At 37.1% G+C, this 57,227-nt stretch overlaps 6 protein-coding genes across 7 annotated transcripts; 3 read left to right on the forward strand and 3 right to left on the reverse strand.

The window, feature by feature from the left end:
* Positions 1–4,015: 4,015 nt before the first annotated feature.
* Positions 4,016–8,255, reverse strand: LOC137966441 (reticulon-like protein B12). The gene is made up of 4 exons (XM_068813051.1): positions 7,896–8,255; positions 6,655–6,835; positions 5,707–5,918; positions 4,016–4,645 (listed from the first exon to the last, which is right to left on the reverse strand). Exons 1-4 carry the CDS (start codon positions 7,963–7,965, stop codon positions 4,479–4,481), a joined length of 630 nt encoding a protein of 209 aa, XP_068669152.1. The 5' UTR covers positions 7,966–8,255; the 3' UTR covers positions 4,016–4,478.
* Positions 8,256–8,478: 223 nt separating this feature from the next.
* LOC137965325 (glucan endo-1,3-beta-glucosidase 12-like) lies at positions 8,479–9,630 on the forward strand. Its single transcript, XM_068811637.1, has one exon. It carries the CDS (start codon positions 8,479–8,481, stop codon positions 9,628–9,630), a length of 1,152 nt encoding a protein of 383 aa, XP_068667738.1.
* Positions 9,631–19,352: 9,722 nt separating this feature from the next.
* Positions 19,353–24,597, forward strand: LOC137966544 (uncharacterized). Of its 2 annotated transcripts, none has more exons than XR_011116212.1 (2): positions 19,353–19,600; positions 23,266–24,597. XR_011116212.1 is itself a non-coding variant. In XM_068813206.1 (2 exons), exons 1-2 carry the CDS (start codon positions 20,162–20,164, stop codon positions 24,175–24,177), a joined length of 957 nt encoding a protein of 318 aa, XP_068669307.1. In that variant the 5' UTR covers positions 19,353–20,161; the 3' UTR covers positions 24,178–24,597. The 2 variants fall into 2 exon arrangements, 1 of the variants encoding a protein (XP_068669307.1); XM_068813206.1 differs by having other exon boundaries at positions 19,353–20,206.
* Positions 24,598–26,095: 1,498 nt separating this feature from the next.
* Positions 26,096–32,373, reverse strand: LOC137966380 (zinc finger CCCH domain-containing protein 11-like). The gene is made up of 7 exons (XM_068812967.1): positions 31,859–32,373; positions 31,460–31,600; positions 31,260–31,354; positions 27,570–27,758; positions 27,331–27,461; positions 27,107–27,209; positions 26,096–26,403 (listed from the first exon to the last, which is right to left on the reverse strand). Exons 1-7 carry the CDS (start codon positions 32,109–32,111, stop codon positions 26,254–26,256), a joined length of 1,062 nt encoding a protein of 353 aa, XP_068669068.1. The 5' UTR covers positions 32,112–32,373; the 3' UTR covers positions 26,096–26,253.
* A 4,361-nt stretch (positions 32,374–36,734) lies between these two features.
* Positions 36,735–40,366, reverse strand: LOC137966590 (uncharacterized). The gene is made up of 2 exons (XM_068813264.1): positions 40,216–40,366; positions 36,735–37,191 (listed from the first exon to the last, which is right to left on the reverse strand). Exons 1-2 carry the CDS (start codon positions 40,337–40,339, stop codon positions 36,920–36,922), a joined length of 396 nt encoding a protein of 131 aa, XP_068669365.1. The 5' UTR covers positions 40,340–40,366; the 3' UTR covers positions 36,735–36,919.
* A 403-nt stretch (positions 40,367–40,769) lies between these two features.
* On the forward strand, positions 40,770–43,846 carry LOC137965809 (large ribosomal subunit protein uL4). Its single transcript, XM_068812161.1, has 2 exons — positions 40,770–41,935; positions 43,490–43,846. Exons 1-2 carry the CDS (start codon positions 40,829–40,831, stop codon positions 43,601–43,603), a joined length of 1,221 nt encoding a protein of 406 aa, XP_068668262.1. The 5' UTR covers positions 40,770–40,828; the 3' UTR covers positions 43,604–43,846.
* The last annotated feature ends 13,381 nt before the right edge of the window (positions 43,847–57,227 follow it).

The raw sequence follows: 57,227 nt of genomic DNA on the forward strand, positions 1-57,227 counted from the left end.
ACTTGTTAAGAATTAGACGCCCTAATTCTAAACTAACGAGAGCAATAATAATAAATGCGGAAGAAATGAAAAGCAAGCATGAGAACAAACAAGATTTATATAGGTTCACCTCAAGGTGAGACTACGTCCTGTCTTCCGTCGTTGTAGTAATCCACTATAAAGATGAAAAAAAATTACAAGATAAATTGCACACACTTATAGGTGTTTTCTCTAACCTCTCTCGGGTTACAACTCCAACTCCTTCTCGGTGATGATAAAACCCTAATAGCGGGGGCCCTCAATTATAAAGAGAAAATTAGGTCAACCACGATAGAAGAGTAAAATTTCCAAATTGCCCGTAATGAAACAATAGTTAATATATCGTGAATCGGGCGGGGGCTCCACCTCCACACCCCGGGAGGGGGGCTTCCTTCTCCCCTTCCAACCCCCATGACAACCTTCCCGCAAGGGTCGATTCGCGTAGGACGTTGATTAGGCTCCACAACTTAACACTTTTCAACATGTGCTTATATAGAGTCCAGTGATCCATTAACTTATCTAACTCTAAAGAGGATTTCTACTCTATCTCAACCTTCACACTTAAACTCAAAACTCTAGCTAGATGAGGCGTCATCAATAACTAAGTTTGATCTCAAATATGACACCCAACAAGTAGGGTGCACAGTCCAATTCTCATAAAGTTTTAAACAAAACCATTTATGAAAATAATCTTCATAAAAATAATTTCAAAATAGTTATTCGTAAAACTGTTTGTGGAAATCAAAATATCCATAATTTTGAATATAATCAATAATTTTCTTGGTTTATTGGTTTCTCTAAAAATTATATTTTATCCCCTAAGATGAGTTTCTCATGGAATAAAAAATCTCCCAACTATGTAGAAAATATGAATGCTCTAAAGTAGATAGATGTATCAAATAAAGTTTGATACGATTGTTTTCACTTCGAAAGAATCTAGTACTTCACATAAACGTCAGACTAATTCCTAAGAACAAGGTGAGCTCAAGAAGTGATCATGTTCATGGGCCTCAAGAACCAATTATCTAAACAAGTGGGCACTCGTCCTATGTGCTATATATGTACAATATTGTATTGTGATGTGACATCAAACTAATGCATAGTCATAAGCCCAACTCCTCATATAAAACCATCTAAACATACAAAGGTCAAAGTGAACTACCTCGATTTTTACCATTATTAACTTGAAATTTTTTTTGAGCATGAAGCTTCAAGATATAGTGTCGATACAACACCAACCTCCCAATGAACAACTCTTAAAGAGATGAAATCCATGAAATCAATTAATGCACGTACAAATTGATGAAAAAATATTCTAAGTAGAGCCACATCAAAAACACTAATAGATTCGACCTTAACCACATAATAGATGTCAAAAATCTTGTGTCACCTCATCAGGTCTCAAGTTGCCTCAACCACTGAGAAACAAACTATTTTGTTCATTGAGATCTAGTTAACTCAATCTTCACATCAAGCTGATTTGACCACCACCCAAGTGCGTGTAGAAGCATCTTGTGCATCCAAATTGAACCAACTCCATCACCATTTGAAAGCATAATCACTTTGTGCATTTAGCTCAAGTTGACTTGAGTCCACCTAAAGTTGACTCAACCTTAATTCAAATTTTCATCCAACAAAAATACTTGTGTATCAAACTTCCTCCTCCATCTCCTCCTTTGACATCTCAATGTTGGTCTAGAGTAAATGTAATGCCACTACTCCATTGGGAAGAATCTAATTGAAATTACAATGCAAAGCTATGATTTCACAGAACATGAAAATCTTTATGATTACCTAGAAATCTAAAACGAAGCCAAACATCTTTATGAATATCTTGCCATAGTTGGCAAAATCATTGATAATGAAGTCAAAGTAATATAACTGGCATATGGGCTCGATGATAATTATCAGGTATTTGTCTACACAATTACAAGTCAGAATGGTCTTCCCACTTTTGACAATCTTTTGCCACAATTACTACAAATCAAACAACAGATGCAACATATGTTAAGGACTCATGGAAACACATCTATTTTAGCTTCAAATGATCAAATTTTAAAAGTAGGGGAAGAGGTGATAGAGGCCAAGAGAATGATAGATAATTCCCGTTATAAAAAGGATTTACTTTGTTAGCTAAAAGAAAAATACTTTTTTTATGTTTTCAAGGACTTCCATGTTCTAGTTGAAAAACTCTAATTCAACACTATCTCAATTCTAAGTAGTGATGAGATGGGATAAACATTTCCCACAAGTATTAATCATATGTACTGACACAAGATATTAGTCATAAAAGATATTGTCCTTATACTCCGCAAAAGAATGGTGTAGCTAAAATAAAAATTGAAACATTACTAAGACAACATTACCCCTTATGTATGCTAGCAAAATATTGTTAGGAATTAGACGCCCTAATTCTAAACTAACGAGAGCAATAATAATAAACGCGAAAGAAGGGAAAAACAATCACGAAAAAGTACAACAAGATTTATACAAGTTCGCCTCAAGGTGAGACTACGTCTTGTCTTCCGTCGCTGCAATAATCCACTATGAAGATGAAATACTTTACAAGAGAAAGCGCACACTTACAGGTGTTTTTCTCTAACCTCTTGGGTGAGATGCTCCTTGGATTAAGATGATTAAACCCTAATAGTGGCGTCCTTCAATTATGAAGAGAAAATTAGGGCAACTGCGATACAAGAGTAAAATTTCCAAACCGTCCTTAATGAAACAACAGTCAATATATAGTTGATCAAATGGGGGTTCCGCCCCCGCACCCCTGAGATGGGGGCTTCCCGCCCCGCTTCAACCCCCACGATGACCTGACCATGCAAGTTGATTCGCGACCAACTCAAGGTAGAGCGTTAATTAAGCTCCACAACTTAACAAATACCTTCTCTATATCTTTCACCCTAATATTTCTTACAACTCTATGGTTCATGAATCAATTACCCATTATCAATTTGCTCAACATTTCACCTTTTGAATTATTATTTCACATTCCACACGAGTATACTCAATTTAGGAGCTTAGGTTGAAAATTTAGGGGTGAAAATTTAAGCTGAAATCTGCATGCAATCAGAAAAGAAATGGATATCCATTAAGATCATAAACAAAGGTAGGGACGTAGGGTAGGGTTCTCTCCCCAAAACTCAATTGACGAAGCTACTCATTTGAGGAGGAAACACAAGTAGATGAAGACCAAGAATATGACTAAGCTCTTGCCCAACAGAACACTTAGTAGGCATGATTTGGAGCCTAATGTTGTCAACAATAAGGTCTAGGTCAATCAATTTGTTGTCATGGTCATCATGCTTTTTCTACGCTTTGTCTACTTCTATGAGGAAATTACGATTTTTAGAGTTAGTAAAAAATAAACAAAAAAATAGAATTTGAAGAATTAAATGTGTTTAGTAACTATTTCATATATATATAATATATATCTGTGCTATTCCATTTGCCATTAGTGATATTAATCACAAGGGGAAAATGACTACAAGATAGTTGAAGTGGTCTGATGAATGATAGACATCCCCACGTATTGGTCTGCTGGTGTGTGATCACATGGATGCTACTGAATTTCCAACCCACACCTTTTCCTATTGTTTACTCCATATTAAGCATTGGGCATCTTGTTTGACTTCATCTCCTTCATCAGAAGTAAGAAATCAGGATGACGATCATCTCCTGATTCATGTTAACTAAACCCCTCTATATCTCTCACCAAGTCACATTCGAGGAATCATTTCCTTCTATTCATCCACAATCGTCTCATGACCACTTCAGATCTCATCCCTTTGCCCTAACATGAAAGATTGTTAAATAATCGACCTATAAGAACGTAGTTGGATGTAAGTAGGTTCTCAAAGTTGAATGATGGTTCAGTTGAAAAGTATTGCCTGATTGTTAGCCAAATAGTTTAATCAACAACATAGTCTCAATTAAATGCTGAAAATAGTACCAACCAACATTGTTTTTTCTTAGGGTTAAAAAATATCAATAACGTTCTAAAAGAGGGGGATATGCATTGCAAGCAGCGGCTAACTCCTGAATTTTCATAAACAACTAATCTGACTTCACAAAGCCTATGGTGTCTGTCTTCTTGTGTTCCCACTGCACATACTTCTCCCTTCGAAGACAAGATATAAACTTATATTCCTTTATAGCACAACAACAATTACAAATTCAAAGAAAACACTCCATCTATGGGGAGGAAGCTGAACACACTCTTCTCCATCAAACCCAAGCCGCACATCACTCTGAAACTGAAAGACAATTAATCTTGTCTTTTGTTTTTGTCTCTGCAGTAAACCTAATTCTATTGCCACATGCTTAATTGAAAACCTGCAAGCTGTGACAAAAAGGGAGAAAATGGGGGGAAATAACTCTCTATAAATTGGAAAAAAAAAAGCAAATAACCTCCAAATGCAGTGCATCCCAAGGAATTAGAACCAAATACACGATCACTCAAGTTTCCTCTTCTCCACAACCCAGTTGTGAATCTTGCTTAAGAACACATCTAATCTTGCATATAGTCTTCTCAGTTTCTCCAAAGTCATCACAGCATATTTATCAATAAGATCTTCATACTTCTCATATAAAGCAGGAACAGTCAAAATGAAGACAAGACCTGCCAAAAGGAAACATTTCAATAGGTACAATTTGGTGTAGTTGCTTGATAAACCACTGATAATTCATTACTTCAGCTCAAGTAGCCAAAAAAGAAAAAAAATATCTCTTTACCAAAAATTTCTCCTGATTTCAAATGCAACTGAATCCTATTGAATTGAGCATGGTTCCATCCCACAATCACTAACCATTTAAGAGGTCTATTACTCAACCTTATAACTCAACCACACTTCCTAACACTTGTCAATGTGAAACTTTTTCCTTCTCAACACTCCCCCACATCTAGGCATATACACATAACCGGCCTGAGACGTGGAAAATACACAAGGAGCACAAACTCACAATTGGCATGCAATAAACCAAGAAACCAAACTCTTAAATAGCACAGAAACTTTCAAGCTTCACAAATAAGATATTAAAGAGACAGAACAGTGGTTCTGAAATACAGCGCATGCATAAAATCACTGAGACAACACACGAAACCAGTAACTCAACTTTCAAACTCTCAGATTCAGCAACAAGAAAGACAATCGGCCCTCCCTAGTACTCACAAATTCAGAATGAGTCTATGACACATGAAAAAAAATAAAATTTCCAGGAAGCATCCACCATTCACAATCATCTCAGCATTTGACACAGGCATAACAAAGGATAACTAGTGGAAAAGACTCAACCGGACTTGTATTCCAGTCTCACACTGCTTTGGACTTAACAAAACCCTATGCTTATCAACTAGGTAAAGGTTTCCTAACCTCGGTTAGTCATTTTGGGAGAAACAGATCAACTTTAACAAGGCTGAAGTCACAAAAGTATAATAATTAGACTTGGTGACAAACACGTAAAGGTTAAAAGAGAACTATTCCAAATTAAATATGTAAAAAGAACACAATCACACCATACACATAAGATATGATACAACATAAACAAGCAAACTGAAATTGAAAAATGGTTCAATTTGTCACTGTTTAGCTTTTGAAGATGGTCTAAAAGAAGGATATGTTTCTCCCTTCCAGCAAATCTCAAACATGTCCTTAGGAATCCCATGAGAAAAAGAGAACTCACTTGTATAACCTAGTGTCAGAAAATCAGCCCAATCACCAACACTTGAGACCAGCCATAGCCATGCTGCTACTTTCACGAAAAGCACTGGATCCTTTCCAAGGGAAATATCATGAGAAACTGCAAGTAAAGTATTTACACGAGAACGGACAAAAGCTGCAGCTTCATTCACGAAATCTTCAGACAGTTGCAAATACGGCAAGGGAGGAGCTGGCCTGGCATCAAAGATCACTCAGGGTTCAGATTGCCTTGGAAGATCCACTTCCTTTGGGGAAAATAAGGTTTAACTGAAGTTATTAATTTCAAGTAGCAACTGTTAGAAGAAGAAATCACAGTCTAACAAACTTTAACAGGTGGTTCACACATTAAGCAACCTTTTATCTACAAAACAACCTAGTCACGGCACTGGTAAACAGTACATGCACAGACAACACCAGCATTTGTATGAATAAGCTAACCCTCTAAACAACATATTACATGCATTGATATTCATCCCATTTAAGTTTTACAATCTCCATTTCTGTCTATGCAACAGCGAGGGGTGACCTCTTATGTCCTCCACCGGGTACTAGGAGAGAACAGGGTATTGCTGTCTGATTTTCTCTTCCTATGTAATAAATGTTAGTCTGATTTTAAGAAAGCCTTAACAGTTTACAAAAAAAATTTGTTTTTGATTATTGAACAAAAAATTTGCAGACTAAGGCACGGCGGTACCACTTTCATTTGAAAACCCCTTTTATTTAATCCAGTAATCTTCACAGTTTATTGCTGTGTATTTGCCCCTTGATTTTAGAAGATAATTAAAAATCAAGAAACAAAGACATTTCACAACCTAGATATTGATTACATCTCACAAGAAGCACACTATCTAGAGATTTTTATGTTTGGAATGACAAAAAATGAAACAACTAACTAGTGCAAGGTCATAAAGTAAAATATATGATGAATTACCTGCCCAGGGTTGCTGCAGCTTTTGCCCAGAGAAAGAGAATGATAAACAAAAGGAGAAGAACATTTGATACAAGTGACAATAAAGTATAACCAGATTTCTCAAACACCACCCAAGCAGCAAGTGTTGCAACCAGAATCCCGACTGTCACGTTGCTTTTCCTCCACAGTATGACATCAGCCACTATCAAAACCAGACGAACAGAAACCAACTTGCTCAAGATCTCCATATCATAAATGAGACGATCAAAGAAGTAGACAGTGACATAGAATCCGAGGATATTTGAGGAATTCATCAGACCTAAACATTTACTAATGCTATCTAGAAAAGCTCTTGAAAGACCAAAACCAAAAATGACCACTGCAGATAGAACCTTAAAATTGCTTACTTGGATTAGAAGCAAAATGCAATTCCAACTAATTATTCCAAAAAATTGATATTCTAGAACTTGTGACTTGGGGGCGTGTGTGTGCATGTGTAATCAACATTCGGAAAAGATGGCTCCTGAACTTTTTTTCTTTTTCTTTTTTTCTTTTTGAGGCAATAGCTCCCGAACTTAGCTGATATGTTCCAAAGGAAAATGAAAATACCAGTAGATGAAATACAAGAAATGGAATTACTAAGAATGAAATTTGTAAGCAATCAGATCTAGTAAAAAAGTCTCCAAAGTAGAATTGCTAAAGTTACACTCTCAAAGTCACGGAATCCACTTAACAAAGTTTCTCCTCCGAGGATCCTATTTGATCTGAATTTGGGCATCCAATGTTCGCTTCTGATAACATGAGAGGAAAGTCTACCACTGAATCCTCTTCACAACTCTACCTACTAAGATTCTCTAAGTACGATAAATAACCCAATTTCTTATCACATATGTACGCTTCTCAAAGTTTAAAATGATAAACTTCAGATTAAACTGCTCAAGAAACAACTGAATCTCAGGGAGATTGTCCACAGAATATAAGTTCTCATTACTTCAAGTAGCCTCTAAAAGGAAGTCAGAGACATGACAAAACCGCTATGCCCATAAACCCTACAACCGCAAACAAATATTTAGATCGAAGGAAAAGAACTGCGATTCCTCCACGAATCATACTTTAAACAAATGTATCGAAAGAGCATCCCACTTTCAGACTCACCCACAGATAACAACCACAAACTAACAAAAAAAGGGATAAACACGACGCATGTCGCCTCGAGAAGATCAAGACAAGCAGAAAAAAATGCGATGATAATTTTTCCTCACCCGCTCCGCCTCCAAGAATCTGATGCACTGATCTCTCCCTGTTAAACAATCGAAGAGAAGAACCCCCCATGGATCTAGCCAAACTCGAACCCTGAATCCAAAGGGGAGATTCGGAAACCCGATGACCTTGACACGGAATGCCGAAGCGCCTTTTGCTTTTACTGCATTCTTAATGGCTTTTCTCTTACGTTGGGCGGTTTGGCGGATTCCAAATCCAGCCTAAAAGCAGAAAAACCACTCATTGCTCCCTCTTTCCTTTTTATTTTCTATTTACTGTTGAAGAGTACATTTCTGGTTTTGGTCGTGGGAGAGAGTCAGAGAGAGACTGCTCACTGCTCCACGCCATGGCGGCCCCTTGGCTTTTCCTGAGCTTTCTGCTACCTTATTTCACACCAACTTTTTCTTTTCCAAGGTTTTTCCACATCTTCAAGGGCATTTACGTCTTTCCGTATCCTTCTCCGGGTCCCACTTTCCGAATCTCACCGTCTTATTTTTTTATTTTTCCCGCTACTTAGGCTCTTCAAAATCTCAACTGAAACAACGACTCTCTGGTATTATATCGAGTGTCTCCAAGAGGAAAACAATGGCGCTCGGATTCAAGAACTTGCTTCTCCCGTTCCTTGTTCTCTTTGCTTTCACCTTCTTCGTGTCCGGCGACTCTCCGATCGGCATCAACTACGTCGACTTTGCCCGGCGAAGTCTTGCACCGGGTCCCGGTCGAGTCGTCGCCTTCCTTCTTCGAACATTTCCTGGGGTCACCAGGGTCCGCCTCCCGGACCCAAATCCTGAAACCGTCCGCGCTTTCTCCTACTCTGGGATCTCTCTTCTTCTCTCAATTCCAAATTCTTTAATCCACAGCTTTGCTTTGAACAAATCCAGCGCTCTCAGGTGGCTCTCCTATCATGTCGTGCCCTTCTATCCCCGGGCACGGATAGTCATAATTTCCGTGGGAGATAACGTGGTCTCCGCCTCTCCGGAACTCGGAGAATTCATACTGCCTGCCATCGCTAACCTGCATCATGCGCTTCACGAATTCGGGATTCGCAAGATCTCTGTCTCAACTACTTTCTCGTTCGATGTAATCAAGAATCCCTTTCCTCCGTCTACGGCCCAGTTCGAAGAATCAGCATCTAAGTCGCTCGTCTCGCCGCTTCTTGATTTCCTCTCCGCGACAAACTCTTCGTTCTTGATCAATCTTTACCCCTACCACTTCTTCCGGTCAGCGGCGGAGCTGCCGATCGGGTACCTCTTGTTTCAAGAGAATCAGCCCTTCACTTACCGGGAGGATCCAATGACAGGTCTCCGATACCGAAATCTCTTCGATATGATGATCGACGCCGTAATTACTGCCATGGATGCCCTGGGTCGTGATCGTAGTATACCCGTCGTGGTTACGGAAACGGGATGGCCAAGCGAAGGAGATGTTAATGAGCCCGAAGCTAATGAATTTTTCGCGGGTATTTATGTCAATGGTTTGGTAAGACATCTGCGATCAAATCAGGGGACTCCGTTGAGAAGAGAAGGGGCAGCGGCTACGTACATCTTCGAGCTGTTTGATAACAAGCAGAAGCAGGGGCCAAGAACAGAGCGCCAATGGGGGATTCTCTATCCAAATCTGTCGAGAAAGTATCCGATCGATTTTTCTGGTTCGGAACGAATCGGTAATGGAAACTGGAAGGAGCTGGCGGTAGGATTCTGCTTGACGATTGTAATGGCTCTGCAAAGGAAGGTGTAATGGAGACAATTGTAGGTTTTGAGAAGAAAAATGTGAAAAGAAAAAGGAAGAGAGAAAATTTCCCAAACCCTGACCTGCTCTTCCATCTCCAAATTTTGCCATGAACGGAGTTCTCTTATTAAAACGATAATCTTAGCAACAACTATACCAGTTCACCCTGTCATTTCAAGGTGGATCTTTTCAAAATATATAACCTTCCATTAAATTTTTCCTCCTATCATAAATGGAGCATCAGAATACAAATCTGGGAAATGACACATCAACGAATGCCTAGTAAACCCTCCACTCCACTTCAATTTACCCTTTTTTTATCTCATTTTCTTTTTATGATTGATTTAGGTTATTTTGTAATTAATTTTTTAAAAATATATTATTTTTTTTAAAAAAAAAATCTTACACTTTTCATTTCATTACCTTTACGTTAATATAATAAAAATATAAATTTTGATTATTAATTATTTAAAAAATAATTAATATAACTAATACTTTATTTTGCATAATACCTTAATGTAATTATTTTACTTTAAGATATTATTTAATTTAATACAATATTTAGTAAAAAAATTATTTTTAAAATTCTTATTCGTTGGTACAAATATTCTACTTCTTTTTTATAATAAAAAAACATAAAATTCATATTAATTAATTAAAATAATGTATTCTTACCTGTTTAACACATTTTATTATTGATATAAAATATTTTAGATTTTTAAAATCTAATTTATCGGTACAAGCTTTATTACCTTATATATAAAATATTTAAAAATAATATTTTATTTTTAAAAACATATTTAAATCATAAAAATATTTTCAAAAAGATTTAAATATTTTTAGAAAATAAAATTTTATATTTTAAATTTTATTTTCATGACAAAAGTATTTAAAATATTTAAATATTTAAAAGTATTTTTAAATATTTATTCAATAATGTATTAGGATGACATAGCATACTACGGTGTGACATGGCTGATTGATGATGTGTAAGTTGCGTGGCATAAGACTCTTAGGGTGCTTATGTGGCATGATGGCGTGACTCCATGTAATCGGCCAAAGCTTACATGTAACCTTTAACTGTACATATGTGCAAATAAGTTGGGTATTTGTACAAATAAGTTAAAAATTGGTTATTTGTGTTATTATGTTAAAAAAAAAGTGGGTAATATCCTAAAATTCCCCAAAATTAAAGGATTTGTCTAGTTTGTTCACTTTTTATGTGATTTGCTACTTTGTGATGTAAAAAAGGTCACAACTGTTTTCTATATAAAATAAATTTGTTTCTTATTTTTTTCATCAGTTCGTCTTTACCTCTTCTTTGCTCACTTTGAAGTTGATACACAACTCAACGTTTATTTCTCTCTTTCAGTTTCCTCTACGGATTTCCGTTGCCATATCTCAAGTTGTCAGTATAGTTTGAGTAGTGGGTGTGATTTTTCAGGTGAAGTTTATGTGTTTCTTACTTTTCTTGAAAAAAGTAGTGCATAGTTGTTGATTAGTTTGCCTTTTCTCATTTTGATCTCCTACAATCGAGAGAGATGGTTTGTTTCTATGATTTGCTCTATGTTCTTTATAGTAGAATAGTTTATAACTTGTCATTTGGTTTTATGACAATTGTTTTACTTGATTCGTAGATAATGAGATTTTTGTTGTCTTATTCTTTGTTGTGTCTAACTATTGAAACCAAATATTTTTCTTTTTAACCAAATAAAAGAAATTATTTGTGTTTTGAGGAACGGGTAGTCGCAAGTGCCTTTTTCTTTCACAATTTTTTTTCTTTTATTTTTCTCATATGGAGTTGTCTTGCTTTATTTTTTCACCTCAAATCATCCCTTTACAGCGTTTGGCACCATTTTGTTGATTCTAATTGTTTATTTGTCTTCTTTTCTTTATCATTTTTCTCTTATTCAAGTTCTTCAAATCATCATCGGTTCTAGCTATTTAAGTATTTGAATTCTTATGAGATAATGTTGCTCACTGTGGATAAATATCAGATAATAAGAGTTTGTTTTCAAACAAGTAAACTGCATTTAGTTAGTAGTATTGTTATCATTCTTGAATCGTAATACTCTTTATTATATTAGCCCCAAATAAAACATATTATGCACTTATATTAAGATTTTTATTTTTCTTATGAAGTGACATGGAGGTATACTAAATGGTTGTTTATGATGTGGTTACTTCATGGCAAATAGGAAGACATTCTTCTTCAAAAGCAAGCAGTGGTACTGCCAGTAATTTTTAGTAGCTAGCGACGAAAAAAAACTTCATGATCTTGAGCCATATTTATTTGCTTAAGTATTTCATACACATAAATTTGGTTTTTGTGAGTGACTCATTGTCACACCGCTAGATTTAGTGAGTAATCACTCCTAGAACCTCAACATGTGGCTTAGCTTACTCCAGGCAAAAAAATATGCTAGTCAACCTCCAATTAAAAAAAAAAAAAAGCAAATAGAAGAGATACAAAGTCTTGAGTATAATGGAAAATCTTTTGCAAGAAAATGAGATGGTCACATCATGTTTGCAAAGCCTCTATAGGCAAAATAGGGATAAGCCTTTCTTATGCCCTTTTCATACAATACACTAACAGAATTTTTGCCACCTAAGTAAGGTAAATCCCCCTTTTTATTCAAATCCAAATGAGCATTATCGCACATGCCCTTACTGTCTAAGATAACCCTATCTTAATCAATTTAGAAAGGTCTTAAACTCAAATTTTGAATTTCTAACAAAACACCTAGTCAACCAGCCAGCCGTAGGACTGCTGCCCCTAAACCACGCCCCCAAGCTCGTTGGCTTGGCTTTCTTCATGTGCATGCCTATGCGGCAGCTACTATCTACAAGCATCCATGTTGTTGTTGTTGCCCCATAACTTTGTTTGTTTCACGTTTTTGAGCCACCTGAAGGTGTTGCTGCCCTCGGGTTGAGATATTAGTGATTGGGGGCTATCATATCACTTTGGAAAGCCCTTTTTGGTAAGGTTGTCAATGCACCTATTGTTGGTTGTCTCACATCCATTTTTGCATATTACACGTCCGCTAGTGTATCATGCTCCCACATCAATAATACAGATGTCCTTGTCGCATTGCCAGCAGATGCCCTTGTCGCATTTGCAAGTGGCTTCACTCTCCAGCAAGCCTTGCCATTTCACTAAGTACTCCTGATAATGTGGTAATGCCCCTTCGCCGTACCTTTTGATTAGAAATATAGTATACCTTGTCAGGAAAAGTGGTGGACACGTCTATAGGCATTTGCAGTCAATGGTGCATGAATCTTCATTGTAAGGTTTTAAGTAACTTACATGGAATGCATTCTGGATGCACAAAAAAGCTAGTAATTGCATATACAACATTTTTTACCCTTACAATGATAGATAATGGCCCTTCTTATCTTTTTATTGGGCCATTGTTTCTCGTTGGCACAAAATGAATTTGTTCAAGGAAAATTTTTGTGAGCACGAGGTCCTGGACCTTGAACTCCAATGGTCATCTCTTTTGATCATTGTACTTCTGCATACGCCTTGTAGCTTTATGCAGGAAAGCACAAGCAAGGTTGGTGCATTCTCTTCATCTTTTGGCAAGTTGCAAGGCTACTGGTCTCCACCCAAACTCACTTAGAAGTACATTATGAGACATGAGAGGTTGTTATTTGGTCACCAACTCCAATGGTCAATGGCCAATAGAGTTGCTCTTCTACAAATTGTATGAGAATTGGGCCATATCACGTAGCTGCAACAAGTTCTTTTGATTAGTACTCACAAAGTGTGCGAATATTCTTCCAAAATGGAATTGACAAAATAAATAGCCCCAGACTCATTCTTGAACGGTACAACGCTGCTCTATCTCATTGAGTTTGTTACTCAAGAAAATAATCAAATGTTCGTCCTACTCCAATACACCACCAATGGCAAATTTAGAGGCATCAATTGCTATTGTAAAAGACTTACTGGTAATCAACAAGCTACATGACTAGTTCTTGGGTGACCACATCTTTGAGGGACTTGTATACTTCTTGGCACTTGCTTAACCAGTGTATTTGTTGCTTTTTCTTCAAAAGATTCATTAAGGGAGTCGCTAAGGCTAAGAACCCCTTAATGAACCTCCAATAGTAATTCACAAGGCCATGGAAACTCCAGAACTCACTACTTTGGAGGGAAGCAACTATTCAACAATTGCTTGCACCTTCTTTTGGTTCGTCCAGATTTGTCCTCTACCAATCCGATACCCCAAAGAGAACACTTTCGTCAAGGCAAATGAGCCTTTCTCTTTTGATAAAAAGAGAGTTCTTTTGCAGCTCTTCATACACTTTCCGTAAAAGTAGTGCATCGTTGTTGTTATTGTTCATTTTCTCATTTTGATCTCCTACTGTCGGGAGAGATGGGTTTGTTTCTATGATTTGCTCTCTGTTATTTATAGTAGCATAGCTTATCACTTGTCATTCAATTGGTTCTATAATAACTATTTTACTTTATTTCGTTATATAATGAGATTTTTGTTGTTCTATACTTTGTTGTGTCTTACTATTGAAACCAAAGATTTTTATTTTTGACTAAATAAAATAAATTATTTGTGTTTTAAGGGACAGGTAGACACAAGTGCAACATGTTTATTAAACTTGTTTATTGTGTATTTATGGTTGGTTAGACTGATTTTATATTTTTCCAATTTTTCTGAAATTACTCTTAATATCTTTTGTCATAGTTGTTCATACAATTTCAATGTTGATGTATGCAGTGGTTGTACTCATAGAAATATTTCAAGAGATATTGTAAGTTTGTAGGTAATATACATGAAATTAGTGTTTTAGTTGGTCCCTATTAATCATCCAAATAATTCATGAAAAAGTAGTTGATGAAGGAACATATCGCAAATGTAAATCTTGATCCTTTTGTTAATAGAAAATGTTCTCATATCTTTGTTGACATTTGTCTAGGAGAAAAAATTCTTTTGCTCAAGGATCTCTTTGTGCAAATGCTCATTACTCGTACATTAAAAGTTACTACTGTGCATTTTTCTTTCACAATTCCTTTTTCTTTTAGTTTTCTCATATGGAGTTGTCTTGTTTCATTTTTCTCCTCAAATCAGCCCTTTGCGATGTTGGCACCATTTTTTGTATTCTAGTTGTTTGTTTGTTTTTCTTTTCTTAATCATTTTTTTCTTCTTCAAGTTCTTCAAATAATCACTTGTTCTAGCTATTTTAAATATTTGAATTCTTATGAGATAATGTTGTTTGTTGTGGATAAATATCGGATAATAAGAGTTTGCTTTCAAACAAGTAAATTGCATTTAGTTAGTAGTATTGTTATCATTCTTGAATCGTAATACTCTTTATTATATTGGCAAACAAAACATATTAGACACTTATATTAAGAGTTTTATTTCTCTTATGAAGTGAAATGGAGGTATACTAAATGGTTGTGTATGATGTGGTTACTTCATGGAAAATGGGAATACATTCTTCTTCAAATGCAATCAGTGGTATTGCCATTAATTTTTAGTAGCTAGCGATGAAAAAAAAACTTCATGATCTTGTGCCATATTTATTTGCTTAAGTATTTCATACACATAATTTTGGTTTTTGTGAGTGACTCACTGTCACACCGCTAGATTGAGTGAGTAATCACTCCTAGAACCTCAACATGTGGCTTAGCTTACTCCATACAAAAAAATATGCTAGTCAGCCTCCAATTAAAAAAAAAAACAAATAGAAGAGATACAAAGTCTTGAGTGTAATGAAAAATTCTTTGCCCGAAAATAAGATGTTTACATCATGTTTTATAGGCAAAATAGGGATAAGCCCTTCTTATCCCCTTATTATACAATACCCTATGAGAATTTTTGCCACCTACGCTAGGTAAATCTCCCCTTAATTCAAATTCAAATGAGCATTATCACACATGCCTTTATTGTCTCAGATAATCCTACCTTAATCAATTTAGAAGCATTTCAAACTCAAATTTTGAATTTCAAACAAAACACCCAATCAGCCAACTATTTGCAGGACTGTTGCACCCACACCTCGCCCCCAAGCTCATTGGCTTGGCCTTCCATGCGCATACCTATGCGGCAACTACTATTTGCGAGCACCCATGTTGTTGTTGTTGCCCCTAGGCTTTGGTTGTTTAGCGTTTTTGAGCCACCTGAAGGTGTTGTTGCCCTCGAGTTGACATATTGGCGATTTGAGGCTACCACACAACTTTGGAAATCCCTTTTTGGAAATGTTGTCAATGCACCCATTTTTGGTTGTCTCACATCCATTTTTGCTTGTGACACATCTGCTAGTATATCATGCTCCAACAGCAATAACGCAGATGTCCTTGTTGCATTTTTGCAGATAGGTCGCAACCTCCTCCTCAAACTGCCAAAGTTCGACATCCATTTGCCAAGTGGCTTCGCTCTCCGGCAAGCCCTGCCATTGCACTAAGTACTCCTGGTAAGGTGGCAATGCCCCTTTGTAGTACCTCATGATTATAAATTATGTAGTCCACTTTGTGAGGAAAAGTGTTGGACACATCTATACGTGTTTGCAATCAATGGTGCATGAAGGATCTTAAGAATCTTCATTGTAAGGTTTTAAGTTACATGGAATACATTCTGGATGCACGAACGGGCTGGTAATTGCATTTTGTAGGCAAATTTTGTAGCCCTTACAATGATAGACAATGACCCTTCATATCTTTTTGTTGGGCCCTTGTTTGTCATTGGCAACAAACAAATTTGTTTACGGAATTTTTTTATGAGCACAAGGTCCTCGACCTTGAACTCTGTTGAAGAGCAAATATGGAAGAGTCTTAAATGACTCTCATAATAAGAAGTCTTACAGAACCAAAATTATTGTGGAAGGAGGTCTCACGTAAGAGTTCCAGTTTAAATGTGTTTTAGTTATGTTAGTTTTTTATGCAGGCGAGAATCTGATGAGGGTATATATTCAGATCCGGAGTAATTAGTTGGATCCTTAATCGGATCAATGTAAATAGTTGGATCCTTAATCAGATCTTTAGTCGGAGTCGGATCCATATTCGGATATTTAGTCGGATCCTTAATCGGACCCTTACTCGGATCTTTTGTATTAAACCCGGGTTGGACCAGAATTATTAGGGTCGAGTTCGTGTTTTTCCGAGCTGCAGCCCGGGCTTGTCGGGGGCGTTGAATTTGGTTAAAAGGTTGTTTAGGTTTCTTTGAAGGAGGTTGAATGATATTTTGAATCGGAGTTAGAGAATTTCTCTACGATTTCAGGGCAGATTTCGTGACTCCTCCCGTAATTCTCAATTTGATCTACCTACAGGATAATCGCTATCCTGTCCGACGTCAGTTTTCTATTTATGTTGAGTTATTTAATTTTGCTAGGACTTATCTTTAAGTATTAGAGTTTGGGTGTAATTGGGATAAGGGTAGTCTTACAGAACCAAAATTATTGTGGAAGGAGGTCTCACGTAAGAGTTTCAGTTTAAAGGTGTTTTAGTTATGTTAGTTTTTTATGTATGTTGAATTATTTAATTATGCTAGGACTTATCTTTAAGTATTAGAGTTTGGGTGTAATTGGGATAAGGGTAGTTTAATTGTAATTGGACTCTACTACTTTCATTTATTATAAGTAGGGGTTCATGTACTCAAATTACATCAAGTCAATGAAGTTTTTCTCTTTTTCATAAATTCAACATGGTATCAAAGCAAGTTCTATGAGTTGACTTGACCAACCCACAAAGATAACATGATCCTTTTTTTATCTATTATCTCTAGTAATTTAAGTTCGTATCTATCTTTTTTTTTCTCTTTTCAGTCCCTATACCTGTTGTTTACTTTACGTTTTCACCTCTATATTGAGTTTTTAATATTACATATTATATATATTGACGGAGTTTTATTCTGAGAATCATCTTCTTCTCTATTTTGTTTACTACTGCCTTGCTATTCTATTTCTGGGAGTTTATGGTTCATCGTTGATGGAAGTTACTAATTATCTTGTAGGATTATTTCCTCCATGGAGAAGAGAGGTTCATTGCTATATTCGGAAGCGCCATTGAGGAAGAAACTCTATTCTGAAAACTTGATCTTGATCTTACTACTGATTTTTTTGAAAACTCCTCTGATTACCAACTCTGGTTCATTGTTGTCTAGACGTGTTTGTTACAATCTGTTGCAGTGTGTTTTATTTATGGAAGTCTTCCATAAAATCTTCCATATTGATCATATTCGATACCCAGTGATCCAGTTTGGCCTTATCTACTAGCATCTGATTGGTATCTACTCTCATCCGAGCCAACACAGGATTTGCTCTCATATTCTTATTGCGGATGGATTGATTTATTTCAGGAAGTTTCCTTTCTTGTTGCTTCTCCGAGAATCTCTGGTTTGGTCGTTGTCTCTCTGCTGGTTCCGCCGATTTAGTTTGCCGGATCTTCTATATTTGGAAGTTGTTGGTCACAACCTGCTGCTAGTTTCGAAAATTCCTCTCGTCATCTTGTCTTGTTGGAGTTTAGTTGTTCGTTGCTATCTCTAGTTCATCAGTGATATGCTATGTGTTGTCCTGCTATCCTCGGCAATCAGGCAATCACCAGCGATGCTTCGGGAAGACGAAGAGATCTATCTTCTAGTGATTTGTTTCAGGTGCTATTGATTTCCATTTTCGAAAATATTTGCCTGAGCTGGCGGTGTGATGATCTCTCCCTCTAGTTTGTTGTTGTTCCACTCTATACGAAAGAGGGGAAGACGATTGCCAATATAATTTTTCCTAAGTTAGAAAAAATTAAATCAATGCCGCGAGACGACTCTACTGAGTCCATTTTCTGTTTCGGCACATTGGATTATTTTCTCTGCCAAGAACTCTGTTTTTGCCGAGTTATTTGATTTTACCAGTTCTGGCCGACAAGCTTCCGTAAACTTGCTTTGTTACTCAGTATCCAGCCTGTTGCTTCTCATCCTTCGCTCGCTACTACCTCTGCCGAATCGTTACTGAGCTATCTTTGCCACAAATCACAGTCCCGTTGCCATTGTCGAAGAAATCTTTTTGCATGAAAGTGAGATGTTATGTCATAAGCCTTTCTTATCCCTTTATCATACATATGAGAATTTGTCACCTAATCAATGCAAATCCCATCAGCCCCCCTCCCCTCCTTGTTCAAATTCAAATGAGCATATTATCACGCATGGCCTTATTTGTCTCAAAGATCATATCCTAATCAATTTTGGAAAGGTCTTAAACTCAAATTTTAAACAAAATATAACCATCCATCCATCTAGCCAGCCAATTGCACAATAAAATAAAATAAAATAAAATAAAATAAAATAATAACTCACTGAAGCAGATCGATTTTTATGCAAATGTAGTTTTGTAATTTTACACAATTGATTCACTCGGTAATTATTTTGTATGTTCGATCAGTTTTATTGTAACATTGTATCACTTATGTAGGTATTATGTACAATGCATATTTTTCTTTTTTCCATTCTAATTTTCTCAATATTCTCTAAGATCAATTTTTGAAAGTGGGATTTAAATTTTTTTCACTTTTTTATGTGATTCCATGTAACAAAAATAAATTCTTTTAAAAAAATGAAAATGCTGAAAAGAACGAATCTCGTTTTGATGAAATTTGGAAATTTATATTGAAGTAACTCTCAAAGAATTAAGAAAATGAAAAAAATAAGAAAAAGTTCCTGGTAATTTTGATATATGATTGTTATATATACTCCCAACAACAACGGCAGTATTCTACCCATGTTTTGTCTGCATTGATACGAGCAATCGAACAGCCGGCTTGTGAAAATTTTGGTCGCCGGATAATGAATTTACGATCCCCTCTTTCGCTGGAAAAAGATGAAATGACAGTGAGGTTCTTAAATTGAAAAAAACCCCAGATCCCTCGCCAGGATTTCCTTCTGTTCTTTTCCTGCGATTTGATGCTCCTGGTTCATTGCTGGTCTGGAACCCCGAAGCTACGTGTTTGAAAAAAATCCCTGTGCTCCAATTTTAGGTCCCGTGCTGCTCCTTTCCTTTTCCTCTGCTTTGTACATTATGCAATTTATTGTCTTTTTATCTGTGATTTGAGGAATTTGGATGGTCAATTTCGTTATACCTGCATTCTTCTGTACCTTAACTAACGTTCAATTCTACTACCCAAGGTCTTACATGGAAACTCATTTTTATTTGGTTCTCAAGTTGGGCCTTGGTGTTTTCTTGTACTGAAGAAACTACGAGTTCAAAGAATTGCCCGTGTAGCCTGAAGCAGGAGATTTCCCGAAAGTGATTTGTGTTGCGAGTAATATAGGAGGCACCAGGAAACAGAATTGACTCATTGATTGAAGTTTTGAAGTTCGAAAAATAGTCCAACTGCATATTCACAGCCTGGGTGGCCGAAAGAGTTGAACCTACACTTTTTTTTTTCTCCCTATAACTGTTCTCTCTTCCATCTGATGGAGCCTGGATCTGGTATATGCAGACAATAAACCTATGGTAGTTGCGTAGTAAGGAGTAGTTTCCTGCTGTATCAAACTTTGTGAAATCTCCTTGCGCTTCAGAATTAGATGTAAAATGAATGTGGAAAAAAGACTGGTCATCAGCAACAGAAGCATATAGAAAGGTAGATCTCCGGTTTCTCAGATTAGCTCTGTACTCAGTTCTGGTAGGGTTCTGCTCTCATTTTATTGACTCTTATAGAATTCCCCACCTCTAGACTGTCTACAGAAAAGTTACTCAGGGCTGCTGTGGGCTGGGTGGGCCTTTTAGTAGAACTTGAAAACTTTGATTTCAATTTTTCATGTGCTGATGAAATAAAAAATAGAGTGCATAGTGTAGAACTTGACCCTTGCTTATGCACGCGAAAATTGTCAAAACTTACCTGGATATATGGTTGTTGATTTGTTCTGTTATGAGGTTATTCTTGGAATAGTCCATCTCCACCTGAACTTGGAATAAGTTTAAAGATTTTTATGTTCTTTATTTTAGATAATTATGGAGAAAAAACCTTTTGGTTGTTTTTAAACTCGAGTCTGAATTCTGTTATTTCATCAACAAGTTCTATAATTTTACTTTACATTTGACGTTCCGTGAAGCTAAATGTTTTATTTGCATAAACTCTTTAGGTAGTTGCTATATCTGGGAACGTATCATACAAGACTATTTTCACTAAGTCAATTTGCAAAACTTTTTAGCAAGTTTTATGAGCTACAAACCACAATATTTGGCAAACAGTTTGTAGAGTTGTGAGAAAGCATGACATTTTGCTCAGTGCTACAATTAACATCTTCCAAGTATGTGAGCTGAAAATTCAGATATTATGTGTGAGCTAAGTAATTTTGGTTTCTTTCTCATATTTATTCCCTTATTTTTAAGCTTGTCAATTTTAAGTTGAAACGAATTTGTTCTGGTTATTCTTTTACCAATATAATTGAAGGCTTTTCAATGTACCGAATAATTTTTTCAGAATTTTCTTTCTAGGGGGAGATAGTTCCATGACTTCTTTTCTCAAAGAAAAAGCACAATTACCCTGACTAGTGAGAACATAAACCTACTAAACTTTTCAGGAATCTAGTTGAAGTCTTGAAGGTTAGAATTTTGTAAAGGAGTGGTTGCATGGTTTATATGATTCTAATTGTCAGAAATTTTTTGGAGACATGCAGTTTGAATTTAACAATGTTAGGTTCCTCTGTGTTAGCGAAAAAAGAAATTGCTCTTACCCTCCTCCATAAGTGAAACCAAGGAGGAAGGACAGTAAATTGAAAACCCTCATAATTTTTCTATTCCAAATTGGAATATATCACCACCATGTTAGCGGCGAGCAGAGGTGAACATTAATATTGTTAGCATCACCATGTTTACATTATTCGAAGAAGTGTAAAATTGAGTACAGGGAGAAGAAGTGGGGAGGAGAAAAGAGGAGAAAGAGATGAGAGAAGAGAGTCTAGAAACAACTCTCCTTATACCCTTATACACTTTACTTTACAGATAATTATAAATATACTCTTATACACTTAAACTTAATTTACTCCTTATATCTCCCACTATACATACTCAAATTACATCAAACCTGAACTACAGATAGATCTAAACATGTAGAACAATATACAACCGACTCTAGAGATCACAGCTAATTTAAAAAGACAAAAATACCCTTCAACTATTTTTCTAACACTATGTTTTCCAAGAAATTGCAATATAGCTTTCATGACAAAGGACTAGGTAGACTATGAATTTATGGGAGTGATTGGTGTTATGAAAATAAAAGAACTAAACCTGTACAAGGTTACTAAAATATCAACATGCTTAACCTGAGACAACTCATTGATTGGCTACAGTAGAACGACCAAACTGGCATTTTTTGGGATCAAAGACAAGTGATGGAAGTGTTTCCTTTTTTTAGTACATATTCTCAACAAACTGTGCTTGCAGGCGCTAGGGTTTTCAAATCCTGCATTTCCTACTTTGACCCACCTGATGAAACTGTGCAATTCGTCGCTTCACCAAAGGTTCATCTATTAACAACCTTAGGCCCTGCAAATGGCGAAATGCTTTTGCAGCATTAGCATCCTGACCAAAGGATTCGAAGTAAAGCTTTGTTAATGCAGTTCATACATTACCTAATCCTCATCAATGAGGATTCCATGTCCTAATCATCTTATTTTAAGAAAAGACAACGCAGGAGACCTCTGAATTCTGGTGCAAATAAATAAGTTATGACTTACTGTATCTAACATATGAATCAGTAGATCAATTTCAAGGTGGCTTCTGCCATGGTTCCTGTTGCTGGTTTTCATTATAATCATGTTCAATTTAAATTCTTTTCCATCAGGTTTGTATCCATCAGCTAATGAAAATTTTTCATCTTATTTGTTTAAGTATCAATATATTTAATTGCTAAGAGTGGATAAACCAACAAATTCCTAGAGAGCCCAAGTAACTATTACATGGATTTATGTCTCTTTTACAGCCCCAAGGACTCACTATATTTTGAAGACAGAGTTTTGATTAAACCAAATACTGGAAGATGTTAGAAAATTATTTGGGCTGCTTCATTCGTTTTTCTAGTAGGCAAAGTCTTAGTTTAAGGGATTCTTATTTCTTTTTCATAAATTGAATCAACGTACATCATAGAGAAGGATATTTTCTCTAGTTTGCATAGTCAGTTTGTTGGGGTTATGAGCTTCTCACATGCTTACAATTTCTGTGTACAGTGACTATTGTTAGAGATTTTGAATGGGGCAAGTTGATTTGGTTGTCACCATGTGACTCTTTTCCCTTTATTTCTTGCTTCTTGTCCTGGGACTGATGTTCCTGTAAGATCTGCTTTTTAATTGATTTGTTACCATCCTTTGTGTTTTTATTGGTGATGTGTGAGATGTCTAATTCTACTGCTAACCAAATAGTCTTCATGAAATTCCAAATGTTATTGCTCCATGCAAGAGATTGCAATTACATTTACAGCCTCCCCAAAGGCACATGAATATGGATTACTTTACATGAGCCTATGGTATTGGTTTTCATCATTATTTCACATTGAATATCTAATAGGCATCCAGGTCCTGGTTCCGTCTTTTGAGCCTTTAGGTCTTTATAGTTCCCCTCTACCATGGTATTACAATCTTTTAAGAAACTGGGAAATGTGGTCATCTATAATACTGATGGTGATTTTTGTTTTAACAGGTTTTATGGTATACACATATTCCAATGGTGAAAGTCAAGCGCAGGCAGCTTAGGGCAATTGCTGAAAGGAAAGGTCCTCTCCAAGGTGGACGACTAGCCAAACCTTCAACCTCCAAAACTGATGAGGAACAGGGTGGAAATGATTGGGTGATTGTTAAAAAACAGAGAATTAGGATATGGATTCCTCCAATATCAACGGAAAAACCACTGCTTCAAAGGTCAAATTTGAAACATAAAAGAACCAAACCAAGTCAGGTGCTTAAAGAAAGCCAACCTCGAAGCATGGCTAAAAGACATCTCAAGCATTTGCAATCTGAACAGAAGAAAAGCAATCATATTTCCAAGAACAAAGAGAAAAGCTCAAAAACCCAAAGTCCAGCACTGTCACTTTGTCCTCTGGATTGTATTATACCTCAATCCACTTATGAAATCACATCAAAAGATGCAAACCCATTTGTTGGGGAATCAGCTCCAGAGCCATCTTGGAAGCATATGGTAAGGATGAATAAATCCTCAAAAGCACATGTTAGCCCCATGAAATTAAGAACCGGAGTACTGGCCGGCCAAAGTACACAACGGTTGTCACTACTTGCAGCTTCATGCCACTACGAACCAGAAAGACCTTATACTTTTGAGTCAATAAGCTGCCTTAACACGGGTGAGTTGCAGAACCAACAAACTCGAGCTCTGAATCTTGAGAGGAAGCTAGAGCGAGCAGGTGGGTTGAGCAGGTGGCTTGTGTCACAAGGTTTGGAGCAGTTTGTGTTAATCTTTCAGAGGGAAAATGTAGATAAATTGCAACTTTTGAATCTAACCATGGGGAAGCTGAATGATATGGGAGCTACTGCAGTAGGACCCAGAAGAAAACTGATACATGCCATTGATAGACTCTCCCAACCGTACTATTTCTGATTAGATCGACCTAGACCCTTTATGCAGTTCTCAAATCCGTCAATTCAGTTTATTGAACTGGAGGCGGATGAGGAAGTCCTGTTCCTCTAATGCTCAATCTCGGGACGAAGAGTTTCACTTTGCTGCCATGCTATCAGAGGAAAACAGGAAAACGCAGTTTCGATTTCCCGTTATATATGTACATGTCAAAGATGTCAAGGCTTGTGGTGATTTGCTAAAATGGTACTGGTAGGAAGAAAGATTTTAAGGGCATTGCACAGATCAAATTTATCAAAATATAATTCGTTCGCACAATATAAAGAACCGTGTTAGAAGTTGTAATTTTATGTTTCTTGTGAGTATTTGCATAGTAGGGATTTGATATTATGTAAGAGTGATGGACGAAGAGACATTGTTGTATTATAATGTTAAGTTACAAGAAGGAAGCAAAAATTTTATGTCAAGTTCATCTTCTTTTCTTCTTTACAATAAAACAAAATTTTCAATAGCTAAAATTGTCTGTAAAAGACTAACACATTCCCCCTTGATAAGGTGAAAATTGTTCTGATTGACTCTTTAAAGAAGTAACGCAAGTCAGCAGAGAGGTGGTCTGTGATAAATAAGTAGCAGTGGGGATTCATCCATAAGGGTGGCATTGAACCGAGCCAAGCTCAAATTTACATATGTTCAAACTTAGCTTGATCTGAATACTTCAAACTTGAGCTTAGTTTTGAAACTAAAATTTGAATCGAGCTCGAACCCAAAAATTTTAACTGAGTTTGAGCCTAAGCTCAAGCGTGTTCGGGTCCCAACTTATATTTAAAAGTATAAAATAAAAAAATAAATAAAAAGAATATTGTGATGACCTTGGAACCATTGAATTGTAAGGTATCACAGAAGAGTATAAGACTTTGCAATGGAACATACTAATGTATAATAACTAACTTATTAGACCTAAAAGAAAGAACAATCACCTCCATCAATAGTGTTTATTCTATTGGTAAACAATAACATTAGATGTTGAGGTACCCAAAAGGGTTGAACGATCAATCATCTTTGAGGTTTGAGGTAATAAGAGCAACTATCAACCAACAAAAGGTATGTTCATTAGAGTAAAAGGTATGTTCATTAAAAAGGAATTGACAAGAGCAATTAAAATAAAGGGTATGTTCATTAAAAAAAATATATCCTAACAAGCCGAGCTTGGAAAATCTCGAGTTTGGCTTGTTATACTTAACAAGCCTTATTATCAAGTTTAAGAGCAAGCAAAGCTCAAGTATAAATTGAACTAACTCGAACTTTTTTCAAGTCGAGCTCAAACAGTTTGCGACACCCTATTTGCCCGCACACGACTAACCTCATCTTAATTCTTAGGTGGACACATTTTTCCAATAACAATTGAACTTTCAATCCTCTACCCCCCACTTGTTAAGCTTCCAGACTCAAACAGTTGGTATTCAATTGTTATAATTTCCTCAGCAACAACATGGGCAACCACATTTGGTAAATGTGCATTTCAAGTCCTACCATTTATCTCAAATCCCTCACGAGTAGTTTTATCAGGGACCCTCCCTTGGTTGCACCCATAGACAGATTCACCAGCATCGATGGGTATATGTAGACGTTCGTAGAGCGTAACTTTTAAAAAGTATTGACAAGTTTGAATGGTTCTTACCAGATCAATGGCTTTTGTTAATGGAAAAATGCCATAATCAGTAGTAGACAAGCTCGCCTTCTCTCAATCAAAACCTTCTCATCGACCCAACTCTCCTAACCATAAATAGCCTGGACAAATTCATGCAACCAAAGGCTTCCTATTCCCATCAGCTGGGGTTTTAGCAATTGCAGTAGAGGGTAGCTAACTCAAACCAACATAAGCCCTTTTTCACAGCTGCAAACACGAGTATCCCTGTTTTTCATTCTAATCAAAAGCCGGATAAATATATAAAGCGCCTATTACATTATTCAGTAACACAATTGAGAAAGAACCAGTGACTCAATCAAGCACATAGATACAGAAAACATGGGGCTTGACATGTCTCAAGATGTATGGGACTCTTTTCCTAATATTACAACAACTCCCTCAGGATGAGGCTTCTATGCAGGGTCACTTATCTGGATTTTGGACAGACTTGCTTCCAGCTCATTCAACTCGTCCATGTCCAGCTCGTCGTCGTCATCAGCAAGGATTTCATCATCAGCAGCAGTGGAGGTACTAGGTTCCTCAGGACGAGATTCTTCCTTATCCTGAAGTAAAATCCAACTCAAGGAGTGTGAGAATGTGTACAGGCCATTAATAAAATATAAAATGATGTTAAACCCTACATGTTGGAAATCATAAGATGTCAGAGTAGCCAATGCTAACAATGAAATTAAGATAACCCAAATTCCTATAAGTTCTACAAACATCACTGCTATAATTGAGTTCCTTGTCAGTTTGAAACACAAACAACCCCTCTATGACCAACTTGAAAACAATAGCTTTCTTCATGCACCAACTTGAATAAGTTCTGTTAGGTGCCAAATATTCGGCTTTTAAGCTCTGGTATTAATTGCACTAAGGGAGACATCAAAGATACCAACAATAACACTCCCTAAGAATCTTCATAAGTTGAGTAACCCATTTTTTTCTCTTTTCCGGTAAGACGGGAAGATTCTTAACAAAGTCATTACAATGCAGGGACAATACAAATTAACAGGAATCTCTAAGCTTACATAGACGCTATAAACATGAGTCTCATACACCATAACACTGGCAATTGGTAATGCCAGATGCTAGGAAAGATAAGCTCACGTGATTAACAAAATTTTCGAGGTCAACAACACTAGACAGCAAAAATAGTACCACACCTTCGAAATTTAATTCCGCAAAAACTTGAGCTCCGAAAAAGTAAATACAGAAAGGACTATTTTCTGGACATACAATTAAGTCATGAAATTGTTCGCTGACCTTTGATTCAGAAACCTCAGCTTCTTCCCTCTGATACTTTTCAGAGGCTTCAGCATCATCATCCATGAACAAGCTCGCATCTGAGAGAAACAGCTCACGACCACTGGAAGAGAGAACATTCCATGGCATTAACCATGTGACATGAAGAATGTGCCCAAAAAAATTAAATTGCAATATCAAGAGTTCTGAGAGTAACAATAACTATCATCAAACTAGGAATATACCTCATGCGGTCATTTTTAGCCCTTTCAGCTCGACATGCTGCAAGACCAGCATCTCTTTCTTCCATTTTCTTCTTTCTCCATTGCATAAACAATTGTGGGGTCATGGGAGTTGAAGCAGCTAGTTTTGAACGCTACAGTCACAAAGTACTCAAAAAAAGTCAAAACTAAGAGGTCATTGAAAAGGAAAGAAGCAGGCAGAATTAATAAAAAAGAAATCAGCCGACCATGATGTTTCTTACCTGATTCTCAATTTCTTCTTCAACAGATATTTTTTCAGTTTCTTCCTCCAAAAGAGCTTTCATTTGTGATTTTAAGACATATCCTGGGGGAAGAGCATGTCGGTAATGGCAGTCCTTGCCACCATTTGGACAGGCCCAGAACCAACCATATTGCTTCTTCTCTACTGCTTCCAAGAAGTATTTGCAAACCTGTGCATACATCAGTTAAGGAAAAAAAGTAATGACATTTACCAAAACAACTGGAGAGATTAGATTTGGAAGTCAGCTTTTGACATGATACAAGTCTTAGAAACCTTATGGCTAATTGGCATTCACAGAGATAACATAAGCCTAACAATGAAAGGAGAAGCACAAAATCTCCAATCAGTATCCAAAGCTTGCATTTAACCATAGAATGTCCTAATGTGACACAAGAATTATTGTAGATCTTATTGTTGATGGTAATCTCTGGTTTGGCTTGGATAATTTTTAATTAAATTAATCAACTCCATGTTGACCGTGATGTTCACGGGCTACCGGGCATTGGATTCACCCCTTCTGTATTGGGCGAGTCTCCTCTGACCCGACCTGAATCCAGCCTTGGACTTAGGTTGAGCCGACCCGACTCGACTAACCCCACCCAAGTTTTGATGAATCCAGCCTTGGACTTAGGTTGAGCCGACCCGACTCGACTAACCCCACCCAAGTTTTGATGAATCCAGGTCGGCTCCCAATCCCAGGTCAGAAAATCCAGGAGACAATATGTTGAGCACTTCTTCAAAGAACCTAGGTGATGACCACAACTTTTTCAGCTGGTTACTCTGGTCAGTCAAAGTTCAAAAATAATCTTAAGTAATCAATTAAGAAGAAATAACACAAATCACTTTAAAGTGAAGATTCTCTGATAAGACAAACAAGGGCCCAAAACTATCACAGATAGAAACACTGAGCTAATTAATTGTATACTGAAAGAAAACAACCCATTTTAATTTTTGTTTGAATAGTAGATTTGCTTCATCTTTTCAAAAAAGAAAAAAGTAAATTTATGTCCCATTAAAGAAGAAGAAAATCAAATAACAAAGGGAAGAAGAGGAGTTTCCCAAGACTCAAAATATAGTGGGATAGATGCTCCCAATTACCAAAGAATAGTAGAGACACCCTCTTTTGCAAGAACATCAAAATGCAATTGGCTAACCTAAAATTTTACTTGCAAGAGATCATAAGGGAATGCAAAGTTCAATAATTTATTTGAAGATCTCTAGTCTCCAAGGAAAGTGAGACCTGCTTTGTGTCCAGCTTATCGCAATGGCAGAATTTGACTCAATTACAAATGGGCAGTTGAAATGCTCAGAGAAAGTCTGATTCCTTGAAGAGAGCTCCCATCTCTGCTTCAGCAGAGTGATAAGTACCAATAAGCTCCAAAAATACAAGCTAAAATACTGCCATCTTGGTCCCTAATGACTCGTTCCAATCCTATCTGACCAGGGTTTCCCAATGAACTACCTTCAAAATTAAATTTCCACCAACCAGAAGGAAGAGGCTGTCAAGAGAGCTTTGGGGGTGGCTGAGCATTGTAATTTGCAATAACCTTCCAATGTCAGCAAATGATATAGATCCTTGAAAGTGTTGGCCCAAAGCAAAATGGTTTGATACCCTGAATAAGTGCACCCATTAAGCTTGGAGACTCCATGGAAATTATTTTGAACTTTCACTACTTTTTTTTTTTTGAAAAGTACTTTCACTACCTCTTACTCTTAGGTAAGCAACTCAAAAGCTGCTCCACAAAATTTTCCTTAACAAAATTGAAAAAAGAGCATTTCAGGCCAAAATTGAATTTTTTTTATTATATGTGAGAAAAAAGTCCAGGGTCATAGCTATAAGGAGATATAACATCAACTAGAAGCAAATCAACTAGGTGGATTGAAAAGTCTTTTCAAGGACAATGCTATTAAGTTACCTTCTTTTCAACTTTCTTTCTTTTTCCAAAAAAGGGACATGACAGAAATCAATAAGGAAAAAAAAAGCTTTGGGAAGAAAAGCAAAAGCAAAGACAACATTGGACTTCCTTAGTAGAACAGAGATATAGTCATAGTTAATCATCTTTATAGCCCCATCAAGGATATGATTCCTTGCTATGCAGGAAAGAAAAAAAAGGAATACATGATTCTGTGGAGAATCAGAAACCTAGTCACATGATTAATTTGTATCCAAATTGCTGCAAATCACTGCATCCATAATAGCAGAATCAACTCCAGTCATTTGCTGGATTAGAATAATAAGGCAAAACAAAGCCTTGGGAGCTTCATCTCCCTCAAAGTGGAATCAATCAGCCTCTAAGAAGTCTATTTCACCTGGAGCTGGAAAATGACACCAAATAATGATACTCTAATTGACAGCGGCTAGCCAATACAACCCAAGAGACCAGTCTGTTAGGTACAGAAAGCTACCGCCTACAAGAGTGGGCTACCGCCTACAAGAGTGGACGGAACCACTCTGACACCCACCCCGCCCATTCTTGACCGCCTCTCACGGGATTTGAACGCAGGACGTGGCGTGCCCAGCTCTGATACCATGACAACGCCTAGCCAATACTACCCAATAGACCGATCTGTTAGGTGCGGAAAGCTACCGCCTACAAGAGTGGGCGGAACCACTCTAACACCCACCCCACCCATTCTTGACTGCCTCTCACGGGATTCGAACATGGGACGTGGCATGCCCAGCTCTGATACCATGACAGCAGCTAGCCAATACACCCAAAAGACAGATCTATTAGGTGTGGAAAGCTACCACCTACAAGAGTGGACGGAACCACTCTGACAGCAGAAATGATACACTTCCACGATTAGTAACAAGAAACCACATAAAGCAATAAGATACACCACATTTTTTTGAGTGTTGATTACACACACACACACACACATAATATACCTCATAAACCCAATGAGACTTGAGCCCAATACCTCACACTAGAAAAAAACCCCACCCAGCTAATGAGCTAAAAGTCTAATCCATAAGATACAAGTCATAAGACTCAATATCCACATATTGAGTGGTATAAAGATGCACAGTTACAATCTAGAGACTTCCCATTTCTTCAAGCCAATATATTAGTTTTAAGTTGCTACATGTCCTAAGGATTCGAGAATTATGAAAAAAATGTGCATCATCTGATCTATAGCTACCACATACGGTCAGCTCACCTGGAAACACTAGACACTGCATAGATCAATGGTATGTAAATCTCAAGCAAACTGTAATTTTTTTTCTATTTTTGAATGGAAGGAACAGTGGCTATTACAACACTTTTTACAAGGATGAGACCAGAAAAATTTCTTACACGGTTCTCCAGCTTTTTAGAGCTTCTTTGGTAAAAAAAATGTATGTATGTGATTGTAAATTTTTTTCTCTGATATCTGAACAACTGCTAAAGCCCTTTTTGAGCTCTGCTTTTGTTGTGAAAGCTATCAGCCCCTCAATAGCTTAAAAACGACAATCAAATTGCTCAAGTGCAGTCAAGAGCCATTTTTTAGCATCTCAATGGTAGCCTAACACATGACTACATATTTTGAAAGGCAACAAGTAATAATTAAATTTGTTATACAGGAGCATAAGCAGAGTATGATAAATATAACAAAAAGCTCAATGTAACTGTTTATGTCCAACTATAAACTGGATAAGAAGTCATAACATGCTGAGACGAAAACTCACAATCTCAGTCGGCTTGTTTTGCTTGTACTCATTCTCCTTTGACTCTACAACCTTCTCCAGAGTTTCCTGATCCCAATCCTCCATTGTTTCTGTTTCTGAAAAAGAAAAAGAAAAAATCTATCAGGTGGGAGTGGATAGAAGAAAGTATAACTACATTCAAGCTCACTAAATAACTGTGACCCATAATGCTGAGAATTTACCTCCGTCACGCTTATCGCTATAAAGGTCAATCTTTTCACCTTTTCTCTGCACATTCAAATCGTGTGAGAACTTGCACTTAAACCCTTTTGCACACTGCCCCACTTTGAAGAATTCGCATACTATGGACTTGGGATCAACACCTGACCATTACCCATAATCGAACAAAAAAAATCATATATAACCAACGGATTCAAACATCTGACAATTGGTCCGGTATAAACTAGGTAGGCCGCAACAAGAATCTCCCAGGACCAAAATCACTTCATTCAGATGATGCCAACCATCGCATCTATTAAAAAGAAATAAAACTTTTCGGAATTCCCTCAAAAATAAAAAATACCTATAGCAACATGCATAACCATAAGAAGTCCAAACCGAGGGCTGATAGACAATCGTACCAACGGGTACTTTGGGCTGACTGACTGCGATCTTGAACAAGTCGCTCAATTCCTTCTCTCGAGCCTTCTCGTCTTCCTTCTTCTTTTTGGAGGCAATCTTCGATTGGTCGGGTTTGGGCTGTACAGACTGCTGGAGGCTCTGCACATATTTTTGAACATTCTTACTTTTACTCTTGTTCTTAAGGCCGAAAGTTTTGTCCTCGACGACCTTCTGTTTCTTGGAGAGGTCAGCTTTCGACTGCTTCGGCGGCATGACGGATTACCATCAAACAATAGACCAAACAGATAACATAGGGGAGGGAAAGCTCAAAAATTTCGAACAGAGAAGCCTAAAAAAAACCTAAAAACGAATTTGGGGATTGAGAAGAGTATTAGGCTTGCAAATAAAAACTCTCGAATGATTCCAGAACAATAACGTTGATGGAGAAGGATGCCTCAGCGTCCTTCCATGTAGCAGTGGAGCTTGGGATTTGGGAGCTGGCTGCTTCAGGTAGGGTAAAGCAAGTGGCGATCACGAAGGGACACGTGAATCCGATACGATCATGCTTTAGACGCACTCTCATTTGTCTGTCTTTCGCATAATGAAAATAGGAAACTGAAACAAGCCCAACCCACTAAATTTTGAATATTGTTTTTTTTTATGAATAAGAATTTATGTATATTAAAAAAAACCTGATATTTATATTTTATACATTTTAATGTAAACATTAATCTAATAATTAAATAAATTAAAAATCCATTATTTGCACATTATCCACTCTACCTATGTTCTTGTCTTATTTGTGTTGATTTCTAGGGCCGACATATAAACACAAGAAAATTCAGGGGAATGTATATTTAATGTTAACCATAGGTTGACTTTCACGTTGTTTTTTATGATAATAAAATTTAATTAAATTAATAACTTAGTAATCTAGTATATCAGATACTTAACCTTTAAAATCATCTCAAAGTCTAAAGTATCAAAGCCAAAACGAAAACCTCGAGTACAAAATGAAAAACATCTCTTAAATAAGCACCCACAAAGAAGAAGTCAACGTGAAGATTCGAGTTCGTGTGAAGTTCGAAGCTTTAAGATATTAAATTGCATATATGTGTTTAAAATCGTCATACATATCATTTAAAGAAATATGTTAAAGTACTTGGAGAAAAATTCACATGTTTTTCAAAGACATAATTTTATCTAGTATCATAAGGATCTATCACTTATTGACTATGAAGTATGATTGATCAACTATAATCGATTGATCGATCATTCAAGACATGATCATTTAATGTTGTAAGGCATGATTGATCATCCAACAAAAATTGAGGCAAACTGAATTAACATGAAATGATTAATTATCTCGCTTTGTTAGGGCCAAAACATCCCCCATAATATTTTAATAGCTATTTTTACAGATTAAAAGCCAAATAGGGTTACTATTAAACTAAACATTGCAAAAGCTTGTGGTATGCAGTCCCCCGGTTTCTCTTTCTAGGGGGTCGCGTCAATGGATCGTCCCCTTCTTCCCTATTGATTTAACGTTTGTGCCAAAGTAGTTGCTTCAGCGATTGGACAAGCGGTGTTAAGATTTGCAGAGGTACCTCTGTTGACGATACAATAGAGTTTTTTGAGAAAACGGGAGATTTGTTCACAAAATTCTTGATCAGTTTGTGGGCCAAGCGGGACAAAAAGTAAATGCATTCAATTCTCCTGGTCTGTCCGTAGCTCCAGAGGGATGAAAATTTTTGCAGGGAGGGAATGACCCTCTTGCCTGGAAATTCATCGGTGAAGGTCGGCCACTGTTTCTATCCGGATTTCGCAAGTTAATCGGCAATGGCAGAGACATCACTCTCCATCTAATCCACTCTCTCTTCCGAGGATCCTATCGCAATTTGCAAGCCAAAGCCGCCGGGTCCCGCTACCTCGCTCGGATTCCATACATTCCACCACCACCGGGAAACTTACCTTTTTGGTGAAGAAGCTTGTGAGAAATTTCTTACAGCATGGAAGCTTCTAGGAAGCTTCTTACGAGAATATTTCCTATGAACATCACTCACCTTTCTAACGTACCATAAAACGAAAAAACAAAAAACAGATTCAATTTATGAATTGATATTTCATGATCTCTCTTTTCTTCGACGTTGAGTTCGATCGCCCGAACCGTGTTTTTTTCATTCGGTTTGCACTTCGCATTGTCGTCTGGAAAAAGTTAGCTCATTGCCTGAGAAAATCTCAATAAGCAGAAGCAGTACAAAGTGAAAGAATCTGTGGCCGTACCCTTTACTCGATTCATGCTTCTTCTCTTTCTAATTTAGGGTAGTCGTGAGAACTTCAGAATTATTTCTCTTTTCAAACATCAGAACAAAATCAAACTCCATTTTTCAGAATTCAAATGCCAGACCCAGTTTTGTATAAGATCCCAGAACCTGGTTCTTAACTTCCTACTCGACGTGAGTGTTTTCGATCTTTCATAACCATTAAGAAGAGAGAAGCTACAAGTTACCATCATCTGCTGCTCTTCGATCCAGGTAACTTGTGAATTTTAATGTTGCGAATTCTCAAATTGAATTCGTGCAACACAAGAGAGAATGACATAATATTTGAAAGTTCAGCAAGGATAATTCTCAAGAAAAGAAAGACAATTATACACAGAAACCAGGACTGAATAAGAATCGAACATATTTACTGGAGATAGGCTCCCGACCGATCTGCTCAGTTCGGAAGTAGAGTGAGAAAATAAAGCCTTGTCAGGAATAAGTACACAAGAACTGAACCAGATCCACCACCTTCCACTTTAACGATTTATTCACGCTCCAAGCTGAAATCTAAACATTCAAAGAAAACCTATATCTAGCAATAAAACTCAGCAGCATAGCGACATTCGCGCTCAATAACTCAAAATGAGTTGATGAAGAAAATGCCAGGATCATGTTATCGCGCTCGGTTCTCCTAGGCGTCGGAATGTCCTTCAGAAGTGCTTCTTAAAGGGAGTCGTAGAGGGGGCGTTGCCGGAGCAGCCTACTCGCTTCCTCTTTCGTTCCCCTGCCGGTGAAGCTAATCTGACCACCGACTTGATGATCATCCTGAAAATCTTGGCCTTGATTAGACCCCTCTTTGGGTAAGGGTTCCCAGTTGCCTTCGATGGGGAGAGAGCTTGGTAAGTCATGGCTCAATGTGGTGAAGAGAGCAGAGGAAGACGCAGAGAGTACGTATTCGGTGAAGGAGAATGAAAGGATCCTAGCAGAAGCTAGTGAGGGAAAAATTGAAGGGAAAGATGGAAGGAAGCTTCTTGAGAAAGAGGAGCACAGAGGAGTTTACCGAAGGAGAAGAAAAAGGAAAGCACGAGAGTTGAGTCAAGGGAGTATGAACTGGGGGTCCGTGCTCAGGTTCGTTTAATAGAGAAGACGTGGTTGCGTGTTAGAGAAGGCTTATTTGCCGTGGAATTTACCAAATTACCACTAAAATCTTATTCCAATTCCCAATTCTTCTCATCATTGCCAGCGAATCGTGGCGACACGTAAACTTGCCACTTGCGTTATTTGTCGACTTTTTTGGCCTTTTTTCCTATTGAAGGAAAGTGAAAAAAAAAAAAATCGTTACGATTTTTCTTCTACCACGCTGGTGGTCATCTTGACTGATGTGACGTGGCAGAAGAAAAACCGTAACGATTTTTTCTTCATTACAAATACTCGCCTGACAAAGTCACTTTTAGATATTACTAATTATTTATACTATTTAACTAGAAAATGATAGTTACCATGCATAAAATTATTTATAATAAAAATGAAAAATAATTTTTCAACTCAAAACTCTTTGATCCGGAAGAATTTGTGAAAGAGATTAAGAAGGGAACTAATTACTTTAAAATTTTTTTTTATTATTATCATAGACACTATGTCGTTAAGTGGTCATTAGCAAAGATAAATCAAGAAAAGGCTGAGACAATGAAGAGAGAGAGAGTCGTGGGAAGAGTTGTGCGGTGATAAGGATCGACGACAACAAACGGGGGAAAGAAGATATCGAAGAGTCGATCCGGCCCTCCGCACTTAGGACCTTGTTAAGTTAATTAGCCTATTCATGAGTTTTTTAACTGCTCGATGCCAACCTCTCACTTTCTCATTTAATATTTATTTTTATTATATTTTAAATTTAATTTTAAAACCATTTTTCCAAGCGTGCGGGAGTGCAATCAAGAAAACGATGCTTGAAAGCTGTTTGTCGGTTTCCGTACCGTCTACAGAATTCTTTTCCGTCTCAGTCGTTCTTCCTTTTCTTCCTGAAGTTGATGGGTGAACCGCGTCTACAAGCGGCATTTGAACGAGCTCGCGATAGTGAAAGCTGGGATCTCTGTAAGAATTTTAGATTCCGCCTCTCAAAGGATTTTAATCCACTTAAGAGTTTGTTCTCCTACTTTCAGTTTCTGTTTTTTTTTTTATCTTAATTCTCGAGACGGGTAATTGAGTCATGACTACTGGAAGAGTGTCGAAAGCACAAAAGACCTATTGGGTTCAATCTGTCCTTGATAATTCTCTTTGTTCTGAGTGTTTTTCTTCGCAGGAGATTTCCTTCGAGCCTGGGCAATCTGATTCCCAACCAGATAGCATTTTTGATTATTCGTATCATCTGTTTCTGTGAAAAATCGCACATACTATTTATCCTCATTAGGCCTCTAATATTCCGAAACCGGGCTGAACTTTCGTCTCCAAGTTGTAAAGCAGGAAAACGAAAGAAGCCTCGTTACAGAAATGGTCAGTCCTATTTTTCCGTCTTTGTTCTCCACTAGGATTTCTTCACCGCACAACCAGTTAGTTTCCTGCCCAGTTCTTGAAAGAGACCCGTCGGCTTCGTTGCTGACCAGTCTCAGGATAGGATGCCGTGTCTTCATTGAAGTTAAAAAACGCAAATCTCATAGAATTGAGAAAACGAAAAGACTTCGAACTTAATGTTGAGAAGCAAACAAGGGAATTCGTGAGAAGAAAATATTCTGGGGATTTACATATTATTTACTTCATTCATTTCCTGGCACCTTCAGCTGCACATAAAAGTTCTTTGAGAAATGGTTAATTGTGGCTTATTCACTTTGGTGGGAGTGCCAGAAGTGTGTAAATTAGAAGCAATGTGACCACAACAATAGCCCCAGCAAGTGTGAACCGTGGACTTGTCCACAGTTCCAGATTTGACCTCTCTGTTTTCTTGATTGGGTCAATCTCCTCACTCAATGGGTACTCTGAACGCCTTGGGTTCCAGCTTACATACTTATCTGGTGAGAATCGAGAGAAAGATTTCTTTTTGGCCTGTTTTCTAAAGCTTGACCATGCTCTGTCCCAATCTGTTGAGGACCTGTCGCCTTAGAGTGTTTGAATATAGTTCAGTTAGTACATGATAAACAGAATCCTTGTAGACTGTAATAGTAAAAAAAAAATAGATATAGATACTAGTCAAGTCATTGTTATGAATCTAGTCTACATTTCAGGCAAACGAATACAGACTACAAATGTTTGTTTTTTTAAACTGCAACCTCTGTGATGCATACATAATTAAGTTCATAAGCAATAACTGAAAAAAAAGTGAACAAATATATGATGCTCATTGTATGTCTTTGTTGGTGACACAGTACAAGAAAGCATTTGAAAACCGGAATGGAGGGATTTTCTCTATAACCTACCAAAAGGTTCTGCATTCTCCTGCTCCTTGTTGCAGTCATAAGGTTGCGGATATGATCCAATTACATGGGGGAGGGGGTTGGAGGAGGGGAGAGGTGGTTGGTTAGGTTAGTGTGTTGGGAATTGGTCTGGAAGTTATAACTTTTAGAATTTTGATCTGTTTGGTTTTCAAATTCCAGCATTAGTGTGTCAGGAGTTAATGCTCACAAGAATTTGTGGAATTCTATTTCCATTCTCTAGCAATGGAAATAAACTCTAGAAAGACAACTGTTATAATAAACACACATCTCAGAAAAACCTTTTCTCAAGAAATAACTTTTCAAGCATTTCAAAAAATAAGAAAGAAAACACAACAAAAAACAATAATGACTTTAACATTTTTCAAACCATCTCCTTTTTGAATTAACCATGACTTTTAACCTTTTATAATAATTATAAAGCCACACTAGAAAATTATATTCCAGTAATAGAATTCTAGAAGGTATATCCAAGAAATACAATTCTAAACACAGTAACCCCCCATAAAGATAAATAAATTGTGAAAGAGGAACTGGACAGCTGTATCATGCTAAAGCATAACTCGGGTAAGAAGCAGCAGCTTTCCCATTTCACAAGAAAAGGAATTTAATAACCACCCAGGTGGTTCCTTTTGCTTGGCATGCTCCACTTTAATATGAAGAGATGGTGCATAATACAAGAATGCAGTGGTTTACTCTGGATTACTCAAACTACATTACAAGTGATCTTCCTTCAGACCACAATCAAGATCTCTAACTGGTAAATTGATTGTACAGTACCTAAAGCCTAAGCTCTTTCTCCACTCTGTTTGAGATACACGACACTTTGCAAGAACCACAGATTAGCAGCCTTCATTCCTGATAATGGGAGTTGACTCACCAGTACCAATGACATGACATCATAATAATGGTCAAAGTCTTAAGTTTCTTCTAGCAACAAAGAAATTGCAATTTACCCCAAAACAAAGAAATTGCACTGCATTATGTACATTGTAGCTCACAACACCTGCACTAATCATACCCTTAACATATGTCCTTGGTTTATTAATTTGGTGTGTTGACAGCAGTCATCTATGATCTTCACTCCTATGTGTGATTGTTTAACCATTAACTTGCATATGACATTGAACAGTAAATGCCCTGATGGAAGTCTTCTTGAGAAAAGAGCCTCTATTTTACTACACATTAAGATATCTTGCTCCCATCAGTAACTTTTGCATCACGCAGCATGGCAAATATAACAGTACTTACGTAGATATTCCATTATATGGAGCTGTCAAAAACACAGGACATTTGATTAAGTAGCCAAGGTTAATCAGGGCCAGGTCAGGTCTTTCTACTTGCTAATAGTGGTGCCTACATGATTAAGGCTTGTTTAATTCTAATGCAAGCTCTAATTACTGCAATTTCATTAAACAAACAAAAGAAGATTTTCACACAGCAATTTTTTTGCAATATGAAACAGCTAAAGAATATTCATTGTCATCCTGATCATATTAATCCACCTAGACTCTCTATTCTTGACCTATTAGTGTAATACAGTTCAAATATTAGTCTGCAACTATCTGAGTTTGAGGAATGTGTGCTTAACTTTAATCCTGGTTTCTTGTTTGCAGGGCTTTTTGTTGTTAACATGCATAACAAACACCTACCTAAGTATATTATATGCATTTGTGGATAGTTTGACTGGTAGAATTAGAAATCCTTTTTAGTGTTTGGTTGACCAACCAAGCTTAAGTCATGTAGGCCAGAATCTTTCTACCTTCCAGCATAGATGCCTACCTTGTTAAGGTTTGTTCACTTGAACAAATGTCCCCTGTTTTTACAGCTTTTCAGGAGAGCATGATCTAGACGAGCACTGATGCTGCTGAAAAAATAATATTTCATGATACAAAGCCACTGATGGCAACAGGCTAGCTGTTAATATGTAGCAAAATAGGGTAAACAGTGGATGTCTTCCACGAGAACTTTGCAAGCTTCATGCCTGGAGAAAAGAACTTCAGAATCTAGATGTGGCCATACAAGTCCTTAATGTAGAAGCATGTGGCCTTTTGAACCTGTCCAGAGGCCCAAATCTGTTGCCTCTCGAGTGGTTCAATACATCACAAATAGTGGAAGTACTTGCATCGTTTGTTTCTCATTTAACATTAACCTTAAACTCTTTTTTTCACCATTATTTTTCAGTCATGGCATTCAATTCCAAAAGGCCAATTCTTGTTCAGGTAGACCAGGATCTTTCGACCTTCCAGCAAAGGTGGCTATCTGATCAAGGCCTGGCCACTCAATAAAATGTCCCCCAATTCTGAGAACTTTCCCGAAGGGAACATCTACATTAGCACTGATGTCGCTGAAACACTCCATGATACAAAACCTCTGACGGCATCGACAAATCTGGTAATTAGTAAAAAGGGTAAGCGTTTGTATTGATTGCTGCTCATTTAACATTAACATCCTCGACTCTCCTCTTTTTTCATCATTATTTTCCAGAGACGGCACTGAGGAACTAATCACAGTCAAATCCAAAAGGCACCCAGCAAAGTAAATGCAAACCAAATTTCACTTCGAATACATACCCATATTTCTTCAACCTACTTCAGAAGAGGCTAAAAGAGAACAAAACAGATCGTCTGAAAACCAATCTCCAACCTCATATATCAAACATCACGAGGAAAAATGGGTTCGGGTACTCACCTTTGTTGTCGTTGTTTGGCTTATCGTCTCCGGACGAGCAATGGGTTCTGAAAGTAGCCTCGGGTCTTCTCCTCGGACACCATAAGCCTACTGTTGTAAGCCTTCCCGAGCGCAGCAGATCCATGCGAATCAAAAATCCATAAGCTTCCTCTACGCCACGAATTTTAAGGGTAGCACAAGTGTTTTGTCCAGACTTGGAGAAGCCAGTGGATAGGAAGACTGCAAGCAAAGCCGCGTGGCGGGATGTAACACGGCCACGTGTCACACTGCAAACTGTGAGGCTAACAACTACATGTTTTTTAGGTGTAGATGGATACTCGGATGAGTTCGGATCTTGGTCCACATTTCCCCTCAACAAGTTACATTTTTGGGCTGGGCTCAGCCCAATGGGTTGTCCATCAATCCGAACCCTGGACCAGGTCGGTTTTTCTGGGTCGCACTCGAAGATCAGATTGCATGGGCCTTTTGAGGAACTCTTTGCCATCGTGCGACTGAGAAACCAAACCTTCTTAACTATATATATTTCTATCTTACTCAAAACCCTAACTCACCCCCTTCTCTGTCACCTTTCGTCCCCCTTCTCGACCTCCCGCCAGCCCTAACCTCAGCAGCCATGGCCGTCGCGGCCGCTCGCCCCCTCGTCACCGTTCAGGCACTTGAAGGCGACATGGCGACTGACGCACTAAACTCCGTCCCCCTTCCCGACGTCCTCAAGTCTTCCATTCGCCCCGATATCGTCCGTTACGTCCATTCAAACATTTCTAAAAACCGCCGGCAACCTTACGCAGTGTCCCGGCGCGCTGGTCATCAGACCTCGGCCGAGTCTTGGGGAACTGGACGCGCTGTGTCTAGGATCCCTCGTGTTCCCGGGGGTGGTACTCATCGCGCCGGGCAGGGTGCCTTCGGAAACATGTGCCGAGGGGGGCGGATGTTCGCCCCGACTAAGATCTGGAGGCGCTGGCATCGTAAGATCAACATAAGTCAGAAGCGCTTTGCCGTGGTCTCGGCCCTTGCGGCCTCTGCTGTCCCGTCACTCGTGCTTGCTCGCGGACATCGGATTGAATCCGTGCCGGAGCTGCCTCTCGTCATCTCCGATTCTGCTGAGGCCGTTGAGAAGACTTCTGCGGCTATTAAAATCCTCAAACAGATCGGAGCCTTTCCCGATGCTGAGAAGTCTAAAGATTCCCTGTCAATTCGCCCCGGCAAGGGTAAGATGAGGAATAGAAGGTACATTTCTCGAAAGGGTCCTCTTATTGTGTATGGCACTGAAGGATCCAAGATTGTCAATGCCTTCCGTAACTTACCGGGAATTGACGTTGCTAACGTTGAACGTCTTAATCTTCTAAAGCTGGCTCCTGGTGGTCACCTCGGAAGGTTCATCGTTTGGACTAAATCGGCGTTCGAAAAGTTAGATTCCATTTATGGAACGTTTGAGACGCCAGCTGAGAAGAAGAAGGGATATGTTTTGCCGAGGTCCAAGATGGTGAATGCTGATCTTGCCAGAATTATCAATTCGGATGAAATTCAGTCTGTGGTGAGACCCATTAAGAAGGAAAATAAGAGGAAGGTCCTGAAGAAGAACCCTTTGAAGAATCTCAACGTTCTCCTCAAGCTCAACCCGTATGCGAAGACTGCACGGAGGATGGCTTTGTTGGCTGAGGCGCAGAGAGTGAAAGCTAAGAAAGAAAAGCTCGACAAGAAGAGGAAACCACTTTCAAAGGTATATAAAAAATTTTCATTTCTACTATTTTTATTATCTCTTATATGTCCTAACTTCTAATGTGTGCTTTATGATATGTCTTATTTCTGTTATTTAACGTTCCATAGGTCTATTTGGGTCTATTATGTTCATTCAGGGAATGGCTGTTATTTTTGTTCATGACCTTGGTGTTTCTAGTACTTCAATTTCTCTACTTTCTGCCTACATATTTATTGAGCTCCCCATGTGAACAATAGCGTTAACTCTCAATATAAATAGTAGCGCCAACTCTCAATATTGAAAGAAATAATGTTCTAGACGTTCTCTGGATTCACCTTCTGATCTTAAGGCTATATGTTTATTATCAATTTTTATTTTTCTGTTGGTTTGGAAATTATTATCTCATGATTTTAATTGTGCTTTAGTAGTTTCCATTTTTTTAGGCTTTTAAATACTTACAATTAGAGTGGTTCTGTTGTGAAACCAAAACCACTTTTTTTTTTTAAGTTGTTGTATAGAAATACTAACGAACTGGGTGTTAATTGTAATCTTCATTAACTCTTGTTTTGCTTTTCGTTTGCAATTAGTTGTGTTTTATTCTATATTCTGTCTAAGGGAATTACTTCTTGTATAGTGATCCCTAATGATTATTGCAAATAGAAAGAACTCATATTGGTAGCGCTTCTGAAATTACATTACATGAGATTAAAATATGCTCTCAACTTCTCCTTACACTAGAAGGCGACTGCAGTTGTATGTTCGAAATAAACACTTGCTGCTTTATGAAGCTTTGCGAAGTATTTTCATAGAGATATTATCCAGTAAATTCTTTCTAACAAAACAAATCCATTGAGTAGCTAATTTGTGGTGTTAATGCATTTTTTTTGCAGTTTTTCTGTGTTTTATGTACCGATGAATATAACTAACGTGACAATGGTCTGGCATTGATGAATAAACATGTCTTAATTTGTGAGCTCTGAGATTTCTAGTTGCAGTAGCTGCGTTCTTGTATATGATCGAGTCTTATAAAGCTGACAGAGTTTGTGAGTTGTCTTTATCAATGTGTAAAATAATATTAGGCCTGCGTCTTTGATATTTAGAACACACTCTCTCTCTCATATGCAATGAGAAGGATTATGAATCTGAACTTAAGGGTGAGTCTGATTGTGAATTTGTCGTTTGGTCTGGTTGCCTCGTTTATTGGGAGGTGATATTTGATATCATATTTAACGAATCTCCGTTGGAGGTTTAGTTTTTGTATTTGAGGATAATTGATTACCAATACAAGGCATGAATTAATTTTGTTCAAGGCCTTTTAGGTTTGTCTGCAACTTACTCATCAGTTCTCTTAGTAGTAAATGTATTCTTTCAAACATTATTGTTTGAAACTCATAAAAATGTTTTGAACTTATGTTCAGGTTCCATGGATCGTCTGAGTTTAAAAGCCTGTGCTTCTTTGCTGCAATATAATTATAATATTGTGATGATTGGATTACCTAATTGGAATTATAATCAATCATATTTTCTGTTGAAGAAAAGTGGTTTTCTGAGACTTTGAGTATTTACCCTGTGCAGGAGGAGGCTGCTGCCATCAAAGCTGCAGGAAAGTCGTGGTACCAAACCATGATCTCAGATAGTGACTATACGGAGTTTGAGAATTTCTCAAAGTGGCTTGGTGTCACCCAGTGATGAGAGTGATAGATAGATCAGATATTCGAAGATATATAGCCTTCGCTGAATCAGATTGGTTTTCATTTTCGTTATTTTTATTTTTGAATTGTTACTAGTGAGCATGAGAAGTAGTAATTATGAATCTCGAACTAAAGATGAAAGCCATGGACCTTTTGCACATCTGCCTTTGACATTGTTGGAGTTTTTGTTAATTTTGGAATCTTGTTCTTCATTTGATCAATTAGTCTCAAATTCCTTTCATTTGATTGATGTTTGATTACACGCTTTGCTTTGCATGATGTTGGATGGTAGAACAATATATTCTCTCGGACCATGCGTTTGACTGACAGAAGAATTAAACTCCGTCAGGACCAGCCTTACAACAGAGAAAAAAACTGATTTTTCTCTTATGGAAACAGATTTTTATTTTTATTTTCAGAGACGATTTGGATTAGGATTAGGATTAGGATTAGGATAACTTTTAAGATTAATTTGTACTTCATTTTCTTCTATAAAATTGTAATCCTTCTATTCATGTTAGATTTTTAGCACAAACTAGCTGAATTCTTCTAATATTTAGGTAGTTTTACTGTACCAATTTTTTTATATTTGTTTTTATGTTCATTAAACATTTCGACTAGTTCTCATTTCTGACAATTGACCAACCTCCTCCTTGGATTTGTTGCCTATATGACTACCACCCCTTTTGGATCCATGACCATGGTTATGCTGGTTTCGAGGTTATTGTAAATTCAAAATCACTGTAGTCTTTGTGGGACTGGTCCAACTCGAGACATTTGTTTGTCAATGCTAAACATAGCTAGCAGAAGCATCTTTTAAAAAGATGACATTGTTTTCTGACTCGTTTAGTTATACGCAAATATGGAATACTCATCATTCGGTTCATTTGTCTAGAGTCATTTGAGGAATGGTTTTCTTTCCTGGTTCCATTATTATGAATGGTTCACTTCTAACTGCGAATAGTCATTCCGTTAAGTCTTCTTATCACATAAAATAAATTGTGCCTGTAAGTTTTATTCGAACAGGAATAATAATACTAACATTTTGTTCTGAGGTACAAGATTGGATTAGATCTTACCTTGTATCTATAGAATAAGAAGAATGAATAATTTTTTAATACTTTACATTCATTAATACAGGTATTTATAAGTTACAAAGATATTAGATTTTACATGATAAACATTATCACTAAGAGAGTTTATATGACTTTAGAGTTACAATTTGAGACTATCAACAGCTTTATCTTTATCTTTATCATGCCCCTGCAAGATGAGTTCAGAGAGGAGAGTCCAATCTTGGTCTTCAAGAAGATGAATCGTGTTTGGGGAAGCGGTTTGGTGAGAGCATTTGCTAACTGATCAACAGAGGAGACATGAGTCACCTGAAGAACACCTCTCTGAACTTGTTCTTGAATGAAGTGGTAATCCAAAACTACATGTTTCATGCGTGAGTGAAAAACTGAATTAGAGCACAAATTTATAGCACTGATATTGTCACAATAAAGTACTGGTTATCACGGAAAAAAATACCAAGTTCAGTGAGAAGAGAGCAAATCTAATGGATCTCAGCTACAATGGTTGCAATAGATCGATATTCCGCCTCAGATTAATCATGTGGCTAAGATCTATAAAATAAAGCCAACAATTCTACAAAGGTATAAAAACAACTCATATTTGTGGTAGAAACACAATTTTTTTGGCTGTGGAACTGGCTAACCTTCCCTTACTCACCATTCACCTAAATATGAAGACAAAAATTGTTGATAAATCATGGCTAATGGAAGGCCTCACACTAAGATCCTCTCACCTAGTGGAACTTTGGGCTCACAAAAATTAAGGGTTTTGTTAGTGTGTCTAGACTTTTTTTCGAATTGAAATTCAATTTTAGCTCAATATTATGTTAGTCTTTCTGAAATTTGTTTGAGTTTTTTTTTCCAAAAGCCCCATCTTTTTCAGTAATTATGGAATTCCAATTCATTTGTCTAAGATCTAACATGAAATTCAAATAGGGAAGCAAGACAGGAAATGTGAAAATTAGTCTTCCTCAATTGTAAAAATAAATATTATTACATTAATAAATATAATAATGCTACAATTAATATAATAAAATTTAATAATTTGAATAAGAAAATTAAAATATAAATTATTTTAGTTTAGTATAAATTTAAACATGTCATTTTATTTAAATTAGCATACTCATTCAACTTCATTTAATATTATAATTATAATTTTAAACTAAAAATTATATAATTCAAATAACTATTTCACATAAATGACCTAAATTATTATATATATTTAATATTAAAAATACTTAAATAATAATAAATTTTATAAGTTAAAAAAATATTTATTATCATCAAGTATTCAATAATATGAAAAATATCAACATGATGTATAATATGTGGAAGTCAAGGCCTAAGATTCCTTAAGTATTAAGATTACAAAAGTCTTTTGAGTAATTTTCTGCAAATAAAAAGAGGTTTTCAATAAAGAAAGGAAGGTTTCTATTAGAAAATTTAAGAAGGGGTCAACTCATATAGGAATCAAGCTCACATGCAAGAGGCATAAAATGAAATTCAAAATGTCCTTGAAAGCAAGTTTTGGAAGAAAAATAAAGGAATCGAGAACAAATACAAGGACTTGAGTAGATGCTCATAAAGTCGAGCACATAAGGAAAAAGTCAAACCCTTATGTGAGAAGAAGTAGAAATAAACTAAAAGTTTGTTTTGAAGTAGAAGAAAAGAAGTTGAGTACACCTTCATAGAGTTGTACATGCAAAAGGAGTCGAACATATCACAAAAGAATCAAGTCAAATTCTATGCTGCAATTTTAAAAGAAGTCGAACTCATAAGGAAGGTGTTGAGTTCATTGAGCTAGAAGGATGAAGTAAAGAGTTAAACCTTACAAATAGTAACTTTTGAAATTAAAAAGAAATCGACTCATGTAGGAAAAAATTATGTACATGAGTCAACCACAAGATAAGGCTCCACCCCCATAAGAAGTAGAAGATAAAGGATTCGAGTCAGAGGTCATAACAAGAGTTGTATGTCTTCAAATCTTGTAATTTATCTATCAAAAATTTTAGCAATACAAATAGAAACATAGCTAAACCTATGCAACAACTAACTTTTTAAATTGTGATTTTGTAATATAAGTACCCAAGTCCTCTCTAACCTAAATATAAATTGCATGCACAAAACTTTCAAAAGCTCTATAGTACATTTTTAGTGCCTCTCAAGTCTTTTGATTTTCAAAACCAAGGAGAAGTATCCTCCCAACTCCCATGGTTTTTTTTAGAAGAGCTAAGTATTCCTATTCTATATTTTCATACATACGTAGAATACTTTTCATTTGAAAGAAGTTTTGATACGTTTCTTTCAAAATTTTATTATGAATTTCAAAACTTCTCTTCAACTAGCATTCTCAATTTAATTTTGAAATTCATACAAATGTTGCTAATATCTTGGTAGTTTCACCTAGGAGTAAGATGTAATTGAATTTTATTGTATTAAATATTTGCATTTCAAAAGGCTTTTGTGTTTTAAATTGTAAAGCCAATAACCTTTGCTCTTGTTATTTAAAAATCCCTCTTGGGCCTAGGTGTTTGTACCTAGGGCTATTGGTCATTAGTCCCAAGGTGTTTAGGTCAGTGTTGTAACTTGAATTATTGTGGTTTTATGTTGTAGATGATGTTTGGAAAATTCTAGTGGTACTTTTACTTCTAGGGCAAGGACTATTTGGGAGTGGTGTATCAATCAAAAATAGTGATTGTAAACCACTATAAAAATCTTTGTGTAGTGGATATCCCATTTGAGAAAAATATTTTACCTTTAGGTTTATCTTTGCGAAACCTTTTCAAATGGTATCAAAGCAAGGTTGCTCCAGAAGCTCGGTCTACAAGTTGTGTATCAAAGATCCCATTATGGCTACTAGTAACTCTTCTCAAGATATTGCCATTGGAATGTATGTCACAAAGCTTTAGATTTTGTATTTAAATTCGAATTGGAATCAAATGGATTGATTTAGATCTAATAAATATTCAGATCTAGAATCTCATATATGTGTGATTTCCTCTTTTGGCAATATTCCATTAAGTTATTATTTATTGTTTGCATATTATTTTCCAAATTTTTCCTCTTTTTACGCATTCTACTAATGTATAGTTATTATTTGCCAATTGTTTCTCAAACCCTTCCTTTTTATTTTAACGAGAAAGAAAGACACGAGGATTTCATTTCTCTCTTTCCTCTATCTTCCCCTCCTATGTCTCTCAATTCTTGGTTAGACATGAGTGTAGTCTTTCGTCCAAGACCCTTATTTTCTTCCTTCGTAGAAGTTTTATGTCTCCTTCAACTTTTTCTATGAGATCTTCTCTAATTAAGAAGAGTGTCACTTTTGAGTTTCTTAGCATACATATTTTTTACCTTTATTTTTATGGTTTTATTTACCTTGTTCTAGGTTTGTCTTCTACTTTCTTTTGCCAACCCAAAAACTAAGGTTTGGGAAAAATACTTACTGCATTTATTGTCTATTATTTTATTTTGTTATTTTATATTTTTGGATTCAGATTTGGAAACCCTTTTTGAATAATATCCAAATTTGAATATTGGGAAATCCATCTTCAGATGATTCCTGGATATTTGAATTGTAGACAGACCACGTAATTACAATGTTAGGATGGAATCTTTGTCGAATTTGAAATTTTGTCTTTAAATAATTCCCTTCTCCCTCTCGTTGAGAATGTCCTCTTAGCCTCCCTCTCTCTCCCTCGCACTCGCTCTCCCTCTCAGCCTCCCGCTCGCTTCTCCCTCTCTCTTATCCCTCTTGACCTCCCTCTCTTCTCCCTCTCGGCCTCCCACTCCCTTCTCCCTGTCGCTACTTTCTTTTCCCCCAAAATACCTCCCAATTTCGTTCGATTTACCTCATTTTGATTTCAATTTTCTTCGATTTTTGATATTTGGGTGTCGATTTCTTCTATTCTACTTCGATTCAGCTTTGATTTCCCCATTCGGCTTCGATTTCACCCTTGGGCTTCGATTTTTCCCAAATTTCTGAAGGTAACCCTAAACACTAATTTTTTATTAATTTAGTGTTATATTTGATTTAATTTTAATTTATGTACGTAATTTGTATTGATTGTTTCATAATTGTGGGATTTAGGGTTATGGTTTATGATATTTATGGTTCAATTTCACCTTTTTTGGGTTTAATTTCGGGATTCGGGTTAGGGTTTAGTGTATTTAGGGTTTAGTGCTTGGTATTTAAGGGTTTAAGGTTTATGGTGTATTTTTAGGACTTAGGGTTTTTTTTTTTAATTTTTTTAGGGTTCTTGGTTTTGGGGGTGATAGGGTTTAGGGTTAGTTTTTTTTTTCAAAAAAATTTAGGGTTCACGGTTTTGGGGTGATAGGGTTTAGGGTTTGGTTTTAAGGTCTAGGGTTTAGGGTTCTTTTTAATTTTTTTAGGGTTCTCGGTTAGGGTTTAGAGTTTGGGGTGTTTAGTCTAGTTCTAACAAAGTTGAGTTGCCTATATGGGTGTCCATTAGCCAATGAAACCCGAACCCCATCACTGACGAGGTATAGTTCATAGTGACTACGAAGTCATATGAAGCTCTACCAAGGGTGTTCGATGAATTTAGACTTGATGTGTGTGTTTTTGCATTGTTTAGTACATCAACAATGGAAAAAGTTTAATTAATTTTAGAATGTTTTAGAATGTTGTTGAAATTTTTTGAAGTGCTATGGAATGATTTTGCCATGTGGTGAGAAGATTCGGGTGTTATAAATATCCACCACATGGTATTTTATTTTTTGTGGTTTGTGTTTCCGTGATGGGTAATGGTTGTCTGATAAAAAAAATTCCATGAGGATCATCTCGGGTTTAGATTATAAATGGTTGTAAGAAGACACTCAACTGCTCGATCATATGACATTGGGACCTTCGAAGAAGACAACAAAATGCTCGATCTCTTGGTTGAGTAAGTCAATATAGGGAACAAGTTACTTAATGGGGTTTGGAAGTATGAGGTATATATGGATTGTGAATAAGTTCAATGAAGATGCAGTTAATAAAAAAATTATTGAGCAGCTCAAGAGTCGACCAAGATCATGAGAGAAAACATACCAAATGGTTACGAGCTGTCTCAACACTAGTAGGTTCGGTTAGGATGCAACCACACAGTGAGTTAGTACATGTCATTCTGTATGGCAAGACTACATAAATGTCAGTAAATCATGATGTATTGTAAAATATTTTGTATGTTTTTTTCATTTCTAGAATACTATTCCAAGACATCTAAAAGATATTTTATTCTTGTAGGAGCATAGAGATGTTGAAAAGTATAGACGTGAAGGCTGTTGTTAAGCACCTAGCCAATACATACCAAAAGACCGATCTGTTTGGTAGCGGAACGCTAAACACTTAACCCAGAACCATAACATCACACATTCCTTGGAGAAAGAGCTTGCCCTCAAGCTCTGACGAGCTGACGTCCATGGCAATCCACTCTAGCGAGACCGCTAGATTGCCCCCTCCGAGATTCAAACTCGCAAAGTAAGTAGTAGATATGATACCAAATTTTAAACACCGAGCCAATATATACCAAAAGACCAATCTATTTGGTGGTGGAAAACAAAACACTTAACCCTGGACCATAACAGTTGCCCCCTTTACGAAAAATTGGCTTTAGTAGTGGGAAACTCAATAGCCATGGGGACAACTAGTATAACTCCTGCAGATCTGGGCAATGAACTCCTCAGTGAATCGGATCATGTCCCAATGGATGAGTTCGAGGATGTCGATGTAGTTAGGGAAACTCCATCACCATTCATTAGCGGAAATGAGTCGACAACCGAGCAATCTCAAAGAAGTAACCTGTCATCTTCAAGTCGTTGTAGAAAGAGAAGTGAAGTGTCCACTGATGACACTGGTAGATTCATTGATGTAGTTAACCATAGCGCTTAGGCATTGAATGATGTTATGAAGCCTAAAGAAGGTGAAGTCGAAAGAGATTGGGTCAAAGATCTCAGGGAAATCCTGGACCTGTTGGATGACGTGAAGTATTGCGCTCTTGAATGGTTGGATATGTCAAATGAACGATCTAGGTTGAACGAACGATCTGACGAAACTCAACGGCTGACGGCATAGAGAGCTCACTGTGGTGGACGAAACCACCACTACCTCACGGGACTGACAGAACAGTCCAAAACACCAACAAGAGAGGGCGTTGAGCTCTCTGGTTTCATGGCAAACACCAAAACACGAGCGACAAAGGAAAATTGTTTCCGTTTGGGGTTTTTCTCCTCTTCATTATGTATTTAAGCTTTAGGTTTTCCTGTTACAAAATGGCCCATGGGCCCAATACAATACCACCCATCCCATTAAGCCTAATCTAATAACCTTATGTACATAATCCAAATTATACAACTATTATGAACATAAATTACATCTAATATACATTTTAACATATCGTAACATCCCCCCTCAACTTGATGCTGGTGAGTCAACCAGTAATAATTTGCCAACCAATTATGTCGGGATTGAAATAATGCTTTGGTGAAGACATCGACCACTTGAATATTCTAAGAAATGTACGAAAGAGAAATTACCTGGCTCTCCAAAGTGTCGCGGATGGAGTGACAGTCAACCTTGATATGCTTGGTGTGCTCATGAAAAACCAGATTGGCCGCAATTTGGATAACACTCGTATTATCTGCATGAAGTGGTGTAGATGAGGGCTAAGGAAACTGGAGCTCAGCAAGAAGACTGCGGAGCCTAATAACTTCAGAACACGCAGTAGACATAACTCGATACTCGACCTCGGTAGATGACTTGGGGACCCGGTCTTGTTTCTTATATTTCCAAGAAATCAGTGCATTCCCTAAAAATATACACCAGCTTGTAGTAGAGAGGTGGGCATTGGGGCACCCTGCCTAATCAGCATCACTGTAGGCAACCAGACGTAGCGCAGAGCCAGTAGGAAAGAATAAGCCACGAGCAAGGGAGTTGTGCAGATAACGGATGATGCACCGAATTGCTGCAAGATGAAGGTGCCGAGGAGATGACATAAACTGACTGACCTTATGAACAACATAAGAGATGTCTGGGCGAGTAGTAATCAAGTATATGAGACTCCCGACTAGTCATCGATAGATAGTTGGATCATCAAGATGAGTCCCTTCATTTTTCCTATATTTGACATTGACCTCCATAGGGGTAGCCACCGAAGATGTATCTTCCAACCCAACGAGAGTAATAAGATCTTGAATATACTTATGCTGGTTTAAGAAAATACCTTTGGGTGTGTGATGTACCTCCAGTCCTAAGAAGTATGTGAGTTGTCCAATATCTTTCGTATGAAAAGTGGCATGCAACACCTTCTGAAGCTTGGTATTCAGTCTAAAGTCAGTGCCAGTAATGATGATGTCATCCACATAAACCAAGAGAATGACTATGCTCGTGGCAGACTTATGATAGAAGAGAGAGAAATCATACTGACTCTGGGTAAACTGGTGGAGGATAAATGTGCCGCAAAAATTCTCAAACCAAGCCCAAACAAAGGACGGCGTAGCTTGCAGACAAGATCAGGAGAGGATGTAGACATACCCGAGGGAAGCTTTATGTAAACATCTTCATGCAAATCACCATGGAGAAAGGCATTCTTCACATCCATTTGATGCAGTGGCCAGGATTGAGATGTTGTAATTGCTAAGATAGTACGGACGATGGTCATCTTGGCAACTGGTGCAAAAATTTCCTCATAATCAATCCCATATTCCTGCCTATTCCCTAGGGCCACAAGGCGGGCTTTGTACCAATCCAATGATCCATCTGAATGCAACTTGACATAGAAGACCCACTTACTTCCAAGAGGTCGAATAGTAGGAGAGCAAGCCACAATGTCCCAGGTGTGATTCTCCTCTAGCTCTTATAGTTCAGTGTGCATTGCCTTTTGCCAACACTCATGTGACATAGCCTATTTATAGCCAGAAGGAATGGAAATAAAAAACAAAGTAGCTACCAGAGATATAAGAGAGGAAAAACCATACCTAGTAGGAGGGTAAGAACGACGTGTGGATCTGCGAAGAGTGATGAGAGCAAGAGCAGAGGGAGGATCAAGAGCAAGCGCCAGGTCAGGATGAGGAGAGGGCAGTGAGCCAGTGGGGTGAGGCTCATCAAAGCTCAGCAAACTAGATAGAGAGGCAGACGGTAGAGTAACTTGAGATGGAAAGAAATATTGATTTTCAAAGAAGACCACATTTCGAGAAACATGGACTCGACACGCCTGGGGATCATAGCAAACATAACCCTTTTGAGAACCGGCATATCCAAGAAATGCACACATAACTGATTGGGCTGTAAGTTTATGCGGTTAATGATCAGGTAAATGCACAAAACAAACACAATCGAACGTCCAAAGATCAATGTAGGACGGAGAATAACCAAATAATTTAACAAAGGGAGAGACATGATGCAAGATAGGCGAGAGCAGGCGGTTGATTAAATGAACGGAGGTAGAGAGAGTTTCACACCAAAACTTAGGAGGAACGAATGATTCAATGAGAAGGGTGCGGACCATATCAAGAAGGTAACGATTTTTACGCTCAACAACACCATTTTGTTGGGGCTGTTGAGGGACAAGAACGTTGAGAGATAATGCCTTTGCTTTGAAGAAATTCTTGGAATTCTGCCGACATGTACTCGCCTCTAGAGTCAGAGCGGAGCACTTTAAGGTGAGCAGAGAACTGTGTTTCAATGAGTACAAGAAACCTCTTAAAAATGACAAAAACTTTAGACTTAGCCCGTAAGACGTAGACCCAGGTAAATCAACTAAAGTCATCAATAAAGGTGACAAAGCACTTAATTTGTGTATTCGAGACAATGAGATCAATTCCCCAGACATCACTGTGAATAAGGTCAAAGCAATGGGAGGCATGTGATGCATGATGTTGAAATGGAAGAGTTTTACTTTTGCCAAGTTTACATGATGAACAGTCAAAATAAGTATCATGAGAATGCAATCTTGATTGCCTAATAAACCCGATTTAAATAAAGTACGAAGTACAACCGAGTTTGGGTGGCCTAGACGTCTATGTCACATCTTAGTGCCAGATCCAACAACATTACAAGCAAAAGAAAGTACAGGAGAACATGGAATAACAATGGATAAAAAGACTTTAAGTGGAAATAGCCTGCCTACTTTAACACCCTTCACGATCACCTTCCCCAATGCTTGATCCTGCACAACACAGCCAGAGCGAGAAAACTGAGCATTACAGTTTTTATCAACCAATTGACCAACAGACAGAAGGTTTGTCGACAGGTCAGGAGACACAGAGACATCAGCTAAAGACGGAGAGAGATCACCAACAGCACTGATAGGCAGAGCGCTGCCATCATACTTTCTGATATTCGAAAGAGATACAACATTGTTTGTCATGTGGTTAGAGGCATTGGAATCAAAATACCATGGTTGAGTAGAGAGTTTTTGCTTACCTGAGATACCAAAAGTAGAAAAGGCATTTGTTGTACTATTTCAGGAGTGAGGGTGGTTGAACTTGCAGGTGTTGGTGGAACTGGAATGGTAGTCATGGGGACGGTAAAACTAGAAGTATCGATGGAGGCATGATAAGTTGTAGTCTTCCTCCTTTTAGGGCGTGTAGGACAAACGGCGATGTGATGACTCAACTTCTTGCAGTAGCTATAGGATCTCTTGCACATTCCCGAACAAAGTGACCATAAGCCATGCAGTGGGTGCACTGAACAGAACTAGTGTCCCAACCCTTATTTCTTCCTTGTGCTACATAAGCTACAGGAGCCGAGATATCAGTCTGAACTCGAGGTTCCATGTCAGCCTGAGTAGCAAGGCGCTGCTCCTCCTGGAGAAGTTCACTCAAACATGCATCCAGTGACGACACTAGATGACGATTCATCAGATGTGATCGAGCAATCTCAAATTTTGGCCGGAGCTTCATCAAGAATTAATCCCTTTTACTAACAGTAGAGAGAGCAGCAGTAGGGACATCCTCATAAACAATGTTAGTATAGTCAGCCCACAAATTTTGGAAGCCCGAGAAATATTCTTCAATCGAACAACTGCCTTGGGTGAAATTTTGTATTTCATATTCAACTTGAAATCGAGGAGTCGTGTTGGTTTGACGATAAACCTTGTGGAGGTAATTCCACATATCTGTTGCAGTTTTGTAGGACCTCAGATTAAGGATTAGGTGAGGTGGATCTAAGTATCCAAGTCATAACTCTAGCATCCAGGATGATCCATTTTGACAAGGCGTCAGCATCACCAGGTGCCGGATCACTCCCATCAATATGACCCCATAAACCTTTTTCCCTGTACAAATAACCGGAACTGAAATTCCCAAGCACCGTAGTTCTTGCCCATGAACCGAATAGGAGAGAAATCTAACTTGTCTGCTAACATGATAAGATCGGATCTAACAAAATTCCCTATCTACCCCTATAATATTAAAAATTCCAAATATACCCCCACTCTTCAGAAATTCCAAATAGACCCCTACTCTTTCAAAAATTCGAAATATACACCCAAATTATCAAAAATTCGAAATATACCCCATACCTTTAGAAATTCTAAATACACCCCCAAACCTTCAGAAATTCTAGATCTGCCCCAAAATATCAAAAATTCTAAATGGACCCCAAAACCTTTAGAAATTTTAAATCGGCCCCCAAAGTTTCTGAAAATTTCAGAATGACCATATGCCAAATAATTTCCTCTTAATTGAGTAGACGCGTGGCAAAAAATATCGCACCTTTCGTTCCCTTCCGGCGAGAAATCTTTCCCGGCAACAAAAATACCGTTGGAGCTTCTCCGACAACGGAACCGCCCGTTGCTGATTTTCCAACAACCCCCAAAATTACTGCTAAAAGCAGAGTCATCGAACAGCATACTTCACAGCGAAAAACCTTCGGACGAATCCAGATCTGATACCATGTCAAATGAACGATCCGACGAAACTCAACAGCTGACTGCACAATGATGGCACAACGAGCTCACAGTGGTGGACGAAACTACCACTACCTCACGGGACTGATGGAACAGTCCAAAACACCAACGAGAGAGAGTGTTGACCTCTCTGGTTTCACGACGAACACCAAAACACAAGCGACGAAGGAAAATTGTTTCCGTTTAGGGTTTTTTTCCCTTTCATTATGTATTTAAGCTTTAGGTTTTCCTGTTACAAAATGGCCCATGGGCCCAATACAATACCACCCATCCCATTAAGCCTAATCTAATAACCTTATGTACATAATCCAAATTATATAACTATTATGAACATAAATTACATCTAATATACATTTTAACATATCGTAATAGGATACGCCAAGTAAGAAGGTCATGTTTACGAAGATAACAGTGGAAGAACGGGTCGAGTGGCATAAATATTGTGCAAGAAAATATTTGTAATGTGTTTTAAGTACACTATCTTCTTTGGGAAAATTGTTATGTATTAATGACGATGTTTGAATTTTGACGTTGCAAGACTTATCTGTATGGTTAATATTTTTATTTTATATGATTGTTGTGTATTAAACATGTAACTTGATGATTTTAATATTAAAGGCACGAACTCGTTATTAGAATAATCTTTCTTAGGTTATTAATAAAGTTGTATATTTATTTATTATTTTTATTAAAATTTATTACTATATTAAACTAGATATTTAAGTCTAGTAAATAAAATATAGTTACAATATGCATTTGATCAATTAATTATTTTTAATTATATGGAAATATATTATTAATTAATAACAATTAAAAAATTCATCTTGTGTTATTACTAAAATATATTTTTATTTATTCATTATATTATTTTTTAATTACTTTATTATATTAGTGATTTAATATTGGTAATTAAAATATTGTTAAATCAAGCATTTGATTAATTATTTTGGTTTAATTAACCCATTTTTTATTTAATAAAATCAATAGTTTTAAATTTAACAAAAACATATTATTAATTAATAATACATAAAAATATATAATATGTTAAAGTTATGATTTGATCAATTTTTCCTATTTAATCATTCCTTTTTAGGTTAAAATATGTCATATGTTATTAATCAATTAATAACTGAACTTATTACATTCGTTTTTATTTTTATTTTTAACGCTATTTTTTTTTTTATAATTAATCATGTGCACAGTTAATTGGCTCACGTAATTACATTATTAATGTAAAATAAAATGTAATCATTAAATAATATAATATCTAATTTAATTAATTAATTAATTAATATATTTTAATTATACATTAAATTACTTATTCATGTAATAATAATGTTTGATTTACCTCATTTTAAGTATTATATTTTAATTAAGTATACTGTTACAATGTATTAATTCTCTTGTTTTTTAAATTTTTCTCATGTTGGGGCACTGACACTGGAAACTATTTTCTAGTGCACATGAACTCGTTCGCACTAACACCAAGTATGAAGATGAAGTTAATGTAAATGAATGAAACGAATTTGAAGCAGGAGATGAAGATGAACTTCAAATTTTCATTTTGCTGACTAACCCCCCATAGTCAAGTGAATAGGAAAGACTATTTCAAAGGTGAGCTTCAAAATCCTCAATTTTCTATTGT

The sequence above is a fragment of the Aristolochia californica genome, unplaced genomic scaffold (assembly GCF_029961685.1).
Source record: "Aristolochia californica isolate CCGP_79_NKW_82.1479 unplaced genomic scaffold, dmAriCali1.0.hap1 SCAF_5, whole genome shotgun sequence".
Classification (NCBI taxonomy): Eukaryota; Viridiplantae; Streptophyta; class Magnoliopsida; order Piperales; family Aristolochiaceae; genus Aristolochia; species Aristolochia californica.

Excerpts from the sequence above, each read along its gene's own strand:
- LOC137966590 (XM_068813264.1), bottom strand. The coding sequence starts at position 40,339 with ATGGATCTGCTGCGCTCGGGAAGGCTTACAACAGTAGGCTTATGGTGT. Across the intron at positions 37,192-40,215 it reads GCCAAACAACGACAACAAAG|GCGACAGGTCCTCAACAGAT; the intron begins GTGAGTACCCGA and ends AAACACTCTAAG.
- LOC137966544 (XM_068813206.1), top strand. The coding sequence starts at position 20,162 with ATGTGGAAAAAAGACTGGTCATCAGCAACAGAAGCATATAGAAAG. Across the intron at positions 20,207-23,265 it reads CAACAGAAGCATATAGAAAG|GTTTTATGGTATACACATAT; the intron begins GTAGATCTCCGG and ends TTGTTTTAACAG.
- LOC137966441 (XM_068813051.1), bottom strand. The coding sequence starts at position 7,965 with ATGGGGGGTTCTTCTCTTCGATTGTTTAACAGGGAGAGATCAGTGCAT. Across the intron at positions 5,919-6,654 it reads GCTGCAGCAACCCTGGGCAG|GCCAGCTCCTCCCTTGCCGT; the intron begins GTAATTCATCAT and ends CTTTGATGCCAG. Across the intron at positions 4,646-5,706 it reads TCTGACACTAGGTTATACAA|GTCTTGTCTTCATTTTGACT; the intron begins GTGAGTTCTCTT and ends TCCTTTTGGCAG.
- LOC137965809 (XM_068812161.1), top strand. The coding sequence starts at position 40,829 with ATGGCCGTCGCGGCCGCTCGCCCCCTCGTCACCGTTCAGGCACTTGAA. Across the intron at positions 41,936-43,489 it reads AGAGGAAACCACTTTCAAAG|GAGGAGGCTGCTGCCATCAA; the intron begins GTATATAAAAAA and ends TACCCTGTGCAG.
- LOC137965325 (XM_068811637.1), top strand. The coding sequence starts at position 8,479 with ATGGCGCTCGGATTCAAGAACTTGCTTCTCCCGTTCCTTGTTCTCTTT.
- LOC137966380 (XM_068812967.1), bottom strand. The coding sequence starts at position 32,111 with ATGCCGCCGAAGCAGTCGAAAGCTGACCTCTCCAAGAAACAGAAGGTC. Across the intron at positions 27,462-27,569 it reads AAGAAGAAATTGAGAATCAG|CGTTCAAAACTAGCTGCTTC; the intron begins GTAAGAAACATC and ends TTGTGACTGTAG. Across the intron at positions 26,404-27,106 it reads CTGAGGTTTCTGAATCAAAG|GATAAGGAAGAATCTCGTCC; the intron begins GTCAGCGAACAA and ends ATTTTACTTCAG.